This window comes from Dioscorea cayenensis, chromosome 6 (assembly GCF_009730915.1).
Source record: "Dioscorea cayenensis subsp. rotundata cultivar TDr96_F1 chromosome 6, TDr96_F1_v2_PseudoChromosome.rev07_lg8_w22 25.fasta, whole genome shotgun sequence".
Lineage (NCBI taxonomy): Eukaryota > Viridiplantae > Streptophyta > Magnoliopsida > Dioscoreales > Dioscoreaceae > Dioscorea > Dioscorea cayenensis.
Window position 1 is genome coordinate 4,051,966 of NC_052476.1, and position 56,883 is coordinate 4,108,848.

At 35.1% G+C, this 56,883-nt stretch overlaps 1 pseudogene; it reads right to left on the reverse strand.

Moving 5' to 3' along the window:
* Window positions 1–18,626: 18,626 nt before the first annotated feature.
* Window positions 18,627–33,162, reverse strand: LOC120263401 (annotated as a pseudogene).
* Between the last annotated feature and the right edge of the window lie 23,721 nt (window positions 33,163–56,883).

A 56,883-nucleotide genomic window follows, 5' to 3' on the forward strand; every position in this document is an offset into this window, starting at 1 on the left:
AAGTTATTACGTATTGCTCCATAAAAGTCCCCTTTCAACCTTGACAAACACTTCCTCTTTTCATACTTTATATATTATTATATCATATCATATCTATCTCTCTATCCATCTATCTATCTATCTATCATGTATGTACTCTGATCATCTAATTAAAATGCTAGAGAATCTTCTTGTTTTCATGTGAAGCTATACAATCAGATAACATTTGGTTCACAGGACATGAAAGCTCACATATATATATATATATATATTATTTATTTATTTATTTGTTTATTTGTTTATTTATTTATATATATCAACTTTTTGCTACATTGGATAACAGTGCATGCACACGTCCACTTCTATTATATAGCATGCCTCTGATATTCTTTAGAGGTGTTATTTTAATTGCTTTTTAATCAATCAAAGAAACCAGAACTATTCCAAGAATAGTTGTCTGTTTGTCAGTGATCAGTGAGCCATAACTTTAGCTCACTTTGTGGTACCACTTTGTTCCAATGCATGGAATATTACTCCTGGCTTCCAAGCTATCTTTCTTTCGGGGGGTTTTTTTTCTTTTTAAAATATATCTTTTTCCTAAATTCTTTATAATTTATTATAGTGTTATAATGCCATATATGACAGCAGCCACACAAATTAATATCCTTGTGTACTCTCACTTGTTTCAAATTTGTTTTTAGTGTTTTTACTGAAATTTTGATGTTATATATATATATATATATATTCATTCTTGGATATCATTTTTTATTTACTCGAGTCATGAATGAACCAATCCTCTCTCTGTTAAATTTTTTTAAATTAAACTGTATATATGTGCATATATATGTGATTAAGCTAGGTAGAGACTACATAATAATAATAATAATAATAAGGAAAGGGAGACGAATAAGCTTGAGGGATTCCTCCTCCTTTCTCATCCACCTTTCTATTTCCTTTATAAGAAAAGGATGCTAATCCCTCCTTTGCTTAGCTTGTCATTTGTATTCTTTAGGTTCAAATGTTTGATAAGACATTAATCCCTTGGTTTACTGCATGGCATATTTCTTTATATTTTCTTTATAATTCCCTTTTATAAAGTAAAAAAAATTCAATAGGAGTTATTCTTATATTATATAAATTTCAATAGTAATTATTCTTATATTACATATATAAAGGATGAGTAATTTATGAACATTCACAGTAGTCTACGATCATCATGGATACTTTCAAAATTCATTCTATAGTGTCACATGGGTTTTGTAAACAGTACTTATATAAACAAATAGTCGTTGGATGATAACAATCCAACGGTTGTGATTAAACGTCTCTAGAAAAAAGTAATCTACGTTGGATGATAACAATCCAACGGTTGTGATTAAACGTTTCTAGAAAACAGTAATCTACGGACATACCTAGATTATTTTTTCTCATATATATATATATATATTGATGCATTACTTCCACATAAGAAAAGTGAAAAGTAGTGATGCAGGATGATTGGTTCTTTTGCATGGTCATTGTCTAAAGTTTCTAAGATTAACACAAACATGAGCAGTGTCATGCTATCATGGGATCATTTGTGGCAGTCCTTGTACTTATCTTCATGTTCTTGGCTATCCTTTCATGTTATAATGTTTGTTCTTTTCTCTTTGATTTTGGTCCATAGGCAATCCAAAATGCAATATATATATATATATATGAGTAAAGCTAATTGTTTTATAATTCTATTTATTATGGAAGTTATTATGTTTTATGCTTTTGTGTTTTTAATTCATTATTCTTTCCTAAAATTAAAAAAAAAAAACATTAATACATAAATATATGATATTAAAAGGAAAGAACATAATAATTTATTTTTTTGGTATTAGCATTATGCCCTGATGTTTATTTCTACTCTTGCGTTTGCAAATAATGTTATATATATATATATATATATATATATATATATATATATATATATATATATATATATATGTTATATATAAAGCCTCACGTGAAATTCATTATTTCAAACAAGAAAAATAATATAATTTTGTTGTTTATATTATTTCTCAATGTTCAATTTTATTTTTGTATTTGCAAAATTTTTTATATAATATGCATAACTTGAGATTTTTAGTTTAATCAATTTTATTGTTTAAATGACTTAGTTGTTATTTTACAATAAAATAAATTTAACACCCATTGAACACTAAAGTTACAAAATTATGACACAATCAACATTAACTCTAGCATTGACACTATATCATAAAAATAAATAAATAAATAAATCATAATATTGTAAATTTTATCCCAAAATTTAGGAAGCTAAAAAATAAAACATACAAAATACATGTACTATATAATAAAGACCTTAAAATACAAAGATGGAAATTAAAAGAATATTCGGATTAAAGTATATGAATAAAATTAATTTTAAATTATTAAAAAAATAAAAATAGAACAAAATTATAATTTTTTTTATAATTAATATTTTAAAATTTTGCATTTTTTTAATTTGATTATCATTATATAAAATTTATTGAATGATCTATATATGCACAAAATTAACAAAAAAATATTCTTCACAGTAATAAAAGACCAAGGCATTTTAAGAAAATTAATATAAAATTTGTCATTAAAAAATTAACATATTCCTTTCCATTTTTAGTAGTGATATTTTTTTATCAGTTTCCTCAATTAGTATTACAATATTTTTTTAGTAATAAATCTAATTAATATCAATTAATTAATTAATTAATATTTTTTATGAGGAGGAATTTGTGATGCTAAAGAATTAGCCGAAAGCGAAGCACGGAACACGTTAAACAATCCCCAAACTTATCTTTAACGAATAACATTTTTCCACGTGGCATAATATGATACGTCAGAAGTGCGGGTCACGACCTTTTATGATGAACAACAAAGAATCTCAATCCCTTTCGATCAATCTTATCCATTCGATCTCCAGGGCATCTCATCCAACGGCCCTCAGCACTCACAAATGATAGTGGATAGACTATTGAATTATTCCACCAATAAAAGACATTCTCTTACTTGTGGACACTTTTTCTCCATTTAATTGAAACGTTTATCACTTAATTAATAAAATAAATAAATAATTCTTTTTCTAGCAACTTCTTGAACATTTTCTTTATTTTTTTTTAAATTTTTGGAATACACTTCTCATATGATTAATTCATGATTTTTTATCCTTTATTTTTCGAAATTAGCATTTCGACAAGAAAATATAATTAGTTAAGTGAATAAAAGTGATTTTCTTATATAAATGAAAATAGTATAAATTTGGATGGATGACACCTTAAATTAAGGAAATGTTTTTTTTTTGTTATGTATCAAAATACCCTTATAATTTAAGAGAAAAATATTTTTGAATTCATACCACTTCTATTTAGTGCTATTATTTTCGCCAACAGTTCTCATTCTTTATTTTAATTAAATTTATTATTAAATAATATATATATATATATATATGTATGTATGTATGTACAGTATACTCTTGTAGTGAATTTTTTTTATTTTTGAAATTAAATAAGCAATTCCTTAAAATATTTAATTTTATAAACTAAGGTGATAATTTTCTAAAATCCTTTTATAAATAGAAATATATATAGTTTTTAAAAATTATTTTAATATTTTAAAAAAAAAGCAAAAACAAGTAGTTGGTGGTCCCAAATAGCTGGTTTCAGATCTTGAAAACGGCCCAATAAAGACGAGCCCACATAGTATGATTCCGGTTCAACCTCTTACTTGGGACACGTGGCATGCATCAATTGGATGAGTAGCATAATAACAGGCCGACAAGATCTGGGCCCATAGGCCCGATTCAGTAAAAAGCTGCGCTTGGGACCCACAAAATCTCTGGTTTAGATCCCAGATCTAAATTCTAATTGAGTGGATTTGATTTCCTCCTACTGTTTTTATCGATAGAAATTCAATTTTCTCTTTTTTTTAAATAAAAATAAAATTGATAAATGATTCATGTTAATCAACCTTGGAATTGGACAAATTGCTATAAAAAATAGAAAAGTTATTTTGATGTACAGATCAAATGCTTTTCACAAAGTTCTAAAATGATGTCATTATTATTGCCATTATTATTATTATTATAAATATCCAAAAAAAAAATTAAAAACAAATTTAAATAAAAACAAGGTATTTTTAAGTATTTTACTTATGTATTTTCAGAAATATAGTAGTTCATGATATTTGTTTATATACCCTCTTGAATGGTTAAAAATAACTAAGAGAATTTTATAAAAAAAAACTATTATTTAATATATTTTTTTATTCATCTTAAAAAGCAAATAAATATATAAACAATTAAACATATAAATTTTTTTTAGACAAATATTCTATATGACAACAATAAATTATTTTTTGTAAATTATTTGAGATATGTTATATAAATGATAAATCTTTCTTTTTCCACGTTGCTTACTCAAAAAACCATCAGATTAGAAAAACAAAGCTGAGATATCTCATTTTATAAAATTTCTACAAAACATTTTTTAAATTTAATTTTTCTACAATCTTTCACCAGAAAGGTTTCTATAGCGGCAAGTTTCTACAAAAAAAATTTTTAAATTTATTTTTTCTACAACACTTCATCTGAAAGGTTTGCATAGGGGCATCTGGGAACTAATAGGTGCAAATAAATAAATACAATTTTTAGTTTAGTATTTTAGTAATTATCCACTTGCACCGGTTATGCTATCAATTTTGAAGAGAAGACCAATTCAAATTTCATATCCATAAATTTGGAGATTTGATTATGATATATATATATATGAATGGTCAAAAATGAAGGCATGAGAGATGAATATGTAAAGAGATGAAGAGTCCGAGGAGGATTGAATAAATCAAATAAGTTTGTCCGAATAGAGCAAACAAATATGTTTGTGTGAACTGTCATGTCCATTTACAAAACAAGATAAGATCAATGTCATGCATCTCTTCTAGTCATTTCCATGCTTTCAAGTTTCAACCACAACACTTTCAAATAAAATGTTCACCTTTTTTTTTAAGTATTTTTTTGACCACAAACAGTTATATGAATTAACTTTACATGTATTTTAACCAAAAAGAAAAAAAGAAGAAAAGAAAAAATATGATAGTAATATTATAGGTACTCATGCAATGTATTATGGAGAGTATTTCTCATCCACATTGACACATATGCTACACATTGTTTCTTATGCAAAAGATAATAATAATAATAATAATAATAATAATAATAATAATAATAATAATTGTGTGAATGTGTTGTATGGTTAAAAGAGCATGTGGGTTGGACCATAATATTGGGAGGTTGTAGAAGAATTGATTGGATTTGATATAGTGTGGGAATAATGGTGCAACTTGGTCATTGTCTAATGGCCATCACAACATTGCAAATGGCACTAGGAACAATTGTGGCATAGCTGGAATGAATATTTTTTTTTTAAAAAATATTCGATCTCGACAACAAATAGTTTACCGATATTTTTTAAAAACAAAAAAAAAAAATATTTTGGTTCATAAGATGAAAAACTGTTATTTGATTTGGTTTATTTTATTTTAGTATTGTTATTTTAACTATTTATTTAGTTTAAATATGATTAAAGGACTAAAAATAGTGTATTTTTTTTTGTTGGAGATTGAGAGTTTGATTATTTTTCATGCACATTTGAATATATAATAATAAAAGTGTACCTCTGCGTTTGGCTCAAGTTATAAAAAAAAAATTAACTAAAAAAAATAAAAAATTATATAAATCATTAAATTTTTTTTAAAGAATTTAGATAAAATCAAACATTTTATTTTATATTTGTGTATATGTTTTAATAATATATATATATATATATATATATATATATATATATATACATTTTTAAATTAGTAGATCGGTCAGTATAAAATGAAACTTGCCAAAACAAAAGTGATTTGCAAAATAATTAAAATTATACATCATTCTTTTAACGATGCATCGACACTCGAATCTGGTCACATTGTGCATGCTGCTCGACGCGTGTCGTTCGAGCAGAGATCAGTTTAAACTTAAGCGCATCGTACGATGGTATAAATGTGTAAAGAATTAACTCCACTTTACATATATCACTGAGACATGACTTATCTACATTAGTCAAAAAAATATAACTAAAATTATTGTCAGAGATGTTGATACTACACATATCTGGTAAAAATAATCATACATTTCACATCATATACCCCATGACAAGTAATATCATCCAAAAAAATAAATGAATTAAAAAAAATTCAAATTATAGAAAGAATATTAAATATTTTGGATGGATATGAGTGTGGCCAAGAAATGAGAATGGTTTTGAGTGTGATCCGTACAAACATGGGAAAAGAAAGGAAGAAAAGGTGACAACCAAAATAGAGATATACATACATATGTTTGTCCATATATTCTTCAAGTTGGCCATGAATCCAGGGCTTACCATGTTATCTTATGCAATTCCAATTTGGATCCTAAAAATGATCATGATTCTCTCTTCTTTTTCTATCTTTTATCTTGTGTCAGATCTCACAGGCTGGTGTGACACACACCACACTACAACATGTTTGTTTGTTTATTTATTTATTTATTTATTTATTTATGTGTATTTTATATGTGTTACGAGTTGTGTCTCTACTGATGGCCATTGAATATTATTAACAAATTTTTGTCCCACTAGCTTCAAATGTAATGTTTTTTTAAAGCTTGTTACCTTAAAGTCCTTATTATTTTTTTATTCTTATTTATTTTTGGTGTATGTTTTCATGTAATATTCTAATTATTTTTTAAAATAAAGTGGACAAACTATTCATCATTATTAAAGGGAGTTGATTTTTTGACCTCTTACTTGAAAAAAAAGTTTACCATCATTCTTTTGTGAGAATAGTTTTGATCATATTTTTCGTTATTTGAAAGCTAATATGAGTTTAAGAGAATTTTGGTCAAATACTAGATTGGTGAAAAAAAAATTCTCTCAACAACAAGAATTTGATTTAATTCGTACTAAGAAATATTATTTTTTAAATAACGAATGTTTATTAACATTTAATAGTTTTTAATTTATTATTAAATATATTTATCTAGATAATTAATATTTTTAAACAAATAGTTTATAAGATGTTTCATTAGAGAAATACTATTTATGCTTTTATTAAATCAAATATTGTTTTAGCTCACAAGTTTATTACGAGATATATATATATATATATATATATATTCTTCTCAGCCTCCCTATCTAATTATACTTGTAGAACGTAAAACTTTTCGTCATCAGTAGTATGCATAAACTAAAACTAACATTATATCATCTCATGTTGTTATTAAGTGTGAGGATGTCAAGTTCATCCCTTGTAACACTCGATACCAAATCAATAATAGACTATTTAATTCATAAAAGATGATAGAGATTGTTATATAAATGTGCAACATTTTTTGTAAAAATGATATTAAGAAACAAAGATAAGTAGCATGATGGTAAAAAAATTTAGATTAAACCCATAAATTAGGAAAAAAAAAATCACAGAATTGAGATTATAAGAGAATCACCTAATAAAAATATTTTTAAAACACAAACCACTTTTGCAAGTAATAATAGTAAGTTCTAACCAAAGTTTGAACATATTAATAAACCTAAATCTATTTAATCTCCAACCTAGAATGATCTTTTAAATGAAGTCCAAAAAAGAAAAGAAAAACAAAAAAAAAAACCCCCTCTTCTCTATTCTACTCCATTTTTCTTGAGTTTTTTTTTGCCATATCTCTTTTACCCAATCAAGCAACTAAGTGAACCTAACATTTTGGTCACTTTAATTTATTTTTTCTATTTATATTATGTTTAGTTCATAACATTTTAAACACGATAAATTTTTTTTTTAATCATCTAACTAACCAAATGTTATCCCTAATATTCACATACAATACATATTTACATATTGAGATGGACAAGAGACTCATCTCAACCAATATTATGAGAGAAAAAGAGAGTTAATCACTCAATATTTCATGTGGTTAAAAAAAAATATTATGATTCTTCCAATGTGAAGGGGGTTATTCTCACACAATATTCGAAATATAAATTGTACTTAGAAATTCCTGAAAAAATTAGAAACAAATGAGCAATGCACATGGTGATTGTACTAGCAATGTCATATAAACAGAAAGAAGGCAGTGGTGCCACGTCTCCATGCCATCTTCCATACAATAACAATGGCCATGCAAAGATGGGGATCTTAAACTTTTCTCAAATGAGCCTTGACTTTTATTTCTTTTTCTTTTTTTTGCCTTTTTATTTTAAAATAAAAAAAATGAGTTGTTGGACTATGTATGTTGCTCTCGTGAACATTCTTAAGTTGCACGCATGCCCCACTATTTTTGTACAAACACATGAGCCACTTGTACTAGTGGTTCACTACTACATTACTTCCCCACCATTTTCCATTTTTCTAGGTGTTAACCACCTCAACTTCCATGTAAAAGTTACATGTGCCCAAACATATATTCCTTTCTTTATCAAAATATCTAATAATTATTTTTTAATTTTCTATTTTTTAAAAAAAACTTAAAAAAAAATAATTATCTTTAAAAATTACATTTTTTCTCTCTCTCCTTCTCGTGTGAGCTTTATCAGTGAAATTGAGTATGAATTAAACATAGGATTACATAGTAATTGCTGTCAAACTCATTGAGTGTGAGATCACTATGAGCTCTTTTGTGCGTGAATCTAGAATTGGGAGAATTTTGATATTTTTTTAATGGAGAAAATATATATATATATATATATATAATGAGAATAACCTTTTCATGAGGTCTCAAATAATAATAATAATAATAATAATAATAATAATAATAATACCAAAGGGCCTACAATTTATTTAGTTTTTTACTTTAGAATTGATATATATAGTAATAATAGAATGTTTTCCTCAAAATAATAAAAAATCTATTATAGCGAATTTGCCATCAAAATATTAAATTTAAAGAATATTTCCGTCAAAATTATGTAATAAACATATCAAAAAGAATTTTCCAACAAAATATTAAATCTAAGTCAATGTCGGCAACCTTGTCCTCCATATAGGTTCAATCTAAAAATTTTAGATAATATATATAATCAATGTTTATTTCAATTAGAAGATATAAAATTATTAGGCTTTGTATTTGTGTACTTTTACATTATCGAACATTAAAAAACATGCTTTGAATTTTTTACACAAATACATTATATTCAAATTTTATGTAATAGTAATTTAATATTAATTTATAATTAAAAATTCAATTTTGTTTTTCCAAAACTAGTAGTCTTCTATATTTCTTTTATCATTCCTCTAAATGTAACATTCAATATTAACGTAAACAAATTAATAATTAAATACAACATATATTTTCTAATTAAAGTTCTTGATATTTTTGTTGGATATATGTTCCTTAAAGTTCAGATGGTGCATCAAATGAGTCAAAGTATTAGCTTGAGTTTTTAAGCAACATTTATATAATTCCATGATGTAGGCCATGAAGAATCAATTTTGACAAACAATGAATCTAAACCTTTATGACTTAAAAACTAAAAAAAAAAAGGTAATAATGAACCACTTTACACATATTTTTCTCACTTGGAACTACTTGTTTTGACTTTATGTCACACATGAAATCTTTAGTTTCTTTTGACCATAATCTCCATCAATTCACTATTTATGTTCATTTATCTTTTTGAATTAAATGCTCTATAAATATGATTTAATTTGTCTTCCTTATAACATATTTTATTTTAAAATATAAAAATTCTAACAATGTGGTAATACATTTTAATCAATGTATGATGATCAATGTTGAATATATCCGACAACTAAATTTTCAACAAGATAACATGTTATATTATGTAAAGAAAATAAAGAACATGACATGGAGTTTCTAAAAAAGATTTATACATTTAAAAACATAATCATGACATTAGAAATTTTCTCTCTTTTCATCGAAAAAGAATTTTAATTTAGATTTGATTTCTTACAATTATAGAAAAAGAAAATCATTTAATTAAAAAGATATAATAAAAAATTTTTGACATAGAACCATATCTTTGCAGGATAAGAAATGAACCTAAAAGAGTCAAACTAGCCCAAATCCATTGATTTGTTCATGATCTCACCACCCACCGCCACACCAACCCACTTGCTTCAACAAAGGTTTAACAGTTAACATCATCCTCAATTTCAATGAAATAATTGAGTACTATATTATTTATATATTTACACCTTTATATACATACCTTTATAAATGTCATCTCTTATCCAATCAAATTTATTATTTAGTAAATAATACTTTAAAAATAAGATTTTTTAATACTTTGATTAATTAATTAATTAATTAATTAATTCAGATGTAAGAGAATTTGGTTGGATAGAGATCTACCAATCTATGTTATATATATATATATATATATATATATATATATATATGCACAAATTTTACTAACATTCACATTCCTCGGTCCATTTGCTAATCTTTTATTTGAGATGTCTAATATTTTCTAAATTTTTTTTATCTTACATGTGAATTATGTGTTGATTAATTTAATTTTATGTTTATTATCTGAACATGTTTGTTAATTGTTACATGTGTTTTTTATTTTTTGGCCCTAACAGGTATGCACACTGAAAAATCAGATATTGAGAAGCATTGTAAGACAAGATTATCTTTATCTTTATCTTTTTTTTTAGAAATTAATAATTTAATAAATATTTACATTAAAAAAAATAACAAATTGATAGGGTAATGATTATTTGGTTTTAATTATTTTTAAGGTTGATGAGGAGAAGAGACATAACCACATGCCCAAATGGAGATCTGCCCTAACTTTTCCCTACTCCATATCACAAAATCATACCCTTTCTTGTAGTCATATATATGTGTATATATATATATTCCATTGGCATATTAAATAAAGTGATATTTTTATTTATAAAATGATGATTATTTGGTGTTAAATTAAGGTTGATGAGGAAGAGAGACATAACCACATGCCCAAATGGAGATCTGCCCTAACTTTGCCCTACTCCATATCACATTGTCATTCCCTTTCTTGTAGTCAAATATATACCCCATTGACATATCAAATAAAGTAATATTTTTATTTGTAAAATGACATAATAATAATAATAATAATAATAATAATAATAATAATAATAATAATAATAATAATAATAGTAGGTTCAATAGTGTGACAATATTCACACAAAGCCAATAACATTTTGAAAATTGCGTGAAAACCCCCAAAATAATTAGCATGATTTATGTAGAAGTTATACATTAATAAATCTAGTAAAAAAAAAAAAAAATTAATGGCTGAGTCAAGTGCGTGTTCAAAAACAAAAATAAATTTAAATTCTAATAGTATTAAAAATATCCAATTTTTAAGCAGCATAGAAGAGATAAATTTTTTTTTATTCTTATAGAAATATACAAAAGAAAATCCCAAAGACATGCATCCCAAGAAAACAAACACAAAATGAAACCACATTTCTCATACCACCTAAGCCCAAAACAATATATCCACATTCTCATATTACTAAAAACCACAAATATACATATGTATATATATATATATATATATATATATATATATATATATATATATATATATATATATATATATATATCCATATTCTTGTATCACCAAAACCTAAAAATATAAATCCACAATTCTTGAGATTCTTACATATATGGTTAAAAAAGAAGTAAGAGAAAATTACTTCCCTTATAAAAGTAAATAGCTACTAATACAACCTCATAAATATTACTTTTATTCATATAACCCCGTTTTTATTTATATATATAGCTTTATGATTAAAAATCAACTCATAAATTTTATAAAAACATAAATTAATTTTTATTTTTCTCCTTTTCCCCCTCAAAACGAACTAAAGCACAAATATATAATAGTTCATTTTTTTTAACTTAATCTTTGGTTTGAGAGGTAAAAAAGCATAAGAATGATTTATAGAAATATATAAACAAATACCTGTTTTTACAGGGGTATATGAGCGAGTTCTCATTTTCATAAGAGTAAATAAACCAAAAACAAAAAAACAAAAAAACACACAATGAAATGAAGATTCTGTCAACAATTTATTTAACTCAAATTGTTACTAGAACAAACATTTGTCAAAGACAGGACCTAAGGCCCAAAAAAATGGATGATCAATGCCAACAATACTAAATAAAAATTTATAATGTACTCAGTTTCAAAAAATATATATATATATAGATAATGTACTCAAATGGTATATAAAGACACCATCAGAGAACAAAACTATCCACTGAAAGGAAAGAAATAGTAAAGTTTCAAGATAGATCAATTTCAACAACCAATATTCATATAATCACAACTTCCATTTTAGTACAATTTAGCTACTAAAATTGTTCATAAGTACAAGTTAACTCCGAAGTATTAAAAACATTGAGTCAAATGATCCAATCAATGTAAATGTCTCCCCAACAAGCACATTTGTTTCGGCTAAAAATATGTGAAACTAGAAAACTAGTTTGTCATATTTGGATACAACAGTGAAAATATTAAAATCATATGAACAGAGCATTGTACAGATTAGAAAGGTAGACATCAATGAGATGACAACATAACCCATGAGAAATGAGAAGAACTGTTTTCATATTGTTGTGAAGAGAGGGGAGAGCGCGGGAATTTCTCTAGCACCAAATGAATTGAATAGGAGAAGGCACGTGCGAGGAAGCATGGATGCTGATGGGGATAAGTTTGTTGAGTTGGAATCATCTGTACCGTTAATCCGCAGAAGCATCAGGGAGAGGCGCAGGAACACCAGACTAGTGGGTTATCGTATTCCACAGTTGGGAAAGGCATGATTGGCTGGGAAGGTCCGTTAGTTACGCTGACATGTCAGTTAAGAAGAAAGCTATTGGTGGAGAAGGATAGTTAGTTATGACAGCTTGGAGGTGTATATAAAGAAGAGAAGCATGGCAGTAAGGGGGGGGAGGAGAAGATTAGAGAAGAAGCTTGGGCCTGGCCGCATCTCCGGTGATATCTCCGGCGATTGGATAGGAGGGAAGTCATTCCCACCTTATCTTGTTGTTTTCCTTCGTTGATCATTTTGATCTACTGTTCTGTGAGCTTATTTACTATTTTCTTGAATACATTCTAGTTACTGGAAGTTGTTGAAGAATGAGATCATCTTCTCATTCAGACAAGATATTATGGTGATTATTGCTTGATCTATTGTTTTGTGTGCAATTGTTGCATTAATTGAGGTGAAACTGCATATAGATTTTAGACATGTTGTTGATTAAATACTTTGAGAAGAATTAGTTGATTGAAGTCTGTGAATTCTTCATCATATTGTTAAATTGAGTTGTGATTGAATTAATTCATTACATATTTGGTGCTTTCATTGAGAGAATTGAAAATGGCTGAAGCTACTCGGTTTAAAGATTTAGTGGCAAAGATTGACAATATAAAAGCAGCTATGGAGTAGTGTCAACAAAGGATGATGGCAGCTATGGAGCAAAGGGATGACAAGGTTAAAATGTTAGAAATGTCAATACAAACCATTTCTAAGTACATTGAAAATCAGATTGTTTCAACCAATGTAAGAACTTGTGAATCTTCACAGAGAGAAGAATTCAGGGAGGAAGTGGATTATGCGAGATCCAAACCATTCAGCACTAGATTGGTTAAATTGGATTTTCCCAGGTTTGATGGATAGGAGGTATTGAATTGGATACATAGGGCAGAGTAATTTTTCAAATATTACAGGGTGATAGATGCTGAGAGGTTAGAAATTGCAGCTATACATTTTGATGGCCAAGTTGTGCCTTGGTACCAGATGTTGGAGAAAGAAGGCAAAATTGATAATTGGCCATCTATGGTAAAAGCCCTGGAAGAGGTGTATGGACCCTTAATATTTGAAACTCCGAAATTTGCATTATTCAAACTGGTTCAGGAGAATACAGTGGCCAATTATTATGCCACTTTTGTGACATTAGCCAATAGAGTTGAAGGAGTTTCACCCAGTGCTATGCTGAAATGTTTCATCAGTGGATTGTTGAAAGAAATTCAAAGGGATATAATTCCTTTAATTCCTGAATCAATTTTAAAAGCTGCAAGTTTAGCTAGGTTGTATGTAGGCAAGTATCCTGCATTGCCCAAAGTTTCTTCTAAAAGAATACCATATGCTCATGATATTAATATGAATCATCAAGCAGGAAAAACCATAGTACTTGCACCAAAATTGTTGCAACATGTTCAAAATGTATCTCAGTTGGCAGCACATAATTCATCTTATAATCCTCCAGCATATAAGAGAATTAGTTTCAATGAAATGCAGTTGAGGAAGGCCAAGGGACTGTGTTTTAATTGTGATGAAAAATATTCGGCAACACATAGATGTCAGAATAAGAAATTATTACTGCTACAATGGAATGAGGATTCTACTGACAGCAATGATCAAGAAAATGGTGAATTTGTGGTAGAATTGGAAGAAGAAACACCCATTGAAGAAACAATTCCTAAATCCTCTCTCAATGCCATGAATAGTTCTGCAGCCTCAGGCACTGTGAGATTTACTGGATCTGTTAAAGGTCAATCAATTACAGTACTATTAGACGGTAGAAATGATGATAATTTCATCCAACCAAGGGTTGCTAAGTTTTTACAACTGGATATACAACCTACCAATCCATTTAAGGTGCTAGTGGGAAATGGAAATTTTTTACAGGTTGAAGGAAAAGTTGATCCATTCAATGTTACTATTCAAGGTTGCAAATTGCCATTTCCAGTTTACTTATTACCTATAGCAGGAGCTGAGGTAATAATTGGAGCATCTTGGCTGGCAACACTAGGTGCTCACATTATGGACTACAGGACCTTATCTCTGCAATTTTATAGTGAAGGCAAATTTGTAACAATAACTAGTGAGAGAAATCAGACTCCTCAAATTGCTTCAGTACATCAATTACACAGGCTGAGTTCAGTGAAATTCATTGCACAGTGTTATCAACTGACTAGGGAATCTATGGAGATGGTTACTAATGATTTCAAGGGTCAAGATAATTCTGTAGGAGCTAGAGAAAATACTATTCATTGGTCTGATGTAATGCCTGATACTTTAAGGCAGTTACTACTTAAGCATCAAGAAGTATTTGAAGTTCCAAGAGGATAACCTCCTTCAAGACTGTGTGATCATAAAATTCCCTTACAACCTAATGCAAATCATGTGAAAGTCAGACCGTATAGGTACCCCCACAGTCAGAAGACTAAAATTGAGAAAATGGTGGAGCAGATGCTGCAAGAAGGGCTAATTAAACCCAACAACATCCCATTTTCTTCTCCTGTAATTCTAGTTAAGAAGAAGGATGGAAGTTGGACATTTTGCACTGACTACCGAGCTCTAAATGCTATTACTATAAAGGATGCATATCCCATTCCAGCAGTAGATGAGTTGCTGGATGAGTTGAATGGAGCAAAATATTTTTCAAATCTGGATTTTAGATCAGGTTACGATCAAGTTTTGATTAATCCAGAGGATAGACAGCTTTCGGAACCCATCATGGGTATTTTCAATGGGTGGTAATGCCTTTTGGGCTAACAAATACTCCTGCAACATTTCAATCTCTGATGAACAACATTTTTCAATTTGTTATGAGGATATTTGTGCTCATTTTCTTTGATGACATCCTAGTTTATAGTGGGGAATGGGAAAGTCATTTGAAACATTTGGAAATTGTACTGATTACCTTAAAAAAAATCAGTTGTATGCAAAACATTCCAAGTGTGAATTTGGTCTGATGAAAATTGAGTACCTTGGGCATACAGTATCAGCAGAAGTAGTGCGAATGGAAAGTTCAAAGGTAGATGCAATTATACAATGGCCAGTTCCTATTAATGTAAAGCAGCTGAGAGGGTTTCTTGGCTTGAGTGGATATTATAGAAGATTTATTGCTAACTAGGCAAGCATTGCACACACCTTGACAGAGTTATTGAAGAAAGATGCTTTTCAGTGGACAGATGCATCATAGAAGGCATTTTAGGAATTGAAACACAGAATTACAAAAGCACCAATACTAAAACATTCAGACTTTTGTAAGATATTTATTCTGGAAACTGATGCTTCAGGATTGGGAATAGGTGTAGTTCTGAGTCAAGATAGGCATCCTATTGCATTTTTTTTTCCAAGAAGTTAACTCCAGCAATGCAGAAACAGCTTTCTTATGTCAGAGAATTATATGCAGTAACAGAAGCAGTGAACAAATTTAGACATTATTTGATTGGCCAGCAATTCATCATCAAAACTGACCAGGAAGCTCTCAAACACTTATGCTCATAGACTATACAAACTCTAGAAAAGCAGAGATTGTTGCCCAAATTGCTGGGGTATAATTTCTCTATTGAATACAAGCCAGGTAGAGAAAATATTCCTGCTGATGCACTATCCAAAATTAATTGCATGGCCTTGACTTCAATGCACTGTTCACTGGTATCTCAGATTCAAGAATTACAACAGCAAGACACATTTTGCAAGGAGAAAATTCAAGCATTGCAACAAGATATTGCTGCTGATTCAAAATTCTCTTGGAAAAAGAATTTATTATGGCATCACAATAAGATTGTGATTCCAGAGGATTCACATATTATATCTTAGTTGCTACAGGAATTTCATTCGACCAAGGTAGGAGGACATTCAGGTTCCCTAAAAACACATGCCAGATTAGCACAACATTTCTATTGGGAAAAAATGAGGCATGATGTTGCTGAATTTGTTAAAACTTCTCTTATCTGTCAAAAGGCAAAGAGTGATCATACTCATCCTCAGGGATTATTGCAGCCACTTCCTATTCCTCAGAGAGTTTGGGAAGATATTGCCATGGACTTCATTGTGGCACTTCCAAATTTTAAGGGATTTACAGTAATACTTATTGTTGTTAACAGATTGTCCAAGTTTGAACACTTCATTCCTCTTAAAGGTGATTTTACCAGTGAATCAGTGGCTACAACTTTTATACAAAATATCATCACATTACATGGTGTTCCCCTCTCTATAGTCACTGACAGAGATAGAGTTTTTCTCAATAAATTTTGGAAATCTTTATTCAAGGCAATGGGAACCACATTGTCGATGTCTTCATCATACCACCCACAATCAGATGGCCAGACTAAAGCATTAAACAAATGCTTAGAATTATATATGAGGTGTTTTGTGGCAGAAAATCCTAAACGTTGGGTTGAATTACTTCCATGGCGCAGTATTGGTATAACACTTCCTATCAGTGCAGTGCTGCAATGACTCCTTTTAAGATAGTTTATGGAAGAGACCCTCCTTCTTTGTTATCATATCATACTAATGATAATGATCCTCCAGATATTGCCCAATTATTACAGCAGAAGGATAAGATTCTAAAACAATTGAAGCAAAATCTATTGAAAGCTCAAATCAGGATGAAGAAATTGGTTGATAAGAAAATATGTAAGGTCAGTTTTACTGAAGGACAGTGGGGTTTTGTGAAACTTCAGCCTTATAGACAACATTCTGTGGTTTTGCATAAGCATCAGAAATTAAGTATGCGCTATTTCGGGCCATTTCAAATTCTTCAAAAGATTGGCACAATGGCTTACATGTTGTCTTTTCCTTCTGAAGCTAAGATTCATCTAGTGTTTCATGTCTCATTGCTGAAGAAATGTGAAGGAAATCTGAGGTCATAGATTAATTCATTACCTCTTCCATTAATTACTACTAAGATGGGTCCATCCTTACAACCACTTAATATTTTACAACGCAGAGCTATTATCAAAAATTCTCAGCTGATTGATCAAGTTTTGGTTCAATGGGAGGATATGAGAGAGGAAGATAATTCTTGGGAGGATGTTGCTTATCTAGCTCAGCATTTTCCACCTTTCAACAAATGAATTGAATAGGAAAAGGCATGTGCGAGGGAGCATGGATGCTGACAGGGATAACTTTGTTGAGTTGGAATCATCTGTACCGTTAATCCACAGAAGCATCAGGGAGAGGCGCAAGAACACCAGACTCGCGGATTATCATATTCCACAGCTGGGAAAGGCATGATTGGCTGGGAAGGTCAGTTAGTTACGCCGACATGGCAGTTAAGGAGAGGCGCAGGAACACCAGACTCGCGGGTTATCGTATTCCACAGCTGGGAAATGCATGATTGGCTGGGAAGGTCAGTTAGTTACGCTGACATGGAAGTTAAGGAGAAAGCTATTGGTAGAGAAGGATAGTTAGTTATGACAGCTTGGAGCTGTATATAAAGAAGAAAAGTAGGGCAGTGAGGGGGGGAGGAGAAGATTAGAGAAGAAGCTTTAGCCGCATCTCTGGTGATCTCTCCGGCGATTGGACAGGAGGGAAGTCATTCCCACCTTATCTTGTTGTTTTCCTTCGTTGATCATTCCAATCTACTGTTTTGTGAGCTTATTTATTATTTTCTTGAATACATTCTAGTTACTGGAAGTTGTTGAAGAATGAGATCATCTTCTCATTCAGACAAGATATTATGGTGATTGTTGCTTGATCTACTGTTTTGTGTGCAATTATTGCATTAATTTAGGTGAAACTGCATATAGATTTTAGACCTGTTGTTGATTGAATACTTTGAGAAGAATTAGTTGATTGAAGGCTGTGAATTCTTCATCATATTGTCAAATTGAGTTGTGATTGAATTAATTCATTACACATACCTATCTCTACATGTGAATGATAAATCAGAAGAAAATATAAGATGAATACAAGCACAACTGACCTTTCAATAAATTTACGTTTATCTGTTGTCGGCTAATGCTCTCGTACTTCTTTGTGGTCTATAAAATTGTCAGCTCGCACCAGATGCTGATCTCCCATGGCTCCTGCGCCTTCAGCGTCTCTCAGAGCGAAACATGTTCACAAGCATTCCTTGGTTGATTTCACTATCATCATCTCCATCCAGGGGAAAAGACGAGGCTAAGTCAGGAGCAGCAACACTAGCATCCGTTGGTAGTACATTACCACCATCTTCAACACCGTCTTCTGATGCCCGATTATCTCTGTGAAGTCTTGTGAGTCGTGCACCCTCTTGGAACAGAAAATAAAGGAAGATGAAGTTGTGGCTTCTCCCTCGGAGACCTCTAGGGGCTCCTTCACCGAGATCCTCACCATCTGTGTCAGTGTCACTATCATCCATCTCTATAACATAATCCCCCAAGACCACGGACCTTGGCTTGGATGATCTAATTGTGCTGATTATATCTTCGCGCTCATTTTGACGCTCCATGGACATCCATTTTTGTTCAAGAGCAGGGTCCACCTTGTGAGGCCCTGCTAATGGGTGCTCAACCCTCACATGCTTATGTAGTTCCTTGTATGTTCCCAGGAATGAGCAATTGTCTTGCATGCAGGTTCTCTTTCTTCTTGTTGAGATATTCCCGTGCAGGCTCTACGATTGTCCAACCCTTCACTTGCCCACGGCATAAGGGGCACACGAGCTCCAACTCAGATTTGTTAAAGGTTTGCCAACTAGAGTTCATGAAGGTCAGACTCTGGTTCCCAACATTCGCCTCATTTGAGGGCATCACTTTGCCATAAGCTTTCTTAAACTGATCGAGACAGTTCGAGTGACGGTAGTTGGTTCCACACATGTAAGGATGGCAGCTCTTGTCATGAGAAGACCAGAGAAGGAGGACAACATTATGTGGGAACTCCATGCAAACTGAGTAGGTGGCATCTTGCCAATCCTTTTTCTCCAAGGCTAATGGTATCTTCTTAAGGCTGTAATCTTTTCCCAAAACTTTCATGTTGTGGGAAGGCAAAAAATATGGAGTCAGCCTAAGCTGTCAAGACAACATTATGCGATTGTTCCTGATGCTACTTGCCATTTTCGACAAAATCTAAATGCATAAGCAAGGCTCAGAAGTTTATCAATTTGTCAAATTGCCAAAGAAGCTATAATTCATGCAAAATGGGCTACAAGAAGCAATAATGAGCTATAACTTGGCTACAAGCATTAAATTACCTACCGGAAAACAAGTGGGAAAATATTGTAGCACAATGAATACAAGCACAAAAGTATTATAATTTTGTATGAATTTTTTATAAGCATCGATCTTTGTGTTGCTGTGGTTTCAAAAGATGGCATCAATGCTATCAACTTCAAGAGAATCTTGGATCAGGTACGTGCATGTCAGGAAGGAAAAATGGGGAAAAAGAAATATATTGTACCACTCAACCATTTTGTGCTTTTTCCATTTTGCCTCAAAGTGGAACCCATTCCTACTTTGATGCCGCATCAAACCATTTGACAATATCTTCATAATTTCGAAAGTTCAAGCAAGAATTCACATTAATAAATTTAATCTGTTGTTTTAGATCCATCTAAGGTAAGTTGCTCACAACGTGCCTGGTGTTGGGACTACAGAAATTCAATCTGATATAAATCCCAACAGTTATCCAGATTTATACAAGTTAGTTTTCTGGTGTCCACAACCAAACGAGTCATTCATGGGCAGTAACCCAACCAATAATTGCGAACAATGCCAGAAAAATATTTATCATCCTACAGGTCTAATTTACATATTACAGATATATGAGGGAAAAAGATATGCCACTGATCAGCTGTTTTATGAAGATTGTCTGCCTATAATTGTTCTAGATCCATAATGTTCATCAAAATCCACCAGCTTCACCTTCATTCAAATAGACAATTTTGGTGAATGAAAGACACGTGATTGTATCAGAAACTTTAAATGCAAATATTCCTCAGACTCTTTCAGACTAATAGGTTTGCTGTTGCATTAATTTTAACTTAATATATTCTATTATGCATTTATAATGCAAACATATTATTTACTCCAGTTGTTTTTGCTTTTGTATTCCTGATTTATCCACTAGCTCAGCCTGTACACCCAATTCAAACCTTGAATCTGGCCTAAATTTAGTAGTTGACACTTCCGAATATCATCCAAATGGAGAAGTGATTCTATCATTATTACCATGCAGGTGTTAAGAATATTAGATAATGTCTTGCTAGCATGTAGGATTTGTTTACATCTTGGTTTCTCAGTAACATTCTGATAATCAGTTTAATAGTTTTGCACAATTACACATCTGTTAGTTCTTCAAAATAAAGACCAAAAGGATGGTCCTCTTTTATCTGACACTATGCCTAGTCCAAAACATTTTACGGCGGATTCATGATAGAGATGGTTACAGAGAAGATGAATTATTAATTGTAAATTAAAAATGCAAGAAAAAAAAACAAATATTTAGTTGAATCTGTTTGGGCTTTTCTGATTCCAGAGGCTACATTTGCAATAGAGTGCGCTTTAAACTTCATTCCTTCAACATCCTGGTTGACTATTGTCTTATTTAGGAGACCATAACAATTATTATTTGATAGATGTGCTTGGTTTTTTCATGGAAGTAAATAAATAAACAAATGAATGAGAGTTTCACCATTGCAATCTTCCCGTCTAGGATAAACAGTAGAAACAAATTCATATCCATACATATATAATGTGAGAGAAAATCATGGGAAGAATCGGTTAAATAAATAAATAACATCATGAAGGAGTTGCATATTTGTCAATAGCCACCAAAAAAGATTTAGATTTTCAGGTTCTTCACATAACACACAAACATGCACCAAAGAAGCATCAGAGAAAAGAAATACTTTCTAACATGGTCAAACCATATGCATCTTACTAGCATTGAAATATATTCCCTTTTCTCAAACAAAGAGACCACATTGTTGCAATGAACATACCAAAATATAGGAAATGATGCTATTTGCTAGGCAATGCTCAGTATCTTAGGATGATATGAAGTAAGGAAGACATTCACATAATCAACTGTGCACACTAAAGAAGCATGGCCCATAAAAGCATGCATTAGCAAATCGATAAGAATCTTGACACTGAGTTAAGGAACTAAAAAAGGCCAAAAATGCAGTTTCTGCAATTCATTATGGTAACACCAATCAAGAAGAAAGGCTGACAACCTTAAAACTTGGTTACTTGTGGTGTTAGATTGGACCTGCTTGTGAGTCACGTGGAACTCCATAGGTTAGCATCAAACATGGAAAAAAAACTAAGATATAGCAAGCAATTTAGCATCCACAGACAGACAAGGGTCTCATAGACCTTTTCGCAACTCACAAGAACCTCTTAAAAAATTGATTAAGATAAATTGCATGTCTCATGCTGCTATATTTTCTTTTAAAATCTTTGAAACATACACTTCTTTGTACTAGTATGAGAAACTATGGTGTGGACAGAGCTCATTTATCCAAGAAGCATATTAGGTGCAACTAAAAGATGCATGCTTTGATTGAATCGATGGAACCGATCAATATAATTCAAAACCTTACATTAGCATGCTATTTTTAATACATTTGGCTTAATTGTCTCTAAACAAAAGGATAAGAAAGTACTCAATTTTTTTTAAAAATCATTGGCTATAAACTATGGGAAAAACAGGACTAGTTCATTTCTGAAAGTGCATGCCTTAAAGATGAAGATAAAAGCTAGCCCATATGCTCCCACAAATGATCGCAATTGTGATCACTGTGGAAAAGCAAGAGACAATTGCCTACGCAACATATGAGTCTCGAGAATTCTTGGATACTTGACTTCCAACAAACTACCATCAAAGCCCTGGTTTTCCCTCACTTGACTTGGACATTTTCACCACGAAAACATGCGCTTCCACTATTGAGGGGTTTATGTCAGTTGTTTACAAGTAGCCAAAGGACCTCCAACTAATTCATTCAGCAATCAATGGTTCATAAAGAACAAATCCTAGAACAACTCCTAGAACAACTCTACTGCAAAACTCAGACCATCCTTGCAAAAATAAAATACTACAAAAAGACAAGAAAAAAAATGATGATTTAATATGCTATCTAGAACAATTTCAAGCCTTTTTCTGGCATGAGGAACTAACTCTAGATTCCTAGAAGCACAATTAAAACATGACAAGTTGGAATCATACCTTTCAAGTAATGTTACATATATGATGAACACATATATTTTCTCTTTAATATAATATAATAAATTTGGATCCCATGTTCCCTGTGTGATCCTAGTTTACCAGGTTTCAATTATTTCCTTTCCATTCTAACTTCATCTTAAGTTTTTCTTTTTGCTTTTTTACTTGCAACCTTTCAATTTTTTTTTTAAAATTGCTTCTTTTTTTTTGAAAAGGTGGATAAACCACTTCAATTAAATAAAAAAAAAACAAGAACACCAAAACCCCGGTTCACAGAGGAACACAAGGAACAAAGGACCCACAAGCAGTGGCACAAAAATTAAACAAAAGACAAACCAAACGAGGCGAAACAGCTGCCTCCACCACCCAAGAAAAGTAACCCCCTAGCCCGCGTGCTGCTCAGGACCAACATCCGGGACCGGCACCTCGCCTAGCTCCTCCACTGAAAAGCCAAGGAACTCCAAGCTACACCTGATAGTTGAAGTATGTTCCTCCATCTTTGCTTGTTGCCCATCAGCTGCTGCAGCAACCCAGTATAATAACATACAATCAATCTTCAAAATAAGAGCATCTGCAGAAGTATAATTAGCATTAAACATGCAATCATTTCTCGCAAGCCAAATGTTCCACACAATCGCCTTCACTACTAACTCTCCAATAACCCTAGAGTTCGGTCTAACATCAGATCTCCACGCAGCCCATACCAAACACAGCGAACTAGGCGGGTCCGGAAGATCCAGCAGCCTACTGAAATACCTCCACACCTGTCTCGCCAGAGAGCACTGTAAAAAGAGATGATCCACTGTCTCCATCGCCGCATGACACAAGACACAGGTAACAGTTGGGAGCCGATTACATCTTCGAATTTCTAAATTCTCCAAAGTGAGAATCTTATCTTTCTTCTTCGAGCACGTACTCCTCCAAAAGATCTTCACTATTGGACATCTGAGCCCACCATCGTTCAGGAAGATAAAAAAGGATTTAACGGAGAAGCAACCATTCCCCGTCAGACGCCAACTCTTAGTATCACTAATCTCCCGGTCCTGAACCTCAAGCCAATCTTTGACAGTTAGAATACCCTCGTCCTCAGAGAAAGGAGTTTGCGTCAAAAGAAAGCACAAATCCCTAATAGTACCAATGGGAGAGCGAGCTCTTCTATACTCCTCCTGCCACAACCACATAGGTGCTCTGCCATTTACCCAATTATCTTTCCAGAATAGTATCTCCGCCCCAGAATGGATATCATGAGCAATACAACATCTTAATACTGGGAGACAGATCAACACCCTTTTCCAGAAAAATGAGATCCTTCCCGATTGCCTAGGGAATAGATTCCACCTACACATTCCATAATTAAACTGGATCACCTCAGCGCCACACCAAGCTGAATCCGCCATAAACTTCCACCACCACTTCCCAATTAACGCCTGATTAAAGTTATGTAGATCTAAGATACCCCAACCCCCTTGTTCCCGAGCACGACAAATGTTAGTCCAGCCAATCAGTCTACAACTCGGATGATCTATATTCGTGCTGGACCATAAGAAGTCACGTCTAATCCAATTGATCTCCTTAATGGCCCAGCCAGGTAACTTAAACATAGACATCAGTACGTTGGTAATGCAGTGAGCACCGAGTTAACCAACGTAAGGCGTCCACCAATAGATAAGTGTCTCATTTTCCACGACGCCAACCTTCTTCTCACCTTAGAGATGAGGCCCTCCCAATCTTGTCTCCGTGGCCTTCTCCCCGAAATTGGAATACCCAGATAATTGACAGGGAGCATACCCCTTGCACAGCAAAGCGTAGCAGCCGTTTCCAATTCAGGATGTTCCCCCACCGTTGAAGAATAAAGGCAAGTTTTGGAAAAATTGGTAGCCAACCCAATCATCCCCTCAAACATGTAAAGGATCAGCTAACAATTCTCAGATCCTCAAGACCCCCTGTTGTCAGCACAAGCAAATCATCAGCATAGTGCAAGTTGCACCTATTGCCAAACTCCCTTAAGGGTACACCAATCAGGAGCTTCGACTGAAGTGCATGTGCAAACATCGAACTCAGAACATCTGTGACCAAAACAAACAACAGCGGAGACAGCGGGTCACCTTGTCTCAACCCACACTTGTAACGCACGTACCCAGTCGGAGAGCCATTAACTAATATGGACGCTTTAGACGACTTAAGAATACATTTGATCCACCCTATCCAACGCTCCCCGAAACCTCTGGCCTCCAGCAAATCCAAGAGAAAGTCCCAATCGACTCAATCGAAGGCCTTGTTGAAATCCACCTTCAGAATATGCCCAGGTAATCTCCGCTTGTGAATACTGAAAATGAGCTCCTCCGCCGTTGCAATATTATCTAATATGCACCGCCCCTTAAGGAAAGCCGATTGCTCCTTGTCCACCAACAAGTTGATCACCTTATTAAGGCGCGTCGCCAACAGTTTCGAAAGAATTTTCAAAGTGGAATTAATCAAACTAATGGGTCTGAAGTCACTCGGGGACTCAGGTGTATCCACTTTAGGGATTAGGGCAATGCTAGCCCAATTAATCCTTTCCAAATTGGCACGATGCCAGTAAAAATCCTCACAAAGCCGAACGAGATCAGCACTAATAGTATCCCAGAATTGCTTGAAGAAATGAAGAGGAAATCCATCAGGTCCCGGGGCTTTGTCCCCCCTAAAGCGAATACAGCACATTTTATTTCCTCAACTGAGAAAGGACCTTCCAAAATAGATAGCTCAACAAGATTTTTCAACTGGAAGAATCGCTGGAGATCAACCTTAAGTCTGAAAGACCGACTACAACCAAACTGTTGATTAAAATGAGTAGTGAACACTTTTCCAATCTCACCAGAATCCGTAATCAGAGCGCCTCCCTGTTTAATACTAGGGATGAAGTTGAGATGCTTCTGACCATTCGCAACCGCATGGAAAAATTTGGTGTTTTCGTCTCCCTCTTTAATCCATTGAATCCTCGATCTTTGCTTCCAATAAATCTCTTCCTGCTTACGGATCTCCTCTAACTTATAGAGTAGATCAAGTTCCGCCTGACTCTCCCCAATGGTTAGACTTCTGATTCCTTTGTAATGTCTAGAGCCTCCATCTCCTGCAGCAGAGCTAATTTCCTAAGTTTTATCGATCCAAAACTGTACTTAGCCCATTGACGCAACCGTGCTCTAACCCCAGCAATTTTCTTGGAGACAATGAAGGCACCACATCCACAATGCTCCGTATCAGACCACCACTGCTCCTCAAGGTCATGAAATCCCTCAACCGTAGTCCACACCTGCTCGTAACGAAAAGGCCTAGGTGTGGATACGTGGCAACCCACTTCAAGCCGAATCGGCATATGGTCGGACCCCAGCCTAGGAAGAGTCAATTGAGCCACTTTGGGGAAATGGGATAACCATTCAGAATTAACTAGGAAACAATCAAGTTTCACCCAAATAGGGTCCGCCTGCCCATTGGTCCAAGTAAATTTTCTTCCCACCGACGGGGGTTCCTGCAGCTCCAAATCATTCAAAAAGGCATTGGCACGCCGGAAATCGTTCCAACTGATGTTGCCAGAAGGTTTATCTTCCACATTGAAAATCGCATTAAAGTCTCCACATATAACCCATGGTACTCCCGAAACACCTCTGGTACCACTCAATTCCTCCCAGAAATCCCTCTTACGAGATCTCTCTGTAGGCCCATAAACCGTTGTACATTGCCATCTAAAATTATCTCTCCTTACCACAAAGTCAACCGTCAAGCTAAACTCCCCCGCTTGGCCCACTGAACCAATCAACAAAGCGCTATTCCAACCTATAACAATACCCCCAGCCGACCCCTTTGCAGGAACAAAGGTAAACTGGTCCAGACTTGAACCCCCAATCTCCCTCCAGATAGTAGGCTGAATCAACTCAAGTTTTGTTTCTTGAAAGCAACACACGTCCGCAAAATGCAATTGCAGAAAATCTTTAACTAAAAAATGTTTAGCTGGCCAGCCCAGCCCCCGCACGTTCCAATTAATAATATTCATCAACAACCGATTAGTTCCCACACCCTCCTGAGGGGGCTACCACTGGACCCTCACCGGTCAAAGAATGAGACATTTCTAACGCTCGAATATGATTCACACAATCATTAACAGATTCAGAAAAGGAAATACCACATGCATCACAATATTGAGCAATTTGCACATTAGACCACTCAGAAATAAACAGCGGTTTAGAGCTAGTACCTTTCGCTCTTTCCACCCTCGTTCCTTTCTTCTTGATCGACTTTGGTGGTTCAGTCAGGTACCCCGCATTTTTAGTGAAACGTGAAGAAGGCTTTTTTGGCCTATCACTTTTCCTAGGTCCCGCAGCTTGCTCCTGCTCAGTGTTACCACCCTGAAACCCCGGCAAAAGCACATGAAGGTTCCTCTCAAACTCAGTATCTGATTACTTCGACTTTTCATCAACCCCCTGTGAAATAGCATCAGCTGACTGTGCCTCCGACCTGTCCTCCCCCCCCTCATACAGTAACTCATCCCCACTGGGACCTCCGGAGTCACCAAGCACATCTGCCAAAACCAGGACCCAAATTCCTGCAAGGAATTTCCATGAGAAGCCAACTGAAGGTTCCAAAGTAAGGGCGGCAGAATTGTCTTTAAAGTTCACCTCCTTTAATTTTGAGAGAAAAATTCACCCCCGAATCAAGAGGGCCCCTGGACCCTGAAGCAGCTGTCTCCCCTATAGCCAAAACTCCCTCAGAATTTGCCGCATCCCTAGTTAAAAACAACGGGCCCACATGATGGCCCATCTCACACATCAAAACAGGATCTCCAGGGACTGAGCTGGAAAGCTCATGCAGATCCTGGCCCATGTTTGGAAACGGCCCAACAAGGAGGGCAATAGGGTCATCATCCATCACATCTTGGGCCTCGGAGGCCCCTGACCTTTCTTTAATTGGATTTCTTTGAGGAGGGCCCCGCTGACCTTAACTGCGCTGATTTCAGTGGAAACACGACCCCTAATCCGGCGCAAGCCCGTCCTTAAATTGAACCCCTGCCTCCTTAACATGCCACTCCTCCTTAGCAACCCGCGGAAACCTCGGGACGCTAACAAGTTGCCGCAGCGTGAGCAACTTAACTTTGTTCGGCGTTCCGACTTTGCTGAACAACTCCCATGATCGACCGCGTATCCCGTTTGTACTGCGAGACTTCACCCAGCTTCTCCTAAGTCGCCGAGCGGCGCTTGGGAGACAGCCCCAGATGACCTTGATTCAGTCTGCGAATTTCCACGAAACCATCGGTCTGACACGCGGCATTCCGATCAATTGGAGCCCTCGCCTCGTCCCAGCAGTGGGAGCGGCTCGACTGCCGATACCGACTTAGCCTCAGGGTTCCTCACCGGGCGATCTCCTCGCGGCGCTCGCGAGCGTATCGTGAGGATCTCTCGGCTTCTTTGTGGAGCGCGGCTCACCGCGACTTTTACATTTCGACTTACATGCGACGCCACTCTCCGTACTCTAGTTGCATCGTAGTCCCCGGTCTCTCTCCAGCGAACACCTCGTTGGCCATTAACACATATCTCCCGATCTCTCGCGAAAAACCGGTGAAAAGCCCGCGGTCGCGTAAGAGCACTCGATGCTTCCCTCGTACCCATGCTAAAATCAAGCTCGATTGCGCGATGCGACTCGGCCGTACATGGCGCTGCTATACTGCTTGAGATGAAATACTTATGATGAAAGCTCCGCTTGAGAGTGCCACGGTTCTACCGTTTGGGTGAGCACCTTCCGCTATGATGGACCGGCACCGATGCATGCGAGGAGATTCGAGATATAAACCCTGCAGCCTACTCCGATCTGCCGACCAGCGGCCCCGATCTCTACGGAGCGAGTGTAACTCTGAAGCTTACGAGGGCCGTCCTTAGTAGGCGCGACAAGATGCCCGATTTGCGAGACATCCCTTACCTCGCCCTCTCTTCGCCAGCAGAAGGCGCGATCATTCGGTGGGTGATCGGCCCGGCAGATCCCTGTGATGATTGTAGGGATAACCGCCAGTAAATTTGGACTCCGTGGCGAAGCCTTGATCGGCGATAACCGCGATAGCGTTCGCTGGCTCCTCTCGACTTCTGCGAGTCCGAGGGCCAGCCTATGATCGAGTGTAGGCTCGGTTCGAGCTGAGTTTTTCTTCCCTCCCACTACGGACTTGAACTCTATTGTCCAGGTTTGTAGGGGAGCCCGGGGGTTTGTCCATGCGTTTCAAACGAACATGAAGCTTCTTACGATGCGGGCTCCTTCTCGGTTCTACAGGGCATCTCGCCGCCATGTGGCCCACACACGAGCACCGCAAGCACACAACTTGATGACGACAATCGGCAGTCTTGTGAGTGGTCCGGAAGTAGCGTCCACAAGTGTTATCTCTCGGCGACCTCGGCCTCTTCGTGCCTATCATCCTCCCTTTCGCTGCTGGATTGCCACTGAAACCCTTACTCCCCCCCCTTCCTCGTCTGCGCAGTTCCCCCGAAGAAGATGAGCTTGCCGCTTGCGCGTACGTTAACACTTGCTTACTTTGTACCAACGCCTCACTCGCCGCAGCCTCTGGCAACTGCTTGGAAGAAGCTTGAAGTCCACCGTTGCCGCTGCCCACTCCACCGCCGTCAGGATCTCCCCAAAGCCCTTGCACGAGACTCATCCTCCCCTCCCTGATGCTCCAAGTTTTAGTCTAGGATTAGAATTTTCAACATCATGAATGTATCTGGTCATTATCCTCCACCGCCTTATCTTTCTCTTATTATTTGAAAAAATCGTTTTAATCAATTTCCCTATCTTCATTAAAAAAATTTGTTGTTCTTATCTTTTTTGTGCTGATTGTCATATATTTTCATAATGTTAAGAATAACATTTACTCTAATACAATTTCAATATAACTAGGTTCTATTTCTCTTACATAAAGAAATTGTTTTATTACAATGTTCAATTTTTGCTCTAAAAATAATGTGATTCATATTGTATAGACATATGCATCTAACAGACATACACACACCTTGTACACATATCCAGTTATACTTGAATACACAACACCAGTATGTGTTATAGCTTCTAAAGCCATTTAATCTAGGGAAGTTAAAAGGCCAAAAAATAATATTGTGTCGTTGATGGTAGGAAAAGGTATGCAAAAGGAAAAAGTGAACCGACACCCTTTAGCGGCCCAAGAATATGACCAGTGGAAAAATATTAAAAAGTCTCCAATTTTTATCTTTAAATAAGAAGACAAATCCGCATTTTATTTATAAATTAAATTAACTTTTACTAATCTAGACTTTCGATATTAAAATTTATAAAGAGAATTTTGCATGCTACTAGTTCAAAAATAATATCTTACAACTAAAGGAGGTAAGCCCAGAAGAAAAAAAAATTAGCAAGGTACATGTGGGACAATAATCAGCTTAGGACTCTATAGAACTTGAAGATGGCAGATGAAACAATTATTTAAGGAAACCTAAAATAAATTTAGCATTTTAAAGCAAAATCAAGATATCTTACATATTTTCACAGAAAAAAATTTATAAGCACAATCAAGGACGGATCCAGGAATTTTGTTCAATGGGGCAAACAAATATTACATATAAAAAATATATAATGAATTCAAGTGAATCAAAAGCTTTTATCATATAAAAGTAATATACTACAATTGCTCTCGACATGTTTTCATAATTTAAAAACAGAATAATATTATTTTATTACTAGTATTATAAAATATATCTTTTTCTACAAGTAAACAAACAATCATTTCTTTTCTTTCAGCTACTATGCTTGATAACCCCGTAGCCATTATTTAATCACCTGATTTAATAGTCGAGGTCCGTAAGGACTGAGATGTAGAGTCCTAAAGGAGAAAGGGGTAGTAAGAGATGGAGCTGGGTGATTAAAGCACATAGACAAATGTCTTTTTTCATAAAAAAAACTTTATGAGAGAAAAATTACATTTTTGCTATTATAGGTTGAGGCAAGATTTATCTAACTTTAGTTAAATTTAATCTTTTAAAATAAAATTTCTCATATTCCCTTAAAAAAATTTCTAATTGCTCTTGTATATCTCTTTTATTTTTTAATTTTAGTGGGGGAAAATAAAAAAAAAACTTACAAATTCATAAAAAACTTCTCAGATTTCAGTGAGGACAATTGTCCCCACTGTGTCCCCATGCAAGATCCGTCCCTTACACAATTACTTTATAAGTTTTAAGATTTGGACTGAAGTTGGAAATTCCATACTCTGGATTTTCAGGGTTTTTATAGAGATTTTTCTATATAAGAAAATGAAAGTGGAAACCGTTCATTAAACGTGTTATACTACACTTAATTTAATGTTAGTTGGTAGGAGATGAATCAGTTTTAAATTAAATAAATGATTATATTCCCAAACAAAGAAAAACATTCCGTAATCATAAAGCATCATAACAGAATTGGATGATTTCCTCTAAAATACAATGCAAATAACCTACAGAGATCAACAATGCATTATTTGTGGAACCCACAAAAAAAAAAAGGGTCAAAACTACACCATCTTTCATATCAAACTCCAACTCGTCCCACATGCCATAAAATCATTGCACCCTTCAAAACACTTCTAATTCATGAAATAAAAACCGACCCAAGAACTACACTATCAAATAAATAAAGAACGCTATTCAAACTTTGCACATATCCAACTCCAACCAACCCCATCCACATCCCACAAAAAAAAAAATTCCTCTCCTCAAATCACTTTTAATTCGTAAAATGAAACTCAATCCAAGAACCATACAATCAAATAATTAAAAAAAGCACTACTCTTGAGGCCAAAAAAATTTAACGTTTTCCAAATCCAAATCCAACTCCAACCCCATCCCCATCCCCATCCCCATCCCACAAAAAAGAATTTCTCTTCAAATCACTTTCAAATCATGAAAATGAAACCTCAATCCAAGAACCACACAATCAAATAAATAAAGAATGCATAATTCTTGAGGCATCATATCCAACTTTAACTCCAACCCCACCCACACGCACACCCACACACACACACACACACCCCCGCATAAGAATTTCTCTCTCCAAATCACGTCCAATTCATGAAAATGAAATTCAATCCAAGAACCACAAAATCAAATAAATAAACAATCTACTACTCTTGAGGCCAAAATAATAATAATAATAATAATCATCCTATTTCATATCCAACTCCATCACCACCCACATCCCACAAAAGAATTTCTCCCTCCCAAATCACTTTCAATTCATAAAAATAAAACTAAATCCCAGAACCACACAATCAAATAAATAAAAATTGCACTATTCTTAACGCCAAAAAAAATTACTCTTTTCACTATTTAACTCCAACCCCACCCACATCCCACAAATGCATTTCACTCCAAACCACTTTCAATTCGTGAAATGATAATTCTATCAAAGAAAACCACACAATCAAATAAATTAAAAATCCACTATTCTTGAAACCCTAGAAAAAGAAAGTTAAAATTTACCTTTTTTTCATAACAACCTCCAAGGCCAACCCCCACCCCATACACACATCCCCCGAAAGCATTTCCCCTCCAAACTACTTCCAATTTACTAAATGAAAATTCAATCGAATAAACACACAATCAAACAGATAAAGAAGAAGAGACAGAGCTTCACCTGCTCAACAACACGATTCTCCACCAAAACGACCGAAATTCTTCAAGGCTACTCATCCCCTGAATCCACCACGAGCACCACATCAATTGAATCCAGCATCAACAAAGAAAAACCAAAATCAGCCAACAATCACAAGCAAAACCAGCAAAGATCAAACCCATAGAACTACAGACCCAAAAAATCAGCAAAAACTCATCGACCTCACATTCAACAATGAGTAGAAAGGCGAGATTCACTCCGGATCAACACGAACAGGGCTTCGCTGGAGAGATCGGAGCAGGGATCGAGGAATGCGAGGCGTGGGGACATCGAGCTTGTGATTTGATCGAGAATAACGGGAAAGAGATGGGTGTTTGGTTACGACACCGCCAGGAGAATGGACGGTCATTAGAACATCGAGATTCGTGTGATCAGATCTTGATGCAATCTTGATGGCTGTCTTGAATGCTACCGTGGGACCCGGAGAAGCCATCGCATCCGTCCGTATGCTTCGAGATTGAGAACTTGGTAGTTTGATGGATGATTGACAGCTGGATGTCTGGTTTCAGAGTCTTAGGGCGTGTTTGGTTCGCCGAAGTGGAGACCGAAGTGACGGAAGTGAGAGTTGATGTGACACTTCCACTTGTTTGGTTCACTGAAGTGGAGGCAAGTACTGGGAAGTTGTCGACCCAAAAATCTTCCACTTCACTCTTTGACTTGGAAAAATTTTTGGTGAAGTGGGGACTTGATGTTTCACTTTCGTCAGTATGGTTCAGCATTTGGTGATTAAAAATCACCCATTTTTACTTATTTTATTTTTTTCCCTATGGTTTATTTTTTATTTTTTATTTTTTTAATCTTTTATTTTTTTATCCTTTTTTATCTTTTATCGTTTTTATCATTTTTTATCTTTTATTTTATTATTTTATTATTTTTTATTTTTATCTGCTATTGTTTCTTTTTTAATTAATTAATTATTTTTTATTGTTTATAAAAAATATTTTTATTTTTTTAATTTTTTATCTTTTATTTTTATCTGTTATTGTTTTTTTAATTATTTAATTATTTTTTATTGTTTATAAAAAATATTTTTTAAAATTATAATTTTAAATAATTATAAGCTCAATCCAACAAGCACAAAATGGTAACCTCACCCATGATGAAGTGATGAGTAGAAGTTCATTTCCATCATTTTCTAAATTTTAACTTTCACTAATTAAACAAAAAAAGTAGTTAGTGATTTGACATTTTTTTTTCAACCAAACACATGGAACCCAACACTTCAACTGAAACTTTCACTTCAGCCGAAGTGGCACTTCAAGACTTCCACCACTTCGGTGAACTACTTCCGAACCAAACGCACCCTTAATACGAAAATGGAACGGGACTGTGTTGTGGACTTTGTGGAAGCGTGGACGCTTTTTTTGTTTCAGTATGACCGTTGGTTAAAGGCTTTGAGATTCGGAATTTGGTTTCATACACATGTAGAGCCAAGGATTGATGGCAACCAAAAGTGTCTTTGATGGAGCTTTAAATAAAGTAAAATAAATATTTTGTGATTTGTAACTGCATAAAATTTATGATTTAAAAAATTAATAATTTTAAAATAATTTTAAAATATTGTAATATTATGTGATAACTTGTTGTGTAAAAACATTTCCCAAGAAAAAAAAATGTATAAGGATGCAAGAACACTGCTTTCTAGCCATGGATAAAATATTAACAATTCAAGAATTCTATGAAAATTTAAACATAATAGAGCAAGTTCACAGCAGAAAAGAAATTGAAAAGGTTTAATCCCTTAATTAGTCCCTCTTAAATAGGTTTTTTGGTCCCTCTATTTTAATTTGGAGGTCAGAAATCATTATATTTTTCGGATTAGAAAATGTCGTCCATGTCTACATTGGTTTCTCTTGCCAATCTTACCAACATGGCATTTTTCCAATTAAAATAACACTAAACCAAGTTAAAAACCTAGAAACAATTAAGTGAGTAACTAACACTCTCTTAAGTTTTATGATCCAGATCCAAATCAAATTCGTATCCGAAAAGTAAACACTTCTTCACTTCTTCATCATCTTCACTTTTCTCTCCCTTTCTCCATTTCCACACCACACACATAGAAACCCTCATTTAGACGGAGAAACTAACATTTGTTAGAGCCAGGACCGATATTTTTCAATCCGAAAAATATATGAACTTCTAGCGACCAAATTAAAATAGGGGGACAAAAAAGACACGTTTACCTACTTATATGGACTAATTAGGGGATCAAACTAATTAAAATATTATATGGACTAATGCTTTTTTTTTAAATAATTTCTTTTGATTGAAATTCATTTTATTATAATTTTAAAGTTCCTCAACAGTATAACAAAATCTTAAAATGCTATGTTTTCTTAAAATATTATCTATTGGGCTTGTATTCATTTTATTCTTTTTTTTTAGTTCCCATATTTAATGTAATACCAAATAAATGTTTTTAAATATTTTTAAAATAAAAAAGTTATAAAAAATTACGAAAGATTTTCGCTTTCTATAGGAAATCAAGTTTCATCAGAAGTTCTCATTGATTTTTTAACGTAAAACTAATTTAATGCCTTTAACAAAATTAATGCCATTGAATCCTTTATATTAACAACACCACAAAGCATATAAATGGAATTAAACATCTCCCATTACTATTATCACATTTAATACAAACAAAGACTTAAATGCAATTGAACAAATTTAAAAAAAAAACAAAATTGAAAATTTTCTTTGAAACAGATTATACATCTACTTTAAATATATGTATAAATAATAAGCAATAAAATAAATAAATAAAAGTAAAATATATACCCAAATTATCTAAAGAAAATAAATGAGAAATAACATAAGATTCATGGTGTACATCATTAATGTAACGAAACGATATTAAGAGAAGAGAAACACATCCACATTTACATTTTTAACGCATCCATCCATAACACAAAGACTTAGCAATTCAATTATTAATTGTTTTAACAAACACTTTTATTAAAAGAAATAAATGCATGGCAAATAGAAAATATTAGTAAAACCTCTTGATGATGGTCATAATGGCAAACAAGGGAAATGATGATGATGATGATGATGATGATGATGATTGTGACACCGGGCCATATGAAGTCATTGGAGAATATAGAATGGGTATATTCGTCTTATACGTCAAAATTTGACTAATATATATTTCCGTAATAAAAATATAAAAGCTAAGTATAAAAATGTTGCCACAGAATTTTTTTTTTTATTTATTTATTTTTTTTTTTAAGGAATGCACGGAATCATATAAAAAAGATACAATATGGGGTTTAAAATTAGATTTGTTTGCATATAACTCCTAGGAATGGGGGCGGGGCGGGGAATGGGATCCCCGTCCCCATCCCCGCTCTCCACGCGGCGGGGATTCCCCGGTTAAAATTCCCTGCAGGGGAAAAATCCTCTCCTGCTCACTCCCCCGCAGGGATCCCCACCCCGCAGGGATCCCCGCCTCACGGGGAATCCCCGCCCAGCCCAAAACATTAATATAAAATTTTTCTATAAATAACTATAATATTTTCAATGCGATTTATATACTACGTCTTAAAGATGCTATATATCTGATTGAAAATAAAAAAATATAATGTATGATGAAAAAAATTCAGACAAATGGATATTTGAATAAAAAAATAATGCTTTATATGTAGCAACACATGGATATTTGAATAAAAAAATCTAGACAAATTACAATTACATAATTATCCAATTCATTTAAATTAAATAAATAATTAGTTTTTTTATGAATATTAGAAATTTGAAAAATTAGAAGTTTGAATTTTAATTTTTGTAGATATATTATATAATAATTTTTATTAAAAATACTTTTAAGATTTTTATTAAATAAATATGTTTTAATGAAATATATAAATTTAAATAGTTAATAAGTTGTATGAAATAATTGTGAGTTCCATAATAATAACTAAAAAAATATTAACAAATAAATATTTATTGATTATCTATATATATATAATATTATGTTAATGTTGAAATAATCTTTTAATAAATATATTAAAAAAATATAATATATTCTTTTTGGGGGTTCCCATGGGAAGCAGGGGACGAGGGATCCCGTGGGGGCGGGAGACCATTCCCCGCCCCGCCCGCCCCGCCCGCCCGCTAGGCGGGGAGGAATTTTTCCCGTTCCCCGCCTGCGGGATGTTCGGGGAATCCCGCCCGTCAGGGCGGGGCCCCTGAGGAACGGGATTCCCCGCCCCACCCCCATTCCTAATACCTCCCGCCATATCCACGCCGTTGAAGTGTATTATTATTATGTTACATGACTAAAATTCTGTGCATATATACTTTAAAAATTTCTAAAGATGGTTATTTTAATATTTTTGCAAATACAATATGCCCTAAAAAAATTTAGGGGTCATTTGGTTCGCAGTTATAAAATATTACTACGTAATGAGATTATCATAGTAATAAGATCAGGAATGTTATATGCCCAGAAATGTTGTGGTATTTATGATAACCATGTTTGGTTAGAAACTCATATTATATAGTAATCAACTTGGTAATATTCTAAATTTTCCAAAATACCCTCGTGTCTACCATTTTGTGCAAGTTTAAATTTAAAGTAAAATGAAATTTTGAATAAAAAAAATTAAATTTTCGAAGTTGAACATGTTCCTAAAATAATATCATTTAAATTTATTTTTTTTATTCAACAAATAAAGTATAAAAATTATAATTTTTAAACAAAGTCATATTTGTAGAAAAAAATATTTCAGATTATCACTCACTTGGTAATCCAACATAGCCACCTATTTTAGTGGTAATAGGATTACCAAGTTTCTTGGTAATCTTTCAAGATTGGTAATCACAGATTACCATCAATATTACCACCGCCACCAATCTAAACGTGGTAATCTGAAAAGATTACCACGTACTATGCGGTAATGTGAACATTACCGCTAATCAAACGGCAACTAATCTTACTCATTGAACATAATAAAAAATAATATCATTAGAGATAATTTAAGAATTTAAATAAAAATTATTATTATTATTATTATTATTATTATTATTATTATTATTATTATTATTATTATTATTATTTTGGAACCAAGTCTCTCCGGTTAGTATTAGTTTATTATTATTATAAAACTCAATATTTATCTATATTATAATTTATTTTTAATAGCGTATATGGGATAAAGGGATATATATGTAAATGGAATTTTAAAAGACACCATTTTGGTTTTACTAAGCTATATACACTCAATTAGGCTAATTTTCATATATATATATATATATATATATATATATAATAGATGATCAATCTACTAGGATATCCGTAGATAATAATTTTATTGCAGTTCCTCTATTTATCATTGAATTCGGCTTCAGATCATCCATTCTAATGAATAGTGTTACGAGTAGTTGCATAGCACAAAATGAAATGCATAGTATTTTCATCACAACCGTCCAATCATCATCGCAATAGTAACTGAACGAATCACAGGCGTTCAACTTGATTAGCACCACTCAGGGATGAATTTTCTTTATGAACTAACAATCAACCCCACTCACCCGTTTTCGACCTAGTACAATACTCCACCACTATTTTTTCATTACTATTGCCTAAGAAGAGGAATTAAAGAATGTTTCTCATACCAATCAATTAGAGTGAATAAATAGAAGAGACAACAAATCAACTTCCTTAATTTAATCCCTAATATCAAGCCTGAATCATGATATCTCTTAATATGTTATAAATGACAACATAATTACAACCAATGACAGCTAATTGATATAATGATGAATCTATTCCTTAATATTGTCCAATCTCTCTCTTCACCCTTCTTGTTTTATCTCTCTTACTTTTGTCTTCTATGTGTGGACGATCTGTGAACGGCCACAAAGAACGTATCGCTTATCTATATACATACAAAAAGAAAATCTTTATATATATATATATATATATATATATATTCTCTCAAACAAATTTAATTATTTAAACATATAAATTTAAGGGGTCGTTTGGTTCATAGTAATGTTTTCACATTACCTGTTACATGGTAATTTGAAAAAAAAAAAAAAACTAGCATATTTGGATTGGCGGCGGTGGTAATATTGATGGTATTGTGTGATTGCCAATTTTTTAATATTACCAAAAAGCTTGGTAATTTCATTACTACCAAAACAAGTGCCTATGTTGGATTACCAAATGTTTGGTTATCTAAAAATTTTCTGGATTAATATGCCTTTTGTTAAAAAAAAATAATTTTAAAAGACTGTATAGTTTATGCTTTAGATTAAAAAAATTTAATTTTGGATGACGTTATTTTAGAATATCTTTAACTTTAAAAAATTAATTTTTTTCATGTAAAAATTTTATTTTTTCTTAATTTTCAATTTGCTCAAAGTTTTAGATATAAAGATATTTTGGGAAAAATGTGCAAAGTAATTTTTTGATATTATAATTTAATTATTTTGATCCCAAATTTAATTTGATTTTAAATTTAAATTTACTTAAAATTGTAGATGTATGGGTATATTGGGAAATTTGGAACATTACTAAGTTGATTATTATGTAATATAAGTTCCCAACCAAACATGGTTATCACAAATTACTGGGCATATAGCATTTCTGATCTCATTACCATAGTAATTGTCATAGTCTTACCGAAGGAAGTTTACCATAGCCAACAGTTCGTTTTTTTTTTCTTCCATCAAGACTATGATGGCACGACGCGTGGCTATGCCGGTCGTTAGCCAAGTTTCACCTCATCACAAATATCACTAAGGTAAACAAAAGCAAACAAGAGAACACACGAAAGATAAGCATCCCAAAATACCCTGCCAAAGGCCTTTTTCTAAGTTATAAGAAAGCATGCTGGTTAGAATAACCAACCACCAAAGACATGGATTGACGGCTGCTCCACCACTTCGCCAAGTGCCCACGCTCTAGAGAACATGGCTCAACCACCCTTTGGCAACTGCTCACGCCTTGGCCCTTTGTCAAACCCTCTCGCCATGTCCAGAAGCCACCCCGCACGTTGGTCGATCGTACGCATATGAAAAAGAATAATTGATCACATCCACTAAGGTACTGTTTAGTTGGCAGTAACTAGGTGCAAGTAGGTGTGTAATAGAAGTACTTTTACATGTAAAAAGAACAAAATCGGTGTTTGGTTTGATGTAAAAAAATTCATATGCAAAAAGTTTTACACCAAAGTACAGCTTTTGCTGTATTTTCACTTACAACCAATTTGACTATAAGTGAAAATACAGTAAATTAACATGTTAAAATCACCATGTTCCCATTTACTTTTGCAGCACTAATCACCATGTATCATCTCCCTCCTCTCCATCCTCACCGCCATCGCTGGCCTCCTCTACCTCTTCCTCCACCCTAGGCTACCTTCCCTCTCTGCCGAGTGCCTCACCTTTCTCAACATCACCTCCCTCGAAATCGACACCATTCTCCACGCATCTAACCAGAACGACAAGATCGGCTTCCGTTATCTCCTAGATGGCTCCCTCTCCGTCTCCTACTCCGGCGTCCCCCTCACTCTCTCTCTGTGGTTGGAGTTCAAGCAGGTCCCCCCGCAACATAACAGTGTTAGAGACTACGTTAGCTTTGGAGATAGAGCACCGGGGAGGAGAGGTGTTGTTAGGGATGAAGATGACTCCGCCGGTGAAGTTCTTCACCACCTCATTGTTAGGGATGAAGATGACGACACCTTTTATTTATATATTTCCATTTTTTTCCTTAATGATGCTATGTTGTGCCCCAATTTAATAATTATTTATTATTATTATTATTATTATTTAAAAAATAATTAATCTTTAGATTGAATCATTGACATAGAAAAAAAAGAAATAATTAGTTCAAATCATCAACTAATTTATTAGATCAAATAATTAGTTTAAAAAAAATAAATATGATGATAATGCTGTATAAAATATATTATTTATTATTTAAATTAAAGAAATATTTATAATCATTAATAAAAACAATTAATATTTTTATTTTGAATAAATATCTTATTAAATTTATTAATTAGTTTAAATTAATTTTAATAAATAATATTAGATAAATAGGAGCAATAATATATAATGGGGGTAATCTCACCAATCCACTTACATGGAGACTATACCTTTTCACTTTACATCAAACCAAATAAACAAAAATAGTTACAACATTTTTAATTACAACAAACCAAACAACAGTGATGTAAGTTAAATTACAGTATTTTCTCTTACACTGTCACTGAACTTACATGTAATTTAAATTACAGACAATCAAACAACATCTAAGTGTCCAACCACTTCGGTAACTACTTGGTGAAACTGTTCGCATCTCAACCCACCCACGAACTCTGCCCACATGTGAACGCATGCCCATGCTTCAATTTTTAACTAAGGGCGTGTTTGGTTCGTCGAATTAGAATCCAAAGTGGCTAAAATGGTGACTTCCGTAGCACTTCCTCGTGTTTGGTTCTTTGAAGTGAACACTGAACTAGTGATTTGATAAGTTCCAAAACTAGTCACTTCACCCCAGCCACTTTGGGATAAAAAACCCTGAAGTGTGATTTGAAGCCATTCACTTCCTTCATGTGGTGTCACGTGATTATGTTGGAATTACCCCCAACTTTCCCCAATTCCCAGGCCACTTCCGAGCTTCCTTCTAGGGTTTCTCTCCGCTTCCTCCATTCCCGATCTCTCCCTCTGGTCTTCGCCCGAGCATCACCGTCTCTCTGTCACCACCATCCCTCCCTCTCTTGACTGTGATTCTGTTTTTTTTGTTTGCTAGCCGTTCAAATCTAACTCGGTAGACATCTTTCCTCCGAGAAATGGATGCGAACGATACTATTTGTTATTTTTTTCTTTTTTCCTTTTGTTCTCGACATACTATCTTTTTCTTTGTGTTCCATTTTTAATTGTGTTGTTTCCTCCAGTTTTTCAGATGATATTATGATCATCTCTCATGTTTTTCAAGGGTTTTCCTCCCCCGATCTTGTGTTTCTTGCAGATCTGCAAAATTTCATTTTTGTTTTTTTAGTTGTTGATTCTGGTTTATATATTAGGTTTCTTATCTTCGTTTTTTGTCAGTATGATGTTTTCTTTTTAGTGCAAAGCTTCATTTAATTAAGTTTTTTTTATAATTTGATTTATTTCGCTGTGGATCTTCATATGCCGTAAATATTTTCCATACATTTCTTTGTTATATTTTGTTGCAGTTCTTCAAGCCATGTATGTTTCCCCCATTTTAGCAGGCCACTTTGGCTTTTTGTTCTAGGGTTTTTCTGTGCCTCTTGCATCCCCGTCTAGGATTTCTCTCCTCCGAACGATGCTATTTTGGATTTATTTTTTCCTTTTTCCTTTTTTTTGTTGCTTGTAGCTTGTCTGTTTTTACCCATTTTTTTCATTTTGTTGTTCCATTAAGCTTTTCGAATGATACGATCGTGCCTACTGTTTTTTAGTGGTTTTCCTCTCTCGATCTTGTTTTCCTCCCAGATCTGCAAGAATACCTTTTTTTTTATTTTTTGCTCATATTGGTTTATTTGTTAGGTATATTTGTTCAACTGGTTTATTTCTTGTTCATATTGGTTATTTCTTATTCCTGATTATAGTATGCTATTGTTTACTTATTCTGTTGTGTTATTCATAGCATACTGATTTATTTCATATTGGTTTATTTCTTATTCTTGTTCATACTGGTTTATTTCTGTTGTGTTATTTCTTATTTCTTATTCCTTATCATAGCATGTTATTGTTTAGTTATTCTGTTGTGTTATTCATAACATACTGGATTATTTGGTTTTGGTCTAAGTTTGATCAAATCAATTTGAGTGTGGTTGGCCTTGGATTGTTTGGTTAAATTGAGTGTGTTAAGACTGATTTGGGCTTGGTTTGGATGTTGGGCTGAACCAATTCAAGGAAAATTTGGGTTCTGTTGAACCAAACTGGTTCAACAGATTTTGTATAAGAATTGGAGTTAGTTCAAAGCTGGTTGGCTAGATTGAGTTTGGTTCAGTGAAATTGAGTTTGGTTCAGTGAATTTGAGCTTGGTTCAGTGGAATTGAGCTTGGTTCAGAATGGTCTAGCCTAAATTGGGTTTATTTAAATGCAATTGGAGACCGGTTTAACTATGCAAGGTTGTGTTTTAACTGATTGGAGTGAGTGGGCCTAATTAGAGAATCGGTTATTGATTTCTTGTATTTTCTATTGGGTTCAATTATGTTTTTAGTTGTCATATTTATTTATTTTATCCTGTTCTCCTGTCAGGTGTTGATTAGGCTTGGGAGGGAGTTCCAGGTCTAGCAAGAAAACCAAGGGAGACCAGGTGAGTTGATAGTGGCTATTATTTAAATTATTGGACAATTATTATTATTTTGGAAATAATTATTTAATTATTATTATTTTGAAATAATTATTTAATGGCTAGTATTTTGGAAATGATGGTTTAATTATTTCATTTTATTATGTTTAATTGTGTATACTGTTGAAATATACTTATATTTATTATTATTTATTTTCTGTTGATGTGCCATGACAATCGTATTGATATACATGATTTTGTATAATTATACATGATTTTGTATAATTATATGTATTTTCAAATAGTGAAAATACACACATATATGATTTAATTATTTAGTTCATGTGTTTATTTTTTATGGTTACATATGCTTTGATTTGGAATGATTTGTGAAACCATGTGAGCATATTAAAATGTTTTATCGGCATTGTTTGTGGAATTGGTTTTCATTCCTAGTATAGGAATGGTATCATGGATCTGGACTTTACTGGTTTATGCATTGTTATACTTTTGGCATTGGCTTTGAGGAAAATAATGTTTATTTTTGAGATGTGAATGCTTGTCCTGGATAAGGATCCTGTGATATGATTTATACCGATTGTATTATTGCTATATTTATATGATGGTTTGGATGGTGACGGCGATTTAAGGCCTGACTACTGCAGTAGTGAGTTCCCACGGGCCAGCCTTTAGAGGTGGTGTGGTGGACATGAGTGTTGATTTGTCCAAATCAGGTGGGAGCGTAGAGCTCTGATTGGATGATACATCGGGATCCCGGGGTCACCACATGGGACCAGTGGGCCAACATCAAGGTTATAAAGACCTTGGCGGCTCCCAACCTAGTCGTGACGACGGCTAAGTCGGGGAGAGTTTTCGGGCTGTGGATTTGAGGACGGTTTTTATATTACTTATTATTTTGAATTGTGATGAGGGGGCGAAGCCCAGCTGTCACTCTTAGGTGGACAGTCTCTCACAATAATTTGGATTTTTGGAAAAATTGATTTAATGTTGATTTGTGATAAAATTAAGTTTCAAAAGCTCTTTAAAGTTGTATTTTACCAAGATTTTGGTCTTTGTGAAAGGTTTGAAATTATTTGTTAAAATTGATCTTTATATGCTTTATGTACACTACATTTACTTATTTAAAATTATTGAGCCACTATCGACCAACTAAACGTGCTGTAGTTGTAGGAGCAGGACCCTAGTAGATCACTGTTCTACTATAGAGCTAGTCAGGGTTGAGTCCAAGATTGCAGCGGGTCACATACCTTTCTTTCTATTTGTTATTGTCGTGATCTTGTAGCGGTTGTACCCACAAATTTGAGTAATTATATTTGTTGTATTTATGTATTTGAACCTGTAGTTGGTGTAAAGTTGTAAATTGTGATTTGTAAGTCTGATTTGATTTTTGAGGGGCGTCAGTTTCTAGTTAAAAAGAAATTTTTAACTGATGGGTGCCACATTTACCTCGGTAGAAGGGGTAGGTGTGGCAAAGTAAAATCAGCAATTTGCCAATTCCAAGCCCATGGGTTTTGATTGGGTGTTCCGCATGTTGTATGCATAATTTTTCAATGCATTCTTCGCCTCGAGCCTCTTCTTGTGCCTCTCATCTTCAGATTTGTATTTCTCCACATCTTGAACTATCTTCTCAATCTTATCCTTGCTGAGCCTACACTTATCATTTATATTTCTCCTCATCTTGAACTATCCTTGCTGATTTAGTAGTGAATTAATCACGAACGCACAACTCCTGCTTAACAAACACCGACTCGCGACGCTCTTCACTGAGCCCACCAGTGGATTGATCAGCGAGCATCTCTTTGGCGATGAAAACGAAGAAAGTGGCGACGCCCTCATCGAGCTGCCATACGATCCAGACGTGGTCGTTATGAATTCAAACACTCACCACCACATAGATAGTATTGAGGCCGGGGTAAGAGCATCCCATGGCCTCCTTTCTTCTTTGTCATCTTCTTCTTCTTCGCTTATTGCTCTCTTCGGTCACGGCAACTGGTAAGTGAGATCGGGGTGAACGGCCGGTGTTCCATGTCTGGCGAGAACTAGTTGCATCATCGGAGCCAGCACGACTTGCCGCGATTCCCAGTGACATGATGGCCTTTCTGGTGTAGCGCCTTCATTCTCCATCAATGAACACCTACTACGGAGGGGGACCTCAAGTTTCGCTTCTTTGTCCATCTACGGTGATTAGGAGACACAACAGTAGCAACAATGATAGTAGTAGCAACAACAGCGATGGCGGTGACGCTCTAGCAAGACTTCGATGTGGTGTCAAGGTTACAGATTCTGAGTATCTTCAACCATAGCCTTTGCTTTAATATATCTCCGGTGGCAACAGCGACGTCAACAACAACGACAATGGTGATGGCTACTGCAAGTAGCGACGACAATGTTAACAGCGGAGGCAGCGTCTTGTCTTGAAAAAGGTCTACTGGTTTAGTAGCGTTATAGCCCTCCTAGCACAACTCCTTCATCCTCCTTACACCAATCCTTGGCCATATTACCATCAACAAACACATACGGCAGCGAGGCGACGATGATGACAACATGCAGCGGTTACGGCGATGGCATCGCAGCAACCTTACTCCTTTTCTTCTCCTTTTTCTTTTTATTTAAGTACATATATATATATATATATATATATATATATATATGTACATGTACATATATATATATATATATATATATATTGGGTTGAGAGAGAAACCGAAAGCCTTCCTCCTTCCCCTTCAGATCTTCTTTTCCTTCTTTTGCCGGTTTTCCTTTACCTGGCCCCCCTTTCTTTTTCACTTTCGTCTTCTTTTTAAAGCTTTTTTGGCAACTGCTTTTCACATCGTGGTTGCCCGTCAGTTGCTGGCATCGTGGTTCATCATGGGGCAACCACGAACCCACGCCATTACGTCCCCACACCATATATATATAATTATAATTATTATATTTATTATATATATATACATATATTTCTTACATATAATTTTGTTTTGTTATTAATATTGTTTTATTATACTTTATGTGTTATGAATATTATTATTTTTATTTGTTTTATTATTTTGTTATTTTACTTTATTATTTGATTTATTATTATATATATATTTTTTTATTGATTTTTTTAATATATATATTATTATTTTATTCGGTTTGATTTGATTATTATATCTACATATTTATTGGATTTGATTTTAATTGATTTTATCTTATTTGTATATTATTATATTTGATTTGATGTGATTTTTTTTCTTATTATTATTATTATTATTATTATTATCTGGATTTGATTTGATTTATTTATTTTATTATATATATTATCGAATTTTATTTATTTTAATTATATATATATATATATATATTCTTGGTTTGAGTTGATTTATTTTATATTAATTTATCTTATTATATATTTTTTATATGATTTGATTTATTTTATTTTATTTTATCTTTTATCCTATTTTTTTTATTTTAGTTTATTATAGGGAAAATTACTGTTCACCCATCGTAATTTTCAAAACTTCCCAAAAACCCCCTCCTACTTTTACACACCCCGGACAGCCCTTCCGTTAGTGTTTAACTTCCCTTTTACCCCCTACCGTTCACTTCAAATTGGTCCATGTTGTGAAATCCCATTTTTGCCCTTGAAAATGGTGGGAAAAAAGCGCCAAATCACATCATGTTCAACCTTTTCGAGGGCTTTTCGCTTGGTTTCGATGAGACAATGCCTAGAAGTTGCATTACATCTTGTTCTTCTCCTCATTTGATTTGTTCGACTTGATTACATCGGTTTTCGTGTCATGGTGAGAATCTCTTCGTTCTATCGGGGTGAAGTTTCTCCAGTGTTTATTATGGCAACTCATTTGTGGTAGTCCGGGTGAAGTTTATCATACCGAAAATATATAAATCGGTTTCTCCAGACGAAAAATGAAGTTGATTTCCATCAGATTGGTCAAGTGCACTCCATCTTCAAAATGAGTCGTAGTCGATTTTTATTGTCGAGACAGAGCATGTGCCATTGTCGTCTCCGTTTGAAAAGCGAGTTCATTTCGTTGTAAAAGTTCTTCTCGTTTATGGTTATCTATTTGTATATTTTTAAATCTTTGTTTAACTATTTGCTATTATCTGTTTAAATATATTACCAATATATTTAATAATTGTCATCTCCGTTTAACTTTATCTTTACATATATAACTATTCATATTAACGTATAAATTCTCAAAGTCTCTGCGTAAAACGGTGATCTTTTTCGTTTGATCTGAATTGTTGGCAAGTGACACGTGGCAGGTGGCAAGGTTATGGTATCCCGTGCATAAGAATTAATGACGGCATTAATTCTTATGCGCGTAATATAAATATCCGAACACCCGTTCGTTGTCATCGATCGATGTCGGTCTCATCTGTGCGTTTAACTTTTTTCTCGGATATGAAGCGTCAGCCTGCTTGTGGACTTCACACCATAAATAAAAAGGAAGAACCCTTCCCATGGACAACCACTCCTCGTCGTCCTCATCATCATCCTCCTCATCCTCCTCTTCCTCCTCGTCATCTGCTTCCTGTGTATGATATTCGCTGGAGTCAGACGAAAGTTCGAAGATCAACTTTATCTGAAAGGATGTCTCATGATCCTCCTCATCTTGAGAATCAATCAGCAGTAATCACGCAACAAGTTAAACTATCATTTTCTGCCCAAGTCGAAATACCCGCATAATTACCTGAATGTAAAGGATTCTCTAGCGGTGGATGACGGGCAAGCAATTAAGCGGGCATTTTGACTTGGGTAAGAAAAGAAAGTTTTCACTTATTGCGTGATTGCGGAGGATTCTCTAGAGGAGGGAGATCAGGAAACATCCTTTAAGACGGAGTTGATATTTATCACTTGAGACTTTTTGTTACCGTTTAAGAACCTTACGTCAGTGTACAACTATTACTTTCTGTGTTTAACTATCAGGATCTTCGCTTAAGTCAGACCATGACACATTGATTAATAGACGTTTTCATGGGTGTGTTTGTTTAACCTTTTTTTAATGTTCTACGTTGTGTAGGTTCAAGTTGATGCGCATGTTATGCAACCGCCGTGAGCATTCTAATGTACAGACACTTTTTTCGTTCTACGAGGGTCGAGTCGTGAGTGTCCAAGGTCCGAGAAGACGTTGTAAATATTGTAAATGTTTTATTTTAAATGAAACAAGCTTATTTAAATGTGAACTTATGATATTTAATCAGATTCTCCATTGTAAACATTTAAATATTTTAAACAAACAAACCTATTTGAGTGTCTCCTTGTGATAACTTGTGAAATTTAAACAGAGACATAGTAAAAACAATTTGGGAAACAAAGAATGGCATTGTAAACAATACAAAAAGTTAAACAATAATCAATTTACTCTTTAAACAATGACAACGGTGTTTAAGAAAATACATAAAGATGTTTAAACAGTGACCCATGAGGTACCCATCTTTAATGCGATGTCAGTGAAAGCATTCAATTTCAACAATAACATATATTTTAAACAGTGAAATCACTATATTTAAATGGTTTACGTATTATTTACATGATATAGACTTTAGTTAAACAGGTAACCGTTATTTTAAACACTATATGTATCTGTTAAACATAAAAAGCTTGACGTTTAAACAGAGACTCATGTCGAGCGATGACAATATGTCTTCATCGCGACAGTGACATATATTTTCCTTTTTGCCCTTGGGATGGATGGAAAAATACCGCCCAATCACATCACGTCTAGTCTAACCTCTATGCATACAACTGTGCACTTTTTTGTTTGCCTATCTGACTGCTGTTTGTTGTTTACATCTTCTTCTTCTTCTTCTTCGTCTTATTTTTGTTCTTCATTTCATTTGGTTTGTATGATTTGGTTTTCGGCCGATATATTATGGAGAGTTTTTGTGGTATTGCTAGATTCAACGGGGATGGAAGAGTGCTAATGTTCACGGCTCAGACTTCTTGGGAGTTGGTGTTAGCTGAGATATGTGAGCGATGGGGTCTCGAAGTTTCTCTTGTCAGGGTGAAGTTTATCACACCAGATGGATATAAAACGGTTTGTCCAATAGAAAACGATATTGACTTCCAGCGGATGTGTCACGTGCACTCCATCTTCAAATGTGCTGAAGTTGATCTTGTTGTCAAGACAGAAGATGTGCCATTGCCGAATCCTAATGAAAACGAGTTTTACTCGTTGTAAGTTCCTTCTCTTTTATTTGATCTAGTTGTATGGGTTCATTAGTGTTTAAATATGTCAGTCACTGGTTAACATCTTGTACTAGTCGTTTACGTTATTTGGTAACTGCTTAAGTATTTAATTTAATGTTTAAATATTGTCATTATCACTTAAACATTATATTCTCCGCTTAACATATTGATCTTTTCATTTGACTGAAGTGTTGGCAGGAATTTAGATTCTGCGAGTGCTCTCGTTCATCCCCATGGTGACCCTGACGGTGTGGGATGTCTTCCTTCCTCGTCAGATCATTCTGAAGTGCTATCGTTGGATATTGGACAATGTTTTGACGGTGTTGAACATTTTAGGGATGTACTTCGAAATCATGCAATCAAACGGAATTTTGACTTCAAATTCATAAAGAACGAAAAACATCGGGTGACTGTGGAATGCGCTGCCGATGGTTGTCGTTGGCGCCTTCATGCATCAAAAGAGTATAACAAAAATACTTTCAGAATCAAGACAATCAACCCGTCACACACTTGCGGTGGTGGCATAGGTTCGACGTCACATCCGAAAGCGTCCAAAAATTAGGTTAGCGCACGAGTGATTCAGAAGCTCAAGGACCGGCCCTTGTACAAGGCCATCGACATTCAGAAGGACATGTTACGGGAACATGGTGTCCATATACCATACAAGCAGGCTTGGTTGGGAAAAGAGCATGCCCGGGTGGTCCTCGACGGCAGTGACATCTCCAGCTATGACTGTTTGCTTTGGTATGTAGATAAGGTGGCTGAGACAAATCCCGACAGCGTTGCGATCGTGGAAAGAGACGGTGATCGTTTTAAACATGCATTTTTTTCTTTTAGCGCGTGTATTGTGGGATTCAAGAGGGCTTGCAGGCCGCTACTGTTTCTCGATGGTACCCACCTCCTTGGAAAATATCGGGGTACACTACTGGGTGCCACAGGGAAAGATGAAAACAATGGTTTTTTCCACGTCGCCTTCGGTATAGTCGACAACGAGACCAATGCCAATTGGACTTGGTTCATATCTAAGTTAGACGATGCTTTATACGAGGAAGGAGATTATCATGAGATAATTACCTTCGTGTCGGACAGGTCCAAAGGCCTTGTGAACGCAATTACGAGAGTCTTCCCTTCTTCGCCACATGCATACTATCTTCGACATTTGGAGGCCAATTTTATGAAAGCCAATGTCAGACTTAGGAAGGCATTGAGGGAGAAGTGCTGGTCTATATGCTTCCGCATTGCGTGGGCATCCACGGCTAAAGATTTCGATGATACCGTGAATGAACTGCAGGCCACATCACCCGAAGCTCATCACTGGTTGATTAATAAATCGGATATAGCACATTGGTCAAATTATCTGTTCAGAGGTGATCGTTGGGGTGAGATGTATTCAAATGTCGTGGAGTCGTTCAATACTTGGATCAAAGAAGCTCGTCATTTACCGGTGACGAAAATGGTCGACTCCATAAGGTCTGCGAATGTTGATTTACACTTAACATATAGTGTTACCCTTTAAACATTCTCAATCTTTGTTTAATTCGACTTGTCTGACTTTAAATATTAATCCTTTCATTTAACTATTTACAATAATGTTTAAACATGTTTATGAATTATTTAACCATCACTGTCTTTGTTTAACCTTATTTGCCAGGTTCAAATTGATGCGCATGTTATGTAACCGGCGTGAGCAAGCGAACAAATGGGAGACCTACTTATGCCCAGGCATACATTCGAAGGTAGAGATCATTGTTGAGGATAGCCGAAATCTTCGTGTTGGTCATTGTGTCGATGATCATTACGAAGTGATCGACCAGTGTAGCAACTCTGTAGATCTTGCCATCAGAACTTGTTCATGTCGAAGGTGGCAAGTTTATGGTATCCCTTGCAAACACGCTTGCGCTGCAATAATGCAGACAGACACCAACGTCCATCGATTTATTAGCGCCTACTTCACCGTCGATAATTACAAACTGGCGTATAAGAAAGCTATATTCCCCATACCCGACGATGGCAGGCCTTCAGACGGAAATCGTGAGCTTCGTTTGCGACCGCCTGTGACGAGAAGGCAGCCTGGCCGTCCTAAACGAAAGAGGATCGAGTCGCAAGCGTTAGATGTCCGCGAGTTACATTACAGCCGCTACCATGGATCCGGTCACAATCGTAGATCCTGTAATGAAATTGTCGCCGACTAGGCATTGTAAATAAGCTGACTTCTAAAAAGAAATAATCTGAATTAACTGGAAATGTTTCATATTTAAACTCTTATTCTTTAATTTTAAACAGAGATAATGTTATGTTAAACAGAGAAACTTTAATTTTAATTGTTTCAAACTGATATTTAAACGATAGATGGTAAAGTTAAACATTTAAACTGAAATGTAAACAATGACACTGTAAATTAAACAATGAATTGAATTTGAATGGAATTTCGTCTGACTTTACAATTGAAAACAGACAAAATTTACATTGACATATACAAGTCATGTTCTTCGAAAATGAAAACAATGAATTGAATTTGTACTGGTTTACATTCGAAAACAAAATTGACATTAACATATACAAGTCCTGTCCTGCGAAATCAAAATTAACCCGCTTCGGACGACCTCCCTTTCTCATGGACGCCGGCTGCCCTCCCCTCCTTAAGTATGCGGGTAACATACTTTAATCTCGGTAAGGAACGCCCTCGTCTGCGGTAGCCGTAGCTTCTCACCCCAAAGTAATTGCTCGATAAAACCGCGATGACATAGACGGCGTAATCGACGCTTCCTTGTTTTTTTGCCGTGGGTTTCCATGTCAGTAAACGAGTTGGTACTTTTGCAACGCCGACTCGCTCGACTCGCATATCGACTGACCATGTCAAATAGATTGCGCTGTCGAGAGATGTAAGTTGAGATTAAGATACCGTTTAAATAACAAACACTATCAATCGGACATAATTAAAGAACTTAGCATGTCCAACGCGTCTTTTTCGTACTCGCAGCATGAAGAATAATGCCTCAGATTCTTGTTTGTCATTGTCGAGGACGCACTGACATGGAAGTGGCCATTCATTATTATCGGGAGGATGACAATTTGAACTTCATGCAAGTCAGCAGCACAACATCTCCGATCATAGCGATAGTTGTTTCATGTGCGTCGTCCTGCTTTGACATAAACAGTGCCAGCGGTCTTGTGATGGAGGCGTGATTCTTGTAGGGATAGGGCACTTTACTCAGCGACTTTTGTATTATGTATACAAAAGCGTCCATCACATCATCTGTGACCATCTTCTTACCCTCAAGCAGAGTATATAATTTGTCCCATGTGGTGCTGACAGCGTCATTATTCCACACGACAGTGCTGAGATTAAACGATAACAGATATAATTAGACCATATTCTATATATTTAAATGATATTATCAATGCTCAAATGATATTATAAATAATTAAACGTTAAGTATATAAATTAAATGATAACATATAAACATTTAAACACTATCACAAAAAAGTTAAACACTATCTTAAAAACTTTAAACAATATCATGAAAACTTTAAACTTACCTGTCCATACGGCAGTTAAGGAAGATCCTCATCAACTCATGCTCGTATTTGTTAAGACGCCGATCAGCCAACCCATCTTCGAACGAAGACTTGCCGAGCCGCCTTGTCCCAATTTTTGATTGGCTTGATCATCTCCCTCGCTGCTCTGGGTCGGGGTCTTCATGGGCATTGTCGCTGAGCCTTCACGGTGTTCAGCACCAGCAGCATCTTCTTTCGATGCGGGGACAGCGACATCATCAACCGCAGACACATCCTTACATGGTTGTCGTTGTTGTTGGATTGTGTCTGGCTTCGATGCGGGGACGACGACAGCATCAACCGCAGACATACCCTTACATGCTTCTTTTTGTTGTGGGATTGTGTCTTGCTTCAATGCGGTACTGTCGGCCATGGTCACGGCCACGACAACAGATTCAACGATCTTCTCAGCCGTGGCCATGGCAACAGCATCAACGGGAGACACACCCTTAGCTTGTTCTTATTCTTCATGGATTGTGTCCATCTTTGATGCCGCAATCTCGGCAGCCGGTTCCATCGGGTCGGGGATTTCGTTAACAAAGGAGTAAATGATCTTCTCAACCGCGGCAACGGCCACATCATCTAGGATGTCCTCCACCGTCATGGCCATGTCATCAACGACGACAGACTCAGTAACAGCATCAGCCGCCAATGGTGTTGCTATTGTTTCATTGTCAGCCGGCGGTGGAGACAGAGGCAGTATTGTTCTCCTCTTTTTCGCAAGTCTTTTCGAATATGGCTGTCTTGGAATGGACACCCCGATAATGTCGCCATCACAACTCGGCAGCTACCGTCCGTCCCGGTGGTTCATTTCTTTCGAGGGACGGCGCAATAATCGCGAACGCCCTTCCAAGGCCTCAACACGAGCGATAAGCCGAGGAAACTCGGTCATCAATATCCGCATGCTCAGCATAAGAGTTGCAGCGACATCTTCGCTAAGGTAGCTGGGTCAATGCCACAATCGTGGGGGATTGTCGCTGTCGTGGTAGAGGGGTTGCTGTAATCCGCTGGGTGGAGGAGTGCTCTCCCGCGCCGAGGAATGTGCTGCGTGCGTAGGGTCGGGAAGTAGGAGAACGACGCTGAGCGTGATACGATGTAGGTCGCTTCTCTCATCCCGCCTCGAGCAAGTGGTTCCGAGCAATAGCATCCATCCGCCTATTGGCCCCAACAAATATTTCTTTTCTTCAAAGACTCACGAACCAAATCTCAGAAACTAACATATGTAAACCAAACAATTTCAAATGAATCATTCAGCTTTTAAACTATAACAACTATATTTAAATGTAGTTTTTTTATATTAAACATTATAGAATATATTTAAACGGAGAACAAAATATTTACACCTTTATGAATAAATTTTAAACTATACATCATAAAGTTAAACGCTAAATAAAATGGTTAAACATTAAAGACTTCTGTTAAACATTGTCTATGATTTATTACCTCTTTTCTTTCGAGCGATGACAAGCTGGTTTCTACCGTCGCTTGCTTCCTGCGAACTACTTTCACCGTGAGCACAAAGATCCTTGGGATCTCGCCAAACGGACTTTCTTTTCCCATCTCCGGCCACCAGAAAACCATACGCTAAGCACCCACCGAGCACCCCTTAATATATCCCCGTGTTGGTCTTCTTCCCGGCAGCATCTATCTTGCACTCGAGCGATCAGCTGGTGGAATGTCCTCCATCAGCCACTTCAGGCCGCCTCGCGCCCTACGCAGACGCCTCCCATGGCGGTAGATCATCGACATAATCACCCATCCAGCTCGAATCGAGCATGATGTATTTGGGAAGAGGACTCGTATCCACGAGGTACACGATCGAGTTTGACAAAAATTATCTTCTTCTCCCCTCTCGTCGAACAAGTCGCACAAGAGTGCTCTCGATGGAGTCTCTGCGCTCTCGTGAGGTTTTTGATAAATACCGCCCTTCGAACGCCGAAAGTCGGTCTTCTTCTTCAACACGATCGACCGCCATCATAACGCAGATCAAGAACGAGGGCCACATCCTAAGGCCTGAAACTCAGCAGGTTTTCCCCGATCCCGAATTTATTGCGTGGCCATCGTACCTTTGTAGTAGAGAATCAAGAAGGGCCCTCTCTTGGTATATAGCTTCCACCATGAATGCTACAGAACGGTGTCCTTCTGATGATCTCCCAGAGGTCGAGGGGTCATGTTATCTTTCAATTCAGCCTAAGGTCTCCACTCACCGTGTCAAATAGCATCGCCCATTAACTAGGGTTAACCGCCATATCACAAGCTCGCGACAATAACAACAAATTCAATATGCAGATTCGCCAAATGTTTAAGAAATATAAGATTTTAAACCAGAACCTTCGGGCTCTAAATGAGATATCAATTGTTAAACAGAGACCTCGTTTATTAATCAGAGACAACAATACTTACACAAAAACAACAAAATTTAAACTCAGAATATCTCATTTCTTAAACGTAAACCTCATTTGTAAAACTGCAACCATATCAAATGAAAGGGGAAATGCACATTATAAATATTACAAAAATCATAACAATCCAAATAAGTATTTCGATAGTGTATACTGCATCTAAAAGCTGCAAAACAACACAAAAACCCTAGCCGAGAACTTATCCCTGCAGACTAACAAAACCCTGCACGAGAAATCCCTCCCTCAGACTTCAATATCTTCCAACAAAAATGTGAGCACAATACTAAAACCGAAAAATCTTTCTTTATAATGTAATAGTTACCATAAAACCATACTCAATACCTTAGATTGCAAACCCGATGAAATGCCAACTACTAGAGCTGAGACTTCTTCTCGAGATACCGTGGAAAGGGAAAAGTCAGAATTATAGTAGGCCGTACCAGAGAGACAACTTCGGAGACACTTCGAAATGGAAAAAGCTCAAGACGCGAGTTGAGAAAAACTCAAGTAAACGGCTCCAAAGAATTACCTCTTGGGGTTACCCATACTGAAAACCCCTCACTTCCTCCTCATACCACCGAAATGGTCAGTAGCCCACGACTCCCCATGCAAGGGCATTTTTCGTCCATAAAATTTGAAAAATCACTCCATTGACATCCGTTATATGCTTTGGGGGTTTTAAAAACATAGAGTTAAAAAGGAAGGGTTTTTGGGGATTGCAAAACTAACGGGTGTTTTTGGCACATATTGAAAAGTTAGAGGGTGGCAATTCTCAAGAAATTACAACATTATAAGTTCTTTTTAAAAGGCCATGGTTAAAATTTTATTAAAAATTTCAAATTTTTCCCCAATCACGTTATAATGAATTGTTTAAGTAAAATGTTTTTACAGAGAGTTTCAAATTAATTAATTAATCTCCCACTATTTCAACTAGGAAAACAAAAATCATGGCTAACACATTATTTTAGCAACGGTTCGACTGTGCTTTAGTCGTCGATGTTGTACTCAAATAAAACTTATGTTTTAAAACCACCTAACCCCCACCATCCCTGCCTCCCCTGTAATCCTAACTCCCTGCATCTCAACTCCCAAACTGAAACCCTCGATCTAATCTGTCCTCTCTAGACGATGCCCTATCTTTTTGGCCTCCCCTTCCCCTTTTTGTTTTTAATCCTAACTCCCATATACTAACTCCCCAACCGAAATCTTGATCTCATCTTCCTCCTCGCTTAGCAGCCTATCTTTTGGCCCTTTTTCTTGTTTCTCGACTAACTTGCCTAAGTTGATCTAGTCCTCCTTAGTCTTCTCTCTCATCGCATCAAGGAACACTCAACTATCTCTTCACTAAGGCTTCTGCATGCTTTTGAATTTTATGGATCTAATAATTTTTATAAATTTATTTAATTACAATCTTGTTTTGTCATACTCAAAGTGAACACTATCCCAATCTCTTCACTCACTACAATCTCTCTTCACTAAGCAGTCTACAATGCCTTCAACCTATCCTCAGTGACATTGTTTTGTCATACTCAAAGTGAACACTTTATTATTCTCTTTGTGGCTAATTTTGTATCTCTTTAATAATAAGTTAGTACATATCTCAACAACTAATCTAATTTCATAATCCCATGATTTGCTGAAACTAAAGCTCATTCACTCCAATCTTGGACAAAAAGTGGATAAAAAGCCACTATGCCTAATCAATGTCAGTAAGACCTGTTGATTTGCCAACCCTCCTCATTTCCATATACGTGTATATATATATATAT